This window comes from Heterocephalus glaber, unplaced genomic scaffold, assembly GCF_053883595.1.
Source record: "Heterocephalus glaber isolate CG9 unplaced genomic scaffold, H.glaber_assembly_v1.0 deba00001666, whole genome shotgun sequence".
In the NCBI taxonomy this organism is placed as follows: Eukaryota; Metazoa; Chordata; class Mammalia; order Rodentia; family Bathyergidae; genus Heterocephalus; species Heterocephalus glaber.
In genome coordinates this window covers 8,625,488-8,697,576 of record NW_028258406.1, presented here as the reverse complement: position 1 = coordinate 8,697,576, position 72,089 = coordinate 8,625,488, and positions in this window count along the sequence as shown.

Below are 72,089 nucleotides of genomic sequence, written 5' to 3'. Positions count from 1 at the left end.
CAATAAAATGACACAATTAGGAAAGGATCGGCAAGGTAGAAGCAAAATCTTTATATGTAGATGAAATGATCATCTACAGAGAAAATACTAAGAAATCTCAAGGAACCCTTAGAACTTGTATTTGAATTTATCAGGATTAGAAAACACAAGGTATATAAAAAAATCAGGTGTACACATACTTGCTATAAATGAAGAATTGGATATTGAAGTTTAAAAGTTAGGTAGGAGTACAAAGGACCTAGAAAAGTAAAAACAACAACAAAAAAACAGTGATGGAAGACATTTATTAAATAATTTTAAGACTTCCTCTAAATCTACAGTAATCAAGGCAGTGTTGGTGTAAGGAAAGATATGTAGATCATTGGAATAAAAGACAGAATGTAGAAATAGAACCACACATATATGATCCACTGAGTTTTGAAAGATTATTTAACATTAACATTTTATAGAACATAAACTCCATTCAAGAGCAGAGGAAAAAATATTGTTTTCTGCAAATGGCACTAGAACACCTCATATCCATAGTAAAAAATTAACCTCAACCCTTTATTTCTATACATAAATATAACTTGAAAGGATCTATGAACCTAAATATGAAAGACTAAAACTATAAAACTTTAAGAAGCAATTATAAGGGGAAAAGTTTATGAATTTAGGGTAGGCAAGAATTTCCTAAGATATAAAAACATGATGTATAGAAGAAAAAAATTGTGAAATGAGATTCCATCAAAGTTCGGAATTTTAAATGACATCGTTAAGAAAATGAAAAGTAGGTCTTAAACAGACCATATTTATAATGCATACAACCTAAGACCAGAATATATAAAGAACTCTTACAGTTCATTAATAGACAACTCAATTAAAAAGTAGACACAAAAAGATGATAAATAGCCAGTACAGCACAAGAAAAGGTGTGCAACACTAGAAGCAGAAAAATACTAATCAGTACAATAATCAGATTGAATTATACACTCGTTAGGGAGATGAAGTTAAAAAAATTTAAAAGAACAAATGTCAGTTTAGGTGTGAACCAGTTAGAACTTACTAATACTGTCAATGTGAAGGTAAAGTGATAAAACCATTTTGGAAAACAATATAGAAATTTTCTGTATTACTGTTAAGAACCAACAGTTCTGTTCTTAAGTTTTTACTTAAGAGGAATGAAAACACATATTCATGATAGATTTGTACATACAAGTTGACTATCCCTTATCTGAAATTCTTGGGACAAGAATGTTTCAGATTTTCATTTGAAATCCTCTTGACCTGCAAAGAGCATAATTACTCCTGCTTGGTTTTTTTTTTGGGGGGGGAGGGTTCCTGTCACATGAAGTATTGTTCGTCACCCTTTAACTTTCAGTCTATGACTTTCTTTTTGAATTAATTGTGTTTCTTGTATGCAGCATATGGTTGGATCTTGCTTCTTGACCCATTCTTCCAGTCTATTTCTTTTGATTGGGGGAATGATGGTTATAACATGCATATTGACTTATCATTGTTATGACTTTTTCTGTTTGTTGGATTCTCCCCTGTTGGGAGCAATGCTACATAATTCTAGGGATAAATCATTTGGTTAGCCTAGTTCTCTTGCCTACAGCCCAGCTACAGAATAACTCCAGTTTGGCCTCCGGTCACAACTGAGACTTCAGGGATCCAGTGATGCTGTGATTCTCCAGGACAAGAAACATCCTGGGAGAACAAACATCTGCTCAGTTCCTCATTGTTCTTGGACTGATTAACATCTTGTTTGCAGGAGATGTACTGAACTCTCTGCAAGCCTTCCGTTACACCTTGTTTATCCCAATGTGAACTATTGAACTCTCTGCAAGTCATCTGTTACATTTGTTTCTCCCGATGTACTGAATAAAAGGTGTGGTAAGCTGGGGGCTTTTGTCTTTGCTGCCCAGAGCAGCACTGATCAGACCCAAAGCTCAGCTTCTTCTCGGTCTCATTTTTCTACCTTTCCTGTAATTCGCCGTGTGCTGCCGTGGCTCGCAAGAGACCAGGACTAACTGCAGAGGTTCTGGTAACGTCCCCTTCCCCTGTCCCCTACACTCCCCCTTTGCATTTAATTTCTTGTTATGACTGATGGATTCATTCTGCTGTGCTTCGTGGGGTTGTGATCCTCATTTTCTTTTCCTAGCATATTGTCTAAAATATTTTGGAGTGCAGGTTTGGTATTCATGAAGTTCTTAAGGTGCTCTTTGTCATGAAAGTATCTTGTTTCTCCAACAATTTTGAAAGATAATTTTGCAGGGTACATCAATCTGAGTTGGAGGTTGTTTTCCTTTAGGGCTTGAAATACAACTCCAAGCTCTTCTTGCCTTGAGGGTTTGTGTTGAAAAGTCTGCTGTGATTCTGATGGGCTTTCCTTTGTATGTGATTTGTTTCTTTTCTCTAACTGCTTATAGAATTTTGTTCTTCTGTTGGGTTTCTGGAATCTTAACAGTTATATGCCTATGTGTAGATTATTTTGTTCATGGCTACTTGGAGTCCTATATCACTCACTTATTTGTATGTCAAGTTCTTTTCCCGTGCTTGGGAAGTTTTCTGTCATCACTTATGTGAACAGGTTTTTTTATGTCATCTGCACTCTCTCCTGTTTCTTCATTGACTCCAATCAATCTTATGTTATTCTTCTTTGCATCATCTAGCAGCTGCTGGATTGATTTCTCATGGTCACTTACAATTTTAAAGAACTTTTTCTTTTCCTGGTCACTAACAGCAATCTTATTTTCTATATCTGAAATTCTGTCCTCACATTGGTTCATTCTGCTGAGCAGACTTTCGATGGAGTTTTTAATCTCCTGGAAATCTGTTTGCATCTGTTTTATGGATTCCTTTTGTTTTCTATGTTGGGATTCCAACATGTTCCTCAGGTTACCTATTCTGTTATCTGTGTCCTCTCTAGATTTGTTAATCATGTCTTGCACTAGGGGCACAATCTCTGCTGCTATCTGAGAAATTATTTCTGATTTCATTTTTTCCAGATCCTCTTTTGCTGCCAGTTCAGGGAGTCCAGGTGATTGAGTATCACAGTGTTCGATCTCATTTCCCTTTGGGGTTGTTTAGGTAATCGGGAAGTCTGGTTTTAAAACTTGTTTACATGTCTTCATTTCAAGTGGGGGGTGGTGGTTGCTTCTGGGACCCACGTGGCTCACCTCCTCTATGCTCCAAAGAGAATAAATGAAAAGCTTCTGAAAGAAATGTCAAACCAATCACAAATGGGTGAATGTCTTTAAAAATGTATATATGTGCTGGAAATAGATACTTCAGTTTTTCATTTTGGTCAAAATATAAATGAGACAATTTAGTAGTAGTTGAGAAAAATGACAAGTGACATTTATCATGTTGAAGTATTGAATTCTTCTTTTCAAACACCTGTCAATAGATGTATTTACAGAAAATGCAATCATTTCTTTAATGTGTAACAAAGTATTTTTCCTTAATCCTGACATGTTAACATATATACAGAATAATATTTGCTTGAAGCTAAGTATTGATTTACCTTTTGTAAATATCATATCGTGATATATTTTATGACTGAAACTTGATATCAATGCATACATTTATCATCACTAAAATTTGCACATTCATGCTTAAGAAGTAAACAAAATATGTGTAAATGTCAAAAAGTAAAAAAAGCAAAATAATTATAAATGTGTTATAAATCTACCATTTGTATATACAACATATACATAAAATATATGGTGTACATATAAATTGGGAAGAATACACTTAATATTCCTTTGGGCAAAAAAAATTTAATGTAGGAAAAAAATCAAAGTGTATTATTGTTATATCAATATAGGTACATTACTAATGATAAATATTTATAAATTCAAATGAGTTAACATAGCTTTTGCTTTTCAACTTGGCAAAAATTTTTAAAAATGCTAAGTAATGAGATCAGAAAAAAGCTGCTTCTACAACTGGAGAAACTGAAAATTAGTACATCTTTGCAGAGAACAATTTACAATATTTATGAAAAAGTCTTTAACATTTTTATCAATTTAATAACAGTATTGTTGAAAATTATTTCAAGGAAATTAATAGAGATGAACATTAACATATGCGAATGTGTGCAAAACAAGGTTATTCATCCAATAGGAAAGCTAAAAGTCATATTTTTTAAAAAAATAAGTTTTATTTGTCAGCATTTGATCAGAGAATTGTAGCAATTGGTTAACAGACACAAGACTTTATTTTGGACATTGTAATATTGCTTTTGTATTTGTCAATATTTCAGGAAGTTTTAAATCAGATATTTATATGACCAATTCTGCTTTGAGTTGTTAAAAACATCACAAACTACATTGCTGATTGTGAGTCCAAAAAAAATGACTAGAAAAGTAAGCATGAAGTAAGCATGAAGAATTAGGGTCATGGGCATGAGGGAAGAAAAGTTAGATAACTTTGAACAAACAGAATGAATACCACAAAGTTCATAACAAAATAGGTGCCAAGAGCATGTGGGGCATCAATAGAAAATGAGAAATGGGTGAAATCAAGTAGAAGATTTAGCCCTTGGTTCCCATAAATAATAAAGGCATCATAACTGAGCCAATTTCTATTGCAGACTTACTGAACTTTAAGCTTCTTGAGAGCAAGGACCATCTTTTATTTCCATCCATAGTTGAATAGCTGGAAGAAATTGTATGTTCAATAGTAGAAATAAAATAATGAACTTTTTACCTTTTAGCCTGGAGGGAGCTTCTTCTAGAATCTTTCATCCACTCAGTAACAAAAATACTTCCCAAACCAGAAGCATTCATAATTACTTACAATATTATATTTGAATAAATGACAGAAATATATATGAAAACAGATTTTTAAAAATAAAAAAACATCAAAGTTAATATTTTTGTTCTTTGATTTCACTTGGAATAATTTTATTATTGAGCCTGCTATACAACACTATAGGAATTCACTTATATCTTTATCTCCCTACTGGAGTATGAGCTTGGAACATTCATTAATCTTTAAGTTCTCATCTCAATGTTTTATTGATGCTTCCTATTTATTTACTTATGTGCTGGGCATTGAACCCAAAACTCAAGCATTCAATGTAAGTGCTATATTACAGAGCTATACTCTCAGTCAATACTTCCTATTGCTTTATATTTAACTGAATAAATTTTTCCCTCTTGGAAAATCACTCTTTTCTCTTCTTCACCTTCTGTGTTAAGCTGAATTAACTTTATGGAATTCTGAAAGACCACAATTTTCCCTGAAGCCTGAAAAATGTGATCATTTCAGAAATGGACACATTACTCAAAGGTGGATATGATCAGTGAAAACAAATCCTTGAGATGATTGTTGGAGTTCTTCCATAAGATGTATTACTTTCTTTTGAATTGCTAACTATAAGAAAAACAGAAGCAATATTTTCATTATGTAAAGTAATCTTGATAGAGAAAGGGGCTTCTGGTTCACCATTCCACCACTCCCAGCCCAGAGGTGGGGGCTTCCAGACCACTGTTCCACTGCTCCCACCACAGAGGAAGGGGCTTCTGGGCCACCATTCCACCATGCCCAGCACAGAGGAGCAGAGCTGTGCAGGTGCCAAAATCAAGCCACCCATCAAAATGAGAAGACATGTAAACAAGACTCAAAACCAGAAATCCAGATCACCTACAGCAACACCAAAGGGAAAGGAGATGAAACATTCTGATACTAAAAAACTTGGACTTCTTGAACTGGCAAAAAAGAGGATCTGGATAAAATGAAATCAGAAATAATTTCTCAGATAACAGCAGAGATTGTGCCCATAGTGCAAGACATGATTAATAAATCTAGAGAGAACCCACATAAAAAGATAGAGGAGCTCAGGAACATGATGGAATCACAACATAGGAAAGAAACAGAATCCATAAAACAGATGGAAACAGATTTCCAGGAGATTAAAAGCACCACTGAAAGTCTACACAGCAGAATGAGCCAAGGTGGGGACAGAATTTCAGATATAGAAGATAAGATTGCAATTAGTGACCAGAAAAAGAAAAATTGCTTCAAAATTGTAAAGGAACACAAGAAATCAATCCAGCAGCTACTAGACAATGCAAAGAAGAATAACATAAGACTGAATTAGCCAACGGAGAAACAGGAGAGAGTGAAGATGACATAAAAAAACTGTTAACAGAAGTAAAGGCCAAAAACTTCCCAAGCAGGGGAAAAGAACTTGACATACAGATAAGTGAGGCATATAGGACTCCAAATAGCCTTGATCAAAAAAAAACTACACATAGGCATATAATTGTTAAGATTCTCAGAAACCCAACAGAAGAACAAAATTCTACAAGCAGTGAGAGAAAAGAAACAAATCACATAAAAAGGAAAGCCCATCAGAATCACAGCAAACTTCTCAACAAAAAACCCTCAAGGCAAGAAGAGCTTGGAGTGACATATTCCAAGCCCTAACTTTAAACAGCCTCCAACCAAGCCTGATGTACCCTGGAAAACTATCTTTCAAAATGGATGGAGAAATAAGATACCTTCATGACAAAGAGCACCTTAGGAACTTCGTGAATACCAAACCAGCACTCCAAAAAATTTTAGATAATATCCTAGGAACAGACAATGAGGATCACAACCCCAGGAAGCAAAGCAGAATGAATCCATCAGGTGCAACAAGAAATTAAATGTGAAGGAGGAGAGTCCAACAAAAAGTAAAAGTCGTGACAATGATAAGTCAATACGGACCAGTTATAACCATCAATGTTAATGGTCTCAGTTCACCAATCAAATGAAATAAACTGGTAGAATGTGTCAAGAAGCAAAATCCAGCAATTTATGCTGTATACAAGAAACACAATTGATTCAAAAAGAAACTCACAAATTGAAAGTTAAAGGGTGGAAAACAACACTCCATGAGACAGGAACCCCCCAAAAAGCAGGAGTACCTAGCCTCTTTGCAGATCAAGTGGATTTCAAACCAACACTGATTAAGAGAGACAAAGAAGGATACTACATCCTTGTACAGGGAACAATCCAACAGGAAGAGATGACAATCCTAAATATCTATCCACCAAATACTATTGCACCCAACTATATAAAACAAATACTATCAGACATGAAAAGTCATATATGTACTAATACAAAAATATTGGGAGACCTCAACACCCCACTGACACAAATAGATCAACTAGACAAAAATAAGTAATGAAATACTAGAACTCAATCGAACTCTTGAACAAATGAACTTAACAGGTGTTTACAGAGTGTTCCACCTCACAAAATCAGACTACACATACTTTTCAGCTGCACTCGGGTTGTTCTCCAAAATATACCACATACTCATGCATAGAACATGTTAAAGTAAGTGCAAAGGAATTGGAGTTATCCCTTGTATATTATTAGACCATAGTGTGATGGAATTGGAGATCAATAGCAAAACAAACTGCAAAAATTACATAAATAAATGGAAATTGAACAACACACTTCTGAATAACAAATGGGTCACAGTGGAAATTAAAGAACAAAGCAGACAGTTCCTACAATTAAATAACAATGACAATACAACATATTGGAATCTATAGGACACAATGAAAGCAGTCTTATGAGGGAAATTCATAGCAGTGAATACACATATTAGGAAAACAGAGCGAACCAAATTTAACAACCTGATGCTGAACCTCAAGCTTCTAGAAAAAGAAGAGCAGGACAAACTCAAAGCTCATTCAAGGGGGGAAATTTAAAAGATCGAGCAGAAATCAATTCCATGGAGACTAAGAGAACGATACAAAAAATTAATGAAGCCACAAGTTGTTTCTTCAAAAGAATAAACAAAACTGACAAAACGTTAGTGAACCTTATCAGAAAAAGGAAAGTAAAGGCCCAAATCCATGAAATTAGGAATGAAAAGGGTGAAATTAAAATTGACCCAGCAGAAATCCAGAGGATCATCAATACTCACATCGAGAACCTATATGCCAGTAAGATGGAAAACATAAAAGAAATGGACAGATTCCTAGATATGTATGAATTACCAAAGTTGAATGAAGAAGACCTACAAATTCTAAACAACCCAATATCAATCAATGAAATTGAAAGCATAAATAAAAACTTAGCATTTAGAAAAGTGCAGGTCCTGATGGCTTAACTGCTGACACTATTGTTTAAACTCTTCAATGAAATTGAAAGGGAAGCAATACTGCTGAATTCCTTCCTGGAAGCAATCATCACATTGATCCACAAAGCAGAGAAAGACCGAACCATAAAAGAGAACTATAGGCCAATCTCCCTAATGAATAAAGATGCAAAAATCCTTAATAAGATATTGGCAAATAGAATGCAGAAGATCATCAAGAAGATCATACACACTGACTGAGTGGGATTCATCCAAGGGATGCAGGGAAGGTTCAACATATGCAGATCAATAAATATAATACCCTGTATTAATAGAGCCAAGGACAAAAACCATGTGATCATCTCCATAGATGCAGAAAAAGCATTTGACAAAATCCAACATGCATTTGTGATAAAAACCCTACAAAAAATTGGAATAGATGGGCTCTACCTCAAATTGATAGAAGCCATCTATGAAAAACCAACAGCCAATATCATACTAAATGGTCAAAAACTGAAATCCTTCACACTAAAATCAGGAACAAGACAAGGATGTCCACTATCACCACTCTTGTTCAATATACTTCTGGAAACATTAGCCATGGCAATTAGACAAGAGAAAGAAATAAAAGGAATAAAGATAGGTAATGAAGAAGTCAAATTGCCATTATTTGCAGATGACATGATACTCTATATAGAAGACCCCAAGAACTCCACCAAAAGTCTTCTAGACTTAATAACCAAATTCAGTCAAGTAGCTGGTTACAAGCTCAACACACAAAAATCAATAGCTTTCCTCTACATGAACAACAGACTCGTTGAGAGAGTAATAGGGCAAATGATTCCTTTCACAGTAGCATCCAAAAAACTAAAATACCTAGGAATCATCCTAATGAAAGAAATCAAAGACCTCTTCTGTGAAAACTATGGAACTCTGAAAAGAGAGATTGAAGATGATATCAGAAAATGGACAGACATCCCCTGCTCCTGGGTAGGAAGGATCAATATAGTGGCCATACTTCCAACATTTCTATATAGATTCAATGCAATCCCAATTGAAATTTCAGCACCATACTTCATGGACCTTGAGAAAACAATACAAAAATTCATTTGGAACAAGAAGAGACCTAAAATAACAAAAGCAATTCTAGGTAATAGAAACATGGTAGGAGGTATCACAATCCCAAACTTGAAACTATACTACAAAGCTACTGTGATATAAACAGCATGGTACTGGCATAGAAACAGATCTGAGGACCAGTGGAACTGATTAGAAGATGCAGAAACAGGGCCAGGGATTTTGCTCAGTGGTTCTGCTGCCTGCCTTACAAGTGCAAGGACCCGAGTTTGGTCCCTGGTACCAAAAAAATTTGAAAAAGGTGCAGAAACAACTCCAGATAACCTCAGCCATCTCATCATCAATAAAGCAGCCAAACAGCCTCACTGGAGGAAAGTTAACCTCTTTAATAAATGATGCTGGAAAAATTGGGCTTCAACTTCCCAAAGATTAAAACTAGACCTATATCTCTCGCCATGCACTAAAAGGAATCAAAATGAATTAAAGATCTAAATATTAAAATGGAAATGCTGAATCAGCTGGAAGAGAGGTTAGGTAGAACTCTTGAAGACATTGGTGTAGGAAAAGATTTTATGTAGAAAACCTCAGATACCCATGAAGTATCACAAACAATCAACAAGTGGTAGCTCTTCTTATTAAAAAGCTTCTGCACAGCAAGAGAAACCACCAGCAGTGTAAAGAGACAACCTTCAATGTGGGAAAAATTCTTCACCTTCTGTTCCCCAGACAAAGGTCTACTATCTCGAATCTATAAAGTACTTAAAAAGATCAGACCTTCCAAATTTAAAGACCCAATCTGAAAATGGGCATATGAAATGAACAGACATTTCTCAGACAAAGAAGTAGAAATAGCAAACAAACATATGAAAAAACGTTTGACATCACTGGCCATTCGAGAGATGCAAATGAAAACATCCCTGAGATTCCATCTCAGTCCAGAAAGAATGGCTGCTATCATGAAATCAATGAATAACAAATGCTTTCAGGGCTGTGGGGAAAGAGGAACCCTGCTCCACTGCTGGTGGGAGTGTAGACTGGTGCAACCACTGTGGAAATCATTATGGAGATAGCCTCAAAGAACTAGGACTGGAAGTCCCATTTGACCAAGCTATTCTCCTTCTGGATATCTTCCTCAAAGAATTAAAAAAATCATACCACACTGATATATTTGCACCCATGTTCATAGCAGAATAATTTGTAATATCTAAAACTTGGAAGCAGCCCAAATGCCCATCAACTGGAGACTGGAGAAAGAATATGTGGTTTTTTTGTTTTTTTATAAACATGGAGTACTACTCAGCCATAAAAAATTAGAAATTAGAGACATTTATAGCTAAATGGATGCACATTGAGGTGATACTCTTAAAAGAAATAAACAGGACACACGTATAAATACAGAATAGTTTCTCTAGTGTGAGAAACTGAAAGTGTAAATAAGGACTATAAGGTATAATAGATAAAGTGAGACAGAAAGAGGCAAAAGGGCTGGAGATTTAGCTCAGTGGTTTCGCTGCCTGCTGCACAAGCGCAAGGACCTGAATTTGATCCCCATTACCAAAAAAAAAGAAAAAAGAAAAGAAAAGGGGCAAAGGGGAGGGGGAAGTGGGAAGGGTAGGGGAAAGGAAAGAAGGAAATGGAATTAATATGAGACAATGGAAAAATGGAAACAAAGTCTTTGTAAATAGGGAGGGATGGAGGGGTTGAAGGGAGGCCAGGGGAAGGGGGAAAAATAAGAACCAAGAGAGATTATGTAAAGTTGCAAATTTCCAGTGATGAATGTCATTATATTGTATACCTAAAATGTACCAATAAAATCATATTTTAAAAAGTCTTGCTTTAGAATTAAACAAATAGAAAAGAGAGTAAAGTTAAATGATAAAATTGAAGTGAATCTTTGATGATACTAAACACTTAGAGCCCTTTACGAAAGCTATTCCCATCTTAGACATGTGAGCCAATACATTTCCTTATTATACTTTTGCTGGAATTAGGTACTTGTCACACACAATGAAAAGGATCCTCTAATTCACAAGTGGAAATTAAGAGTAGCTATATTGAAAAATTTGGGAGAGTTTGAATTTACACTCTATATTAAGTAATAAGTGTAGGCTCTACATTAAATATTGTGTAAATCCTAATTTATATGGGTATAGTACTGATAGTGATAGTTATATTTAACAATATTTTTAAGAAATACATGGTGAAATATTTGAAATCAAAGAATCATACAATCTTGAAATTCTATTTGTAAATGGGTCAGTAAAGTATATACTTATATGGGAAGACAAAATAAATATTTGCAGTTTTTTTATTAGTGAATCCAAATGAAAAATGTGTGTTCACTGATTGTTCTATTAACTTTCCAGTGTGTTTGCAAGTTCTCAAAATATAATTTACTTTGGAAATTAGAAAAGAAAAATTTATTGAGTAAAATGCTTGCATAAAAATACATGTTCAGTAAAGTACATTTCAGATACACTTGCACATAATAATCAATAAATATGTGAATTTGAGCAGTTGAGAATAAAAATGAAGTTCAGAATGAAAATGTGATTTAAAATGTATATATACATATGACCATAAGAGAGCTATGCACTCCAGATTTGAGATAAAATCTTAAAATTATATATTGAAACAAGGAATAAAGTAGAAATAAATCACTTTGTATAGTGTCTGAATAAAGAAAATGAAGAGAAAATAGAAGGAAAGTGAGGAAGAAATCTTAAAAGGATGAAGAATATTCAGGTCAAGAAACTCCTTCTGTGCTTAGAAAACTAATACGATTCACATTTCTGAATCATGATAATCTCTTGTACATGAAAGAGGGACATGATTGTTTCTTCAGCTCACCCTATTGAATTGTGTGTCCATGTTGTGAGGGAGTTTTCAAAATGAATTGGTTTTTTTATCTGCTTATATCAAACTGGAGCAATCCATATAGAAAGCTCAAGAACTCTAACCTTTAAAACTAGAAAATCATACCATAGTTTTGTTTACCACATTTGACTTTTAAATGTACTTGTTATTTTAAGAAAAAAAAATTTAAATCAACTTTCTCTTAATGTTCCCTTGAAATCCTCAATTCTGAAAATGATTTAATTCATTTTGTCTGTATATATCAATGATTGAATATTAACATCAACAAAATCATTTCATGCATTTTTAATACTTAGTCTTACATATCTTCATCTTGCTGTTTTGAACTATATAAATATATATTATATATTATTAAATATTATATTATTAAGTACATTAAGTGTATCCATTAATAATATAATATATAATAAGACATTTATTAGCACAATATATTATATAAGTAAAAAGATCAAATATATTTATTAATAATATAGTGAAATATACTTAATATATAATATGTGATGTAAATGATACTATAAATAATATAAAATAAAACACAATGAAATATATAACATAACATACATGACAATATTTATTTAAATGTATTATTAAATATATTATGAATTATTAAATATTACTAATTTTATATTTTGCATGAATATATATTTATGAATATAAATATATATACATATATGTTTCTGTTTATCGTCACTGGCCTAAGTTTTTAACATTGCTTTAGTAAATATCACAGTCAACTGCAGTCCTAGCTAATGACCAATTGTCTATCACAGGGAAGATTAGAAACACGGGGATGGATGTTCTTCCTGAGCTTCTGAAAACAAAGTACTTAACACGTTATCAAAATGAAATAAATTGAAAAATCCAATTAGATACTCTTGGTAAGGGTCAGAAGAAAAGCACTTATTGTACTTTTCTTATCTACCCACATATCTACCTACATTGTCAGTATATTGTAGAAGAAAATTATGATGCAATCTAAATTATTCCTTGTTTCTTCTATGGATCCTCTTTGAAACTGTGATCCAAGAATAAAATCCTGTGTTTAAAAATCAGTCAAGACATATAAGTAAGTCTGAAGAGACAGATATTTATGAAGTGAGTCAGTGAACAAGAGAGGGTATTTACACAGGCTCCATACATATTCTCCTCTCTTGCAATATTATTAATCACAATTGTAAAATATTAATTATACAATAGAAAAATGGAAGGAGTGCAATTTTCTAATCTGTTTCATTATACAGAGTGTATGTAACCAGAGAGAAAAGGAGATCAAGAGACAGAGACTCAACCAAATGTGGAAAATGTTAAATGTCAATTAAGTGGTTAAATGGTATATGTGAATTGATTTATTATTGTTAATTTTTTAAAATAGTAAATTTATGTTGCAATAAAAAGTTTAATTACATTAATAAAAGTATCAGTAAAGATAGTATTGTACTTTGGGTATTTTTTTTTCTGTGCCTCATTAACCAGAGATTCTTGCCAATAAACTAAAAATAAAGATATGGATATATTAGATATGTCTCGAGCATTATCTTTGTACTACTAAAGATAATTTTGAAATGGGGCTTGTGTTTTTCCATTAAATGGGATTACTAAAATACAATTAGTTTAAGTATTGTAATTATTGGCATCAGAGCTAACATTTTTGGATATCAAAAGCCTGTCAAGACAAGAAAATTTTTTAAGTCAGTTTCTACTATTAACCTCTACTCCTCTGGATATTCCCAGGAGCACTGGGCACTAATAAGCATTCTGATCCCAGAAGCCTCATGCAGAGTATTAATTAATTCTTAAGTCATTTTTTATCCAAAGTTGAAATTAAATTCCTATTCTATTGTCTATCTTAAATTATGTTCAGTTTCACTATTGAATAAATTCTTTGGAAGCTTAAAAATAAGATGAAATTGTATAGACTCATAATATAATTTTATCCCATGTAGAACTGTATATTAGCTTCATGTCATTATTACAAAATATCTGAGTCAATTAACTTATAAAGAGAAATAGATTATTTAGATCACATTTTCATATTCACATCTAATATCAAGTGATCCTACTGTTTTGGTCTCTAGAATAGGCACCAATGACAGTGGTGCCAGGCACATGTTAACGTGAGTGGTTATATCATGAAACAGGAAGTGTAGAAAGAGACCTAACGAGCCAGGGTCCCACGATCTCCTTCAAGGACATAGCCCCAGTCACCTCAGGGCTGCCCACCATGGCCCACAATTTAGAGATTCACAGTGGTCCCCATTAGTATCACCCTGGAAGTAAAGTTTAAAAAATGAAAAACTTGGCTACTCTTAAAATCTGAAGCCAGTGTTTCAAGAAAATACAAAATTCATCTTTCTTAATTTCTTTCTTGCTCAGTATTATATAGAACCCCTGTTATTTTTTATTTCTTAAACTGCTGTAATTCAATGTGCTTGTGGTTGGAATAGAGTTTCTAATTATGTTCAACACATAAGAAGTTTTATTTATTCAATTTGAAGTTTACTTGTCTCATTTTTTAAAGAGCAAAAAACAGTTAATTACACTGGCAAAATCATGAGATTGCTGTGTTAGATACCTGCAACATTTAGAAAACATTCCAATTTCAAGCTCCTAAGGAGAATAGTCTAACTAATACTTGATTCCCAGATCCTAGTGTTGCCCAGACAGAAGAATGATTGAGTGGTAGGCGAATGTGCATGATGCAAATGAATTTAGATTTGTCTGGATATCATTGTATGAGTTCCAGTTGTTCAGAATCCATAACATGTAACCTAAAACTTCCTTAGGATTTTTTGGGGAAAAAAGCTCCCAGAATGATGTTTTGTATTTTACATTTCCTGTATCCAAGGGAAAATACATGTATGCCTACTTCCTACTTTTTAAAAATGCCACTTGAAAGAAAATTGTGAAATCTTTGGCCTTACCTAGTACATTCTAAATTTTTTCTTTTAATTGATTTCTGACACTCTAATAAAGATTTTTTTTGTGTACCTTATCTAGTAATGTAAATTTGAGAAGCTTTGATATATAGGCACTTTTAGTCCTGCCATAAATGAGGATTATTTTCAAACTTGCTACTAATATTCTTTGGTCCAAGGGGAAAAGTACAAATAAAAGCTTTTATAACATTTCTCCAAAGGTTCTCCTCATCTCACAAATCTGAACTATGGAATTTTTTCTCAAATTTTCACTTTCTTATGCCATCTCAGAATTACACCCTGCTAGCATCATATTTTAAGTCATTCAAAGTAAACTGGAGCTGAAAGGCAATGTTTGCATTTAGAAACATCAGGATTTAAGGAATATAAAACAAAATATGGGCTTTTAGATTTAACCGTATTCTGGCCTTTGGAATATTGATTTGTCCCACAGCCCACTTGCCTTCTTTTTTTCAACACTAATAAATAATAACCAATGGTCTATGCCTTGGTGTTAAGGATATGTGCATCCATTGCCTTGCACCCCAGGAACAGAGACCAAGGTCTTACTCTCTGAGACTGTGGAAAGTGATACAAAACCATTTGGCCAGGAAATGACAATAGCTCTCTTATTTGTAGCTCAAGAAGGGTCAAACTTGGAGGTGCAGAAAATACTGGTCTGGGTCTAAATATTTAAGTGATTACAACCACTACCTTTCACTTTGTCACATATTATGCCTTAAAATTCTACCTTTTAAGGAAGCTGTTTTCTTTGTAAACAAATGCAGAGCCAATTTGAGATCACAGTGTAGTACCTTTGGAAAGTATACACTTAGAAATTTAAAGGAGGAAATATTGTTCCTAACTGCAATATCTAAAAAACATTACTACTGACACATTCCCTATAGTTTCAGGTGCATTCATATACAAAGGTCTTCATGAACCCCTAACTGCCAAAGTAAATCACTATTCTCATTCACATGATAATATTTATGCAAAAGTTTACATCTTACATGTCCCATGGTGTGGCTAACACTGTGCACGTGAAGGTCTACTATTTGTCTGCCAGGGCTAAACTGAGAGAATTCTGGTGAGGTGCCTTACTTGATCAGAATCCTCTTAAAATACCATGGCCATTTACTTTGCTGAATTTTATGTGACAAATGCAAAGTTACCAGAGGTCTTTATTTGTGGTTTCATGCTTCTGCTGAACATGGTAGCTTATACTAGGAGCCACACGTAGTTTCCTGTTTTCTATGAATTCAGTTACTTGCCAGTGCGCAATGCTGGTATAAGCTATGCTGAAATGATAAGGTCCATATCAAATGTTATCTAAGACTTACAGCCATTCATCTAGACAGCAAGAGTAAACAAGTCAGTAACAGAAACCAAACCTACTCATATTTCCAATTTAAGCCTTTATAAACTACAAATCTCCCTACTAACATAGTCAAGTTCTAGAAAACTAAACAAACAAATAAGGGAAGATTACTGGAGGCTAAACAGGTAGGGGCATAATGGGGGTAGGAAACATTTATCATTGAACACAATCTTATAATCCTCCAGCTTGCTAAACTTGTCTAGTTCTATTTCCCAGTACAAAGATTTGAAAGTACTAATTGATGCATTTAACCTAATGAAAACAGCATGGTGACCTTGTACATGATAGGTGTTCCCACTGACAAGAATACTCACCAGAGATTCAGTAAACAAATTCCTCTTTAGCTTCCTGTTTCTCTAAATAATTCTTGTATAACCGTATTAGTCAACAGTAAAACTTCTTAACAAAGTAGGATTTCATTATTAATTTTTGAAACTTTTGTCATGCGTGAGTAATTTGATTTTGTAATTAAATTAAATATCTAAGATACTTTTTATCCAGATTCGTCCAATTATTTAATATAGTGCCATAACCTAACAAAGTTCTAACAGTTATAAAATGGACATTTCATGTGAAATATTTGGTGCATAAAGATCAACCTTACAAAGTCATAGTAGAGTACTTCTTATATCCTTTATCAAACTTATTGACTCAATTCTTCATATATAAATGAATTTTAAATTCATTACTAAATGATAAACAACATATTTTTAATTTTTATTTTGTTTTCCCTAATGCTTCTATAGAAGTAGAATTCCACTGAGTGAAATCCTAATCAGAGACCTCACAATAAATATTGGCAAATTGTTTAATTTCTCTGAGCTCTCTTATTTCTAACTATAATGGTTTTTCATTCATTTCCAATCCAATCCCATATGAATATATTGTTAATCAACTGACCTACTAATTCAATTTAGAGCATGTGAATTTAAAGCAATGGATCTCATTTGAGAGACTTACCCAGGGTAAATTAAGAAACTATATTTTTCCATTGTTTTCAAAGTAATATAGTCAATAATGTCATCTGTTTCAAAGAATCAGGAGAATTAAACAAAATCAGAGTATTCAAAATTATTTTGTATCTGTAAGTTACTAATTCTAAAGGATTAATCCAATTCCAGAAAACAGCTACTATGATTTAAAGATTCTTGCTCAATGTGTGCTATTATGTGGTTTTCTGATAGATGTTATATTTATTTTAGCAATAATTTCTATTTTATCAAGTAAGAAGAACTTACAATAATTATTATGCACCTGATATTGATGCCATTATTTTACAAGTCATTTTTTACTCTTGTTTCTGAGAGAATAGACTCTGTTCTATTAAGGCTTCTCCACTGTTCTCTTGTCTATCTTTGAATTAGGTTTGGCAGATTTTGAATAGCACCATAGTTACCTTTCGTGAACAATACAGCATGTATGATAGAGCAAGTAAAAGTACTACACTTTTGATATAGAAGTAAATATTCATTGTTCTTTTTGTAACACTCTTGATGATGGTACACTTAATCTTGGCAATTTATAAGTTTCAGATTCTTAAAATATACCATCTCAGGTAATAATAATCACATAGGTCAGCTGTCCATCTATTCATGAGCTTTTTCCAATTGAAAGTATAATGGGAGTATGGGTTACTGGGATTTATTCTATGCATGAGGTCCATAGGCCCCAGGATTAAATTTTCCTAAATAATGACCAGTATTAGTGGCAGGAGAAGAGATAATGAATAAGTTTGAGTAGTTGAACATACTTCAAATTTGATTACTTGGTGTCTATATTCTCCAAAAGTAACATGTACTTTTGCCTAGTATTTATTTATTTATTTAATAAAAGGCAGACATTTAAAAATCTTGATACAATATTTAGTGGAAGAAAAAGGAAATTATTCTGAATTTCAGAGAGGTATCTTTCCTAAATTTATATCAATTCATCCTTGGTGATATGTTATTCTTTTTTCCTTCCTCACTCTTAAAGGTATCGCAATGTGCTGTGTCAAGGAAACAATGTTTGAGCTATAAAGGATATAAATGGATTATTGCACTTAGAAGAAATCTTATAAATTTAAACAGATGGTCTCTCAAAGGTGTTAATATCAAAACTTTTAGGCAAAAGATCTTGCGATTCATTCTCTCTGTACATATTTTCTATATACATAACATAATTAAATGTTAATTATATATGGAAGAAAAGTATGAAAATATTATTGATGGTAAACACTCCAATTTATGCACAGTTATTAAAACAATTGGTTTTCTTTAAATATAAAAAATGTTATTTTCCGTGTTTAATATGGTTACACCTCAAACGTATAGGCTGTGCATAAATGTATGCATGCATATAGAGAATAAATGTATCCTAAAAAATGTGGTTGCCAATGCTCAAGGGCTGCTTTTCAAATTATGTGTAATATTGTAAAGCAAAGGGGGAAACCTTGTCATTTTAGCTATGGTGTTCCAACATGCTAATGAGTACATATTTTGGCATAAATGTAGTTAGTAATATATTATGTCAAGGAGATTGATCTCCATAATAGTTAATGAATCTGAAATGAAGAATAGAAAATACAGTGTCATAGATTCAATTTTATTGCTTGGAATTATATCTGCCCTTGGCAAAGCAGCTTGTTTATTGGTGCTCATTATAACTGATACAGTATGGTAAACTACTTTCATCTAGAAATAAAGGTTATCAAAGATCATAGCATAATGCAGGCATGAGGAGTTTTCACAACAGTTCAGCATGTTTTTATTACTGACTCTAATACAGCAATACATGTAATATAAGTACTAGCATTACAATTATATTATCAACATCTTACCTGTAGGTTTAGTGTCAAAAGAAGTTATATTTAGTCAGGTTTGGATAATGGCAAAACTAAAAGCAGCATTGGAAAATTAAACCTGAATGCACAGCAAACATTTGAAAATACGTAGGACAGATTAATTATTCATATTGAATACAATTATATCGTAGTACCAATAAAAAGAAAACACAAAACAACATGGCACTCTAAAGACAGCTATTACTGTTTTCACCTCAAACTACTGAGAATCCTCTTAGAATAGAGAATCGTTATGCAGAGTATGAAGGATTGTTATATCAAACTATTATGTTCCAATAAAATGTAGATCTTAAAATTCATTGAATTTTCTTTCATTGAGACACATTTAACAGGCCATATTTTTATTGCATGAATAATACTGAAACTGTATAGAGATAAAATATATAAATTTAAGAAAACATTTATATAAATTGGCTATTGATGGGGTAGCTTTAATTAAATGTTGTTGTTTTAAAATAAACAAAAATTGTTAATTTAACCGAGAAAAGTGATTCTCTGTTCTTATCTTAAAGCAATTTTTCCTTCTTGTTCCATCAATAGGAAAATAAAGAAAACATAAACAATTTGTCAAAGCATTAAGTGACAATATTGAGGGATGAAGAGTAGGTTTTTCAAAATCAAGCTAATGGAATTCTCAAAGGTTTAAAAATTGTTGCATGTATAACATTGTAATTCTTTAATTCATATGATCATCAAAAACTTAGTAAGAAATTAAAATGCCTGATTAGCATCTTTGATGTAGAATTTCCCGATGTCCCACTAAACTATCGATATGAAAACAAAGGAAAAATGGGTCTGAAAATATGTTTTTAAAATAAAGGACAACTAAGTTATTTTTTATGTGTAAAGTTCACTTTCTAAATGAATGATCAATGTAGAAAAAGAAATATAAGCAAAAGTGCTTAACAATAATAGACACTAATAATGAATACATTTATAACTCATAATTTTCTTCACAAATCCATTTTAGAAGTTCAAACAAAATGTGGATTGGATCACTTAATCAAACAGACATTTTAGGATGTTATCATAAATCTAATGCTGAGGTTATGATGTCCAACCTATGTAGAGAGCTAGAATATAATCCAAGAAATTATATCTTCAGCAAACATTGTGATTGATTTAATTCATGCCACTTAATCTTCATTGGGTTGGATAAAGGCCATTTGAATGTTTCTCATTCAGGAAGTGAGAGTAATGTAATAATTTCAAAAATACAGATTGTTTGCTTACAGTTTTCAATAAGTGTGGCCAAATATATCAAAAGATGAAATTAAAATATACTTTGGTTGTAAAATGGAGTACTTACTTCTCAGCCATAAAGAACGAGAAACTAGAGACATTTATACCTAAGTGGATGCACATTGAGGTCATACTCCTAAGTGAAATAAATAGGACCAAATAGTTTCTCTGTTGTGAAAAACTGAAAGTGTAAATAAGAATCAAACTGATATTGTGAAATAGGAAGAAAAGGTCTAAAGGAGTAAGGGAAGTAGGAGGGGTAGGAGAAAGGAAAGAAGGGGAAAGAAAAAAATATGAGAAAAGGAAAAAAATGGAAACAAAGTCTTTGTAAATGAGGAAGGGTGGAGGGGGTAAAGGGAGGGCAGGGGACTGGGGAAAAAATAAGAACCAAGATACATTATGTAAGGGTACAAGATCCCAGTGATGAATGTAACTGTTGTATACCTAAAATATACCAATAAATTTAATGGAAAAAATATACTTTGGAAAAAAACCAATAATTAATATAAAATATAAAGAAGAAACAATCATGAATGAAATAATATTCCCAAGATAAGGCAGATGCAAGATCATTTGCTGGGGTAGGACAGTGGACTCAGGGATAATGCTCAGCTTAAAACAGAACTGGAAAGAATTTCCTTATCAAGAGTTTCTGTTTCCTTTGTAAAAAAAAAAAAATAGGGAGTGACATTGGCTTAAGACAGGAAGTGTTATGAAAGAGTCCTTGAAAGGACAATGGAGACTTGCAAAAAGTTGTCTCAAGAAGGGAGATGCCCTATTATAAAATTTGTCACAAAAGCTAATTTAAAACCATAAATTTGTAGTAATGTAAAATATAATGTTCATGCTAGAAGATTGCTAGGGCTAAAGGTTGTCTGTGTCTTTTCTATTTTAGTCTTCACTGTATGTGATTTTACACTGTAATTTTTCAAATTAGGTCATTGTTGGCTATCAGTTCACAGAAATGAAGTTTATGTAGAATATTTGAGTATGTACGTGTTATTTGATTCTTATATTTTATGTGTTTGTGGCATTTTCCTATATTTGAATTTTTTGTTTTGTTTTTATTTGCACTGTATGCAAATATTCAAATTCTTTGGCACTTTTGGGCCAAAGAATATTTCATCCCAGTGAAGTTAAATCACTTAGTTTGTCTTAATATGAAGATAAGGGAGCAGTTCTTCAGTGAGATTAACTGTTAGCAATCACTTAGGTGATATAAAACAAAAATATAACTTTCTTCTCATTAAATAGCCTTTGGCCATATTTGTCCAAGCAAGTGACCTATTTTTGTTTTTTCATTTTACTTTTTCAGAATGACATTTAGAGAGATGTATTTTCTAGTGCACTCTGGTTTTAATCTTAATTATTAGCAAATATTTAAAAAATGATTATAACCTGAAATATGTCACTGTGCTGAATCATGAGCCTCAATAAAACTTTTATTCCTTATTTTAATTACTTATTGAACCTATTTTATGGGTCACAATGTCAAAATACTGTTTTATAATGCTTCATGTTTCTATTTCAGGACTTAGTCTTCTTTTTAAAGAATATATGCTTAGGGGATAATCTTCTCTATTTTAAAATGAGTAAGAAATATTTAGAAGTTTTTTTCTAAATTGAAGATTGATTAGGACCAATGGAGTATTACAATTTTGGTCAATTTGTATATTTTAGTACTATGGTTTTGTCAAAGTCTATGCTTTCGCTTTCTTCCTTACTTTTGTAAGATTATTTCAACAAGTTCAAAATGGATCAATAGAAAAAATTATCTTCTTGTTCCAATATTGTATTTTTTTAAGCCTATGGCTCCATTTGTGCAATTCTGTTGGAAATGACTATCTGGTCTTGTTTATCACTACTTCAAATGGAGTGTAAACTTCATGGATATAAGCTGTGTCAGAACCAACTACATATTGTGTTAAAATTGTTGCATTTATATTTGCAACAGAAATTATAAAAGTGTTTTCTCTGTAAACTTGAACAATGCCAACTTCTGATTGATGATAAATGTAAAAATGAGAACAAAATAAATTAATTTTGAAGAGTTGAGTTTATAGACTGTAGAGATTTCAATTCTGCTTGTTTTTTGAAGTTATTTTGTCCTAACATACAGTTAAGTAAATTTTAGACTACACTTTGCTAGAATTGTCTTACTTTGGATTTGTTTACATTCTTAGAGTACTTTCTTAGTTCTACAGAAAATTCTTAATCAAAATGTATGTATTCTCTGGAAAATGTATGGAAGTCCGAAGTGTTTGCAAATTCCTCTACCTTAGATACATACAAACATAAGAAAGCAACAGGAAAAATATAAACAAATTCATTAGCCTTATAACTGTTCCTTTTCACTTATTTTCCATCTTCCTTGGTGTTTCTCTTGCACATTTATAGATCAGAGGCCAGCCAAGGGTTTGAGGTGAGCTTATATGAACATTTAAGGCTCATTCTTTGGTGCTTTTCTCCCTTTTAGGATTTACCACTTTGGTTCCTAAGTGGAAGCCCTAAAGTCTGTCTCTGGATATCACAAACTTTTATGAGTTTTTTCTTTTTAATTCTTTTATTGGTACATTTTAGGTATACAATACGTTTACATTTATCATTGGGTGCTTGTACCTGTACATGATGTATCTTGGTTCTTATTTTTTTGCCCATTACTTGTGCACCATTCACTTCCTCCACTCTTCCCTATTTACATAGATTTTGTTTCCTTTTTTTTTTTCTTTTCTCATAATTTTTCCTTTCCCTTCTTCCCTTTCTCCTTCCCCTCAGACCACCCCTACACCTTTGGAACTCTTCCTATTTCAAATTGTCAATTATTCATTTTAATCATTTTAATCCTTATTTATACTTTCAGTTTCTCACACTAGAGAAACTATTTGATATTTACTCATATGTGTCCTATTTATTTCCCTTAAGAGTATGGCCTCAATATGCATCCATTTAGCTATAAATGTCTCTAGTTTCTCATTCTTTATGGCTGAGTAGTACTCCATTTTATAAAAAGCCCACATCTTCTTTATCCCGTTTCCAGTTGATGGGCACTTGGGCTGTTTCCAAGGTTTAGCTATTACAAACTGTGCTGCTATAAACATAGGTGGACATATATCGCTGTGGTATGATTCTTTTAATTCTTTGGGAAAGATACCCAAAAGGGGAATAGCTGGGTCAAATGGGACCTATAGCCCTAATTCTTCGAGGTATAGCCATAATAATTTCCACAGTGGTTGCACTAGTCTGCACTCCCACCAACAATGGAGAAGGGCTCCTTTCTCTCCACATCTCTGCCAGCATTTGTTATTGGTTGATTCCTTAAGAGCAGCCATTCTTTCTGGGGTGAGTTGGAATCTTAGTGTTGTTTTCATCTGCATCTCTTGAATGACCAGTGATGTTGAACATTTTTTCATATATTTATTTGCTGCTTTTACTTCTTTTTCTGAGGAATGTCTGTCCATTTCAGATGCCCATTTTTGAATTGAATCTGAATTTGGGGGGCCTGATTTTTTTCAATTCTTTATATGTTCTTGACAGTAGACCTTTATCTGAGGTACAGCTGCTAAAAATTTCTTCCCACATTGTAGATTGACTCTTACAACCTGTTGGTAGTTTCTCTTGCAGTGCAGAAGATTTTTAATATGATGAGATCCCAGTTGTTCATTCTTTGTGCTACTTTCCATGCTGCTGAGCTTTTGTTCATAAAGTCTTTTCCTATGCCAATGTCTTCAAGAGTTGTACCTAACTTCTCTTCCTGCAAGTTTAGTGTTTCTGTCTTAATATTTAGATCTTTAATCAACTTTGATCTTAGTTTAGTGCATAGTGATAGTTATGGACCTAGTTTTAATCTTTGGCAGGTTGAAATCCAGTTTTTCCAACGCTATTTATTAAATAGGCTATCTTTCCTCCAATGAGGGTGGTTGGCTCCTTCGTCAAAGATGAGGTGGCTGAGTATGTCTGGAGTTGTTGCTGCATCTTCTAATCTATTCCACTGATCCCCAGGCCCGTTTCTTTGCCAGTACCATCCTGTTTTTATCACAGTAGCATTGTAGTATAGTTGCAAGTTGGGTATTGTGATACCCCCAGCCATGTCTTTGTTGCCTAGAATTGCTTTTGCTGTTCTAGATTTCTACTGATTCCAAATGAATTTTTGGATTGTTTTCTCTAGTTCTGTTAAGTATATTGTTGGAATTTCAATTGGCATTGCATTAAATCTATTTAGTAGTTTTGGAAGTATGGCCATTTTCACTATATTTTTATTTCTTTTTAAATACTTAACATCAACTCTGCATAGTTTAGAAACTGCTCATGAAAGAACTAGATTTTAATTAATGTGGGAACTATTTGGGAGTCAAATCCTCTATAGTATCTACATGTGTATCTACATGGCCAACTTTGCAATGCCCTTAATTGTGCTTTTTATAAAATTATCTCCAGTATTTATAATTATTAATGTAAGAAGATTCCTTCAAACTATGCAACCAGCAATATAAATAGATTTATATATCTGTAATTAAGCTAAAATTTAATTAATTAAAAAATTATTGGTACATATTTGTAGTATATGATTACATTCATTGTAGGAGTTGCTACTTGTACCTGATACATTTTTATATTTTTCAACACCTTCTCCCTCTGCCTTCCCCACTTCTTCCATCTCTTAAACCCCTTCTCTTTTAATCTTCCTGTTTACTATTATCTAATTTCTATGTTGCTCTTTAATTTATTTCCACAAGGTTTCTAATATTAGAAAATCCATGTGATAATTAAGCTTGAGTGTCTGATTTATTTCACATAATATTATGGTCTGAAGTTGCATTTATTATCCTACAAATAACTCAATTTATCCTTCTTTATGAAAAGTGAGTAATTTCCATTATGTGTAAATACCCCATTTTATTAATCCAGTCATTTGTTAATGGACAAATAGGTGGCTTCCAAGATTTAGCTATTATGACTTGTGTAGCTGTAAATATGGGCATGCACATATCACTGTAGTATGATATCTTTAACTCTTTATGGAAAAATTTAGACCGGGAATAGCTAGGTCAAATGGATTATGTGTTTTACTTTTCTGAAAAGTCTCCAAACTGATTTTCATAGGAGATGTACTAGCATACATGCCCATCAAAAATATAGAAAGTTTCCTTTTCCCCTGTAGCCTTGCTAGCATTTGTTATTATTTGATTTCTTGATGATGGCCATTTTTTTCTGAAGTAAGATGGTATCTCAATGTTGTTTTAGTATGCATTTCTCTAAGAGGCAATGATGTTGAACATTTTCTCATTTATTTATTGGCTATCTACACGTATTCTCAGAAATGTCTATACATTTCAACTGCCATTTTTTTTACCATGTCTTTTACTTCATGGGAAGTCTATTTGTTTTTAACTTTTATAAAGTTTGTATGTTAGTCTTCTGTGTAATAACTGGCACAAAGCTTTTCACATCGTGTAATTGACTATTTTTAAAATCAGCCTTTTATTTTAGTAGGCCTAATTATCTTGAGTTCTTTATATACACTAGATATTGCTCCTCTGTAAGAGATGAGCTGGCAAAAACATTTTATTTTTTAAGTTTTCTCTTTACTCTCTTGATAGTTTCTTTTGCTGTGCAGAAGAGTTTAATTTGATATAATACCATTTGTTGATACTTAAAGCTATTTCTAATACAATTGGGGTTTTGTTCAGAATGTCTTTTGTCTATCCTTATATCTTCAAAAGTTTTAGCTATTTATTTACAGTAAATTCAGTGTTTCTGTTTTGTATGTGGGTTTTGGTCCATTTTTATTTAGTTTTACTCTGTGCATAGATAGAAGTTTAGATTCATCTTTCCACATGTTAATAACCAATTTTCTCAGCATCTTTTATAAAGAGGCTATCTTTTCTCCAGCATTTGTTTTTGGTCCCTTTGTGGAATATCCAATGGCCTGAGGTATCAAGGATTGTTTCTACATCCTCAATTCTGTTCAACTGATCAACATGTGTTCCACTGATCAACATGTCTTTTCTGTGTGTGTGCCAGTGTCATGTTATTTTTGTTACTGTAGCTTTTTAATATAACTTGAAATCAAGATTGTGATGACTCCTGCTTTGCTATTGCTACCTAGGAATGATTTTTCTATTCTGGGGCTCTTCTAGCTCCATATGAATTTTAGGATTGCCTTTTTCTAGTTCTGCAAAGAGTGTTGTTATTTTTTATTGGGATTTCAATAAATCTATTTATCAGTTTTGGAACCATGACTATTTTGACAATACTTGTTTTGTCTATCCAGAAATAGGAGATACCTTTCAACTTTCTGATGCAATATGTGACCTCCTATTTATGAGTACTGTCATTTTAATTAGAGAAATCTTTCAATTTCTTGGTTAGGTTAGTCTCTAAGTATTTTAATTTTCTTGATAACATCATACATCCTATTGTTCTCCCAATTTTATTATTTTTTATTAATTTTATTGGTACATTTTAGGTATACAATATAATGCAATTTATCATTGGAGATTTGTAACTTCACGTAATGTATCTTGATTTTTTTCCCCATTCCCTGCCCTGCCTTCAACCCCTCCACCACTCTCTATTTACAAAGACTTAGTTTCCATCTTTTTCCTTTTCTCATATTTATTCCTTTCCCTTCTTTCCTTTGCCCTGCCCCTCCTGCTTCCCCTTCCCCTTTGCACATTTTCTTCCTATTTCACATTATTTGTGATCCTTATTTTATTCTTGCTGCACAGAAAGTCTGTTGATTTTTGTGTGTTGATTTTTTTATCCTGCTATATGATTGAATTTGGTTATTAATTCAAGGAGTCTTATGGTGGTAATTTTGGGTTTTCTATGTAAAGGGTCATGTTACCTGCAAATAATTATATAACTTCTTCCTTTGCTATACAGTTAGCAGAAAGAAATAAATGTTACCTATTTCCTTCAGGATTTTTATCATGGATGTGGGATTTCATCAAAAGCTTACCCTATGTTTATTGATATGATCATATGAGTTTTATCCTCAATTCTGATTACTAGGTATGCTGTATTTATGAAGAATCCCTGCATCACTGATATAAAGCCTACTGGGTCATGATGTATACTCTTTTTCATGATTTCCTGCATTATGTTTGCCAGAATGCTGATGAAGTTTTTTACATCTCTTTTCATTAAAGATATGAGCTCATAGTTCCTTTTCATTTCATTATTGTCTGTTTTGGAATCAAGATAATTCTAGCTTCCAGGAAGAAGTTTTGGAGTTCACTTTCACTTTCAAACTCATTGAAGCATTTGGGGAATATTTCCCTGAAGGTTTTACAGAACCCAGTGATGTATCCATTAAGCCTTGGGCTTTTCTTAGTTGGTAGGCTTTTATTACTACTCCAATTTTGTTACTTGTTTTGGAATTATTCAAGGATTTTATATCTTTTTGGTTCAGTGTTAGTAATACATATATATCTGAAAACCATTCCCTTGCTTCTGGATCCTCCAATTCATTGGAGAAAAGGTTTTCGAAAGTAGTTAATTTAATCTTCTAGAGTTTGGTGGGGTCCACGGTGATTTTATTTCTAATTGCATTGATTTTGGTCTTTTCTTTACTACTTTGTAAGCATATGAAGGGTTTTCTATTTTGTTTATTCTTTCAAAGGATTAGATCTTCAATTCATTGATTCCAGGTGTCTTTTATGGTCTCCATTTCACTGATTAATTTCATAATTTCCTTCATTCTATATGCTTTGAATCTGGATTGTTTTTTTTTCCTTAGATCTTGAGGTGTATCATTAGCTTGTTTGTGTCAAACTGTTCTGTTTTTCTAAAGTAGACGTTCACAAGTGTAAAGCAAAACTGGGAGAAGCAGGGCCAGAGTGGAAACCATAGGGCCAGAGTAGGGCCATAGGGCTAGAGTTGAGTAGAAACCATTGACCTACCATCTTGAATGGGAAGGGTAGTGTAGGATGCAGTATTCGTATATAAAGGCATGAATGTGGAAATAAAATAAACTCTAACACTGATTTACTATCCCTCCACAACATCTGATGAATTCCAGTACTGGAGATCCTGAAAAGAAACCACATGCTCAAAAATACAGAGGGAGTTTTGGCATTCATTTCTCTTTTCTTTTTAGTTTTTTGAGGATCATTTTTCTTTTTCTATTCTTTTTCCTTTATTTGGCACTCTTTTTTTATTTGTTCTTTTCTGTTTCTTTCATCAAGTTCTATTAATTTTCTTATAGTGCTTAATAGGATAATTTATCTCATTTTTTCTCATCTTCTTTTTCTTTACTTTAAAAATCTTTCTACTTTTATTTTCCTAATCTCCATCTCCTCCATCTTTACTAATGTCAGTAACTAGCTTTATTATTCTTTAGATATTTAGTTAACTCTATGCTAGTATTATTGAATTTTTTTCTTTTTTAGGTGACATAGTTGTTGAATTTAGTACATATTTACTGTTTATCAATATTTGGTTTGTTGTCTATATTATAATTAGATATTTCATTTCTATGGCTAAGTGTGGTCCAATTGTAGTTTTTATTGATTGTTACGATATGTCAATATCTAGTTTGTCTTTGACTATATTACTATTGCTGATTTTATTGCTATTGACAAGGTGGCACAGTTGTTACTATTAACTAGTTTTTACCATATACCAGTATGTGGATTGTATTTGTTTCACCAAAAATACTACAATTAATTTCAAGGGAAGTGAGTGTTGGACCAATTACACTGCATGCTCCCTTCATAAATTAATGGAGGTTGCTGGATCTTGGGAGCCAGTAAAGGCCTAGACCTCACCACATCCAAAATGTATCATAGAAAAACAGATACTAATTAAATAGGTCTCCAAATACACATAATTGTCTTTCCAATATAACTGACCTGGAAACTTAGATATAGATACACACACACACACACACACACACACACACACACACACACACCCCAGAAACATAAGAAGACAAGGCAGCAAAATGCCTCCAAAAAGTGTCAACTTTCCCAGAGCTGTTCCACCAGTCAAAAATGGGGAGGAATTCTAAGCTAAAAAGCTGAATTAAATGAAATGATAAGAGGAGACAAAAATAAAAGCAGTCCCATAAGGCTCTTGGAAAGCTGAAATATGATGTAACTAAACAGATAATGGGCTTAATAAAATCACCAATGAACTATCAGAAAATATTAATACAAAGCTAACTGAGTTACATAAAATGATGTGACACATCAATGTCCAATTTAGCAAAGAATTTAGAGTCTATGAAAAAGCAACCAAACAGATTTCCAGAACATAAAAAAATTCTACTGAAATTATGAGCAAGAGAATGGACCAAGGTGAAGACAGGGCTAGAATTAGAAGAGGATCTGATGTAGGAGATCATATACTGGGAAATAACTTTAAAACATCAAGAGAACATATGAAATCAACCCACACCTGCAAGATAACATGCAGAAGACTAATTTAATATTAATTGGAATTAGTGAAAAATCCAAAGACAGCACAAATGGAACAAAAAGCCTGTTTATGGAAGTACTAGCAGAAAAAAATTTCAAATATAGGGAAAAAATTTAAGATACAGGTAAGTGTTGCATATAGAACCCCAAATAGCTATGATTAGGAGAGAATATCTCCATGAAATATTTTAAGCAAAATTCTAGATTTCTAACACATGGACAGAATCTTAAAAGCTCTTAGAGAAATACAATAAATCATTTATAAAGGTTAACCCAACAGAATTACAACAGACTGCCTAACTCAAACATTAAAGGCCAGTAGCATTTGGAGTGAAATGTTGCAAGACCTAAAATAAAACAAAATCTAATGCACACTGATATAAAACATTTTGAAAAACTATCTCAAAAAAGATAGAGAAATAAGATTGTTCCATAACAAAGAGCTGCTCAAGAAATTTATGAACACATCACTCCTCCAAAAATTTTTAAGTATATCCTAGATTCAGACAATATAACATTGTTATAATGAAAATAACACTAGTTAATTTCAAATTTTTATTTAAAATAAAAGATGTAATCAAAATATGTACATAAAAGAAAAAACATTGTCTATAAATTCAGACAGATTAAAATATACCAAAAATTACAAAGACAAGTATGAATGACTAAAAATTTGAAAACCTTTTTCCTGGACCCATTACTGTTATAGGAAAACATAGCTGACTATATAGCTGAAACAAACTGTTGAAATAATCAATGGATAAAACTTTTAAAAACTCCTGATACTTATACAATGTATAATACTTTCATCTCATAAAATTGAGTTTATTGTAATAAAATTAAGCACTATAAAATGATATTAGACATCTCTAAAATCTATGGCAATCCTTTAATCTATATTACAAAATGAGATAAAATAGATATTCAAAATATAATGCAGTAAAACCTCATAAAAGACCCCTGGATTATTACCAATATATGTCCCCAGCGAGCACCATCAAATCTTGAGGTTTTTATGTGCTTTCTGTTTGCTAAGCTAAACAGTTAAGAGTAATTAGAAATACTCCATGGTCCAATGAAAGTCTCTCATATCATGCAATGTGTCATGTAAAGTTATAATAACAGTACTTACTTCACATGACTATTCTGAAGATTAAATAACATAAAATACATAACTTAGAATAGCTTATTGTCCAGTAAAGTCCAAAGACCATCAAATGTTACCATCAAAGAAGTGTGGTCCATGTTGAAAACTGTACTTTAAAAGCTGGGGTAAAGGCTCAGTTGGAAAAGAGCAGACTTTGGAACCACTTAATAAATAAATGAAATTATAACAATTTATCCAAGTGATGATGAAGGTATGACCAAGGCAGTGCCATTGAGAATGTTAAAAATAGAATGTATATTAAAGTCTTGGTGACTATCAAATGTAGTAAACAAGAGAAGTAGCCAGAGGTGCCCCAAAATCTGTAATCTTTGTACATGAACATGTAATAATACAAGACTGAAGGGTACATAATGAATAATAAAATATAGTTTGTCATCTTCCACAAATACTCTGTCAGTAAAATGTAAATATGAAAGACACAAAAATTCAGTGGAGTAATAAACTGTTTCAATTTGGATATGCTGAGTTTGTGTACAGTTGGAATAACCAGAGAGTGTCTTTTAGTGCATATCAAGCAATGCAGAAAATGAGATGAGAAGAAAAGACACAGTTATCCATTCCTAGAAAATGATCAACAATTGTATTAGGGACTTTCTTTTTATACTCATTGTTGTTAATATATGCACAGGCTGCTTTCCACTAAGCATATATGTATATATATATAGTCATTTGTGTACAACATGAGAAGCATTCAGATAAGAAGAGAATTACAGAAATTAATAGATAAATTGCAAAACAATTTAAGTTTAACAATAAAAGGAGATATACAAAAAGAAAGATAGATTTAAGAGAGAGAGAGTACAAGGGAAAACCTCAAGAAAAGCGTCAATGCTAAAGAGAAATATTAAAGACAAAAACCAAAGAAAGTAAGATAGTAAGCTCATAATGAAGTGAGCATTTATTACAAACATGAATGTAATGCAACACAGACAATTTATCTAAAAGTATAGCTGACTTGGTACAATTGTCTTATGTATTTTTATGTTCTTTGGCCTATTAGTCTGGTTTTCAATCTGTATACATAATTAACTTTATAAGGTCTTATAAGATAAATGAATCTGTTTCTGGAAAAATAAAAGGAACTAGAGAAAGGGGGGAAAGAAAGGAATTGAAATGTGTTATGTACATGTACCAATTCACTACAGTTAATGCAATCATTATGTACTGCAAACATGTACTAATAAAAGTTTTAAAAAGATTTAAGATGTTTTAAAGATTTAAATAGGTGTAAAAAGACACACATGAATGGGTATCATATTGTAAATATAAATCTTTTGTAATATCTACTAACTATTTAAATATAGCTTAAATTTTTAAATGTTATATCCATAGATTTAGAAATATGCTGAGAGTGTAATAAAATAAATATCATAAATTAAATCAAGGCTAAATTTGTCACTTGTCCTGACTTCACTGAAGACGTTAACATAATTAGAATTGTGTTTCTAAAGAAAAAAGAATATAATTCTAACTGCTTTTCATATGACAAAATCAGGATTGTAATATGGTGTATGGAAATAAACCTATGGTAATGCATAATTTGACATTATGGATTGTAGCATTTTACAAAAAAATTCTATGATACAGTGCTAGTTGAAGCACATATACATCTAGTCATTATGATTGAAAACTCAGACTAAATATTTAGCTCAGTGAGTTGAACTTCTTTGGTGTTTGATGAGAGTTTTGTCAATCTAAGGACACAATTTATATTATCTATTTGGAATAAATTATATAATTTTCTAAACAATAACTAATTAATGCAAACATTTATTGTAAAGTCTAAGCAGATAAAGCAGATATCCTTTTCAGTAATAATGAAGTAATGCACTGATATAATTAAGATTTTTGATGACTAATAGAGTTCAGACACTCCCCTGCCATTATTAGTGTTCTTTTTATTTTTTAATGTCTACTAGGCATTATTCATATGGGAAATTAGAATGAGTAGCACAAATGGACATTTTAGCAGCAGCCAAAAGTCAGGATTTCTGCTTTACAATGCAGTAGATGTCTGAGTCTGTAATCCATTTACCCAAAAAAGCTAAAGAAAAGACTTATTACTCTGTATTTAAACTACTTCATTTATAGCTTTGCAATATTTAAGATGTAAATATTTTCCCATTAAAACCACAAAAAGAATATTGATTATTAATTATTCTAGTTCAACACGGGGATGTTGATGTGTATTATTAAAATGAAAGGGATTAAAGTACTCATGTAGGATATGTTCATGCTTACAAGAAAGATGGTGTTATATGATTCCTTCATGCTCTGTATTTGTTTACCATGGAGTAAATTTAACAACTTAAAATATTTTATGAAATATGGAAATGTATGATATATAAAAAAATCAAAAAATTATTCATTATTCTAAAAATACCTTTACTTATGTTTTATTAAGAAGACCAAGATTATGGAGAATGAAACATAAACCAATTACCAGAGATTTTCAATTACTAAATCTGTCCTGCTTTGCAAGTACACACAATAGATATTTTTCTTACTGCTTTGTCTTCACTACATGGAAACAAAAGTAGGAGAAATACAAGTCCTATGTATATAAACAAATCTAACCAACACAGAACAAATAAATTCAATGGTGTCTTAGTTACTTTTTTCTCATTGTTGAGACCAAAAACCTGACACTCAAAATTAAAGGAGAAAGGTTTATTTGGCTTACAGTTCATAGAGGTTTCAGTCCATAATCGGCTGGTTCCAAGGCAGGGTGGCAGAAGGGCAAAAGTTCATGGTGGATGAAGACAGCAAAAGCAACAAGGGACCTTAACAGTGTCTTCCTGCCCCTTTTATCTTATTCAGACTACTTAGGGTGGGTAGCACTACACCATTAATCCTAATGCTCTTGGGCCTAGCACTGCACCATCGATCACCACGCACTCTGGATTCAGCCACCTATGAAATAGGAAATAGCCCTACCTCATTCACGTGAGGCTTTGTGGGAACATCTAAACACAAGCCATAACATTCTACCCCTGGCCCCCAAAGACTCATGAACATCCATTTACAACAAGCATTTAGTCCATCTCTAAGAGTTGCCAAAGTCCTAACAGTTTCAGCATCACTGAAAAGTCCAAGTCCAAAGTCTCCTCTGAGATTTAAGGCAAACTCTTAGCTGCAAGACTCTGTACAAATGAAAAGAAAGTTAAACACTTCCAACATTTAATGGCACAAGATAAACATTATCACTCCAAAAAAGAACAAGTAGGAGAATACAAAGTAATGGGACCGAAGCAAGTCCAAAATCCAGCAGGGATTTACATTAAATACCACAGTTCCACTTCCAGCATCCCTGGCAATCTGTGGCAAGTTTTGAACTCCACAAGGCTTGGGTGCCTCTGCCCTATGTCACTAGAGATGGTTGTAGCTCCCGTGGATTCTCCCTTGGACCAGCTAGTTCTGTCCCCTCCTTGCAGGCTTCTCCAAACTTCTGGGATCTCCCATTGTACCTTTGGCTTCACACAGCTTCACACACTGCCTTCTCAGAGACACCCTGCCTAGGCTGGAGGGCTTCTTCTGAAGTCTGGGTGGGAGCCTTCCTGACCCCACAACTCTTCCATTCAGCATGCATCTAAAACCAGTGTCAGCTGGATGATTTCAAGGTCTGCTGCCAGCTGGAGCAGTAGTAGTTGTCAGTCTTCCTTTTGTCTTGGCTGTAAGCATTGAAAAGCAAATTCTCTAGGCTGCCACCATTCTGGAACATGGTGCTCTGGGGCTTTCTTCTAAAGCATTCTTTCACTTTTGCAATTTTGAGGCTACAAAGGCTGGAGTCCTGCTGCTTCTTGTGGTGCCTTCAGGCCATCATCTATAGTCTCCTCTTCCTTCTCAGCAATCAAGATCTCTATTCTATCTTTGCAGGTCACAACTTTACTGGAGCTTCCTTTTGGGGCAAGCTCAAAATGTTTTAAGTCATTCTGCTGGGTTTAATATTTGAAGATCCTCAAACTTTACATTGTGTGCAGAGTGGTATAAACACCAAAACATAACCAAACACAAAGACACATCACCAAAAGAGAGAGCTAAATATAGAGATCTTCAGTGTTGACAAATTTTTCACCTTGATCTTCAACTTGCAGCACAAAAATAATAGTAACATGAAAAGGAAAAGCAACAATATGTATCCAAAAACCTTTAGCTACCGAAAAGCCAAGTTTGCAGGCATTAAAGTAGAGGAAATTATAGGCAAAGAACCCTAAAGCAAAATGTTCAAAATGTTTGAAGAATTCAAAAAAGACAAGTTACATAGTCATCTCAATAGACATAGAAAAAGCCTCTGACAAAAATCCAACATCCATTCATGACAAAAGAGTATAGGTTAGCCTTAATTCAAACCGATAAGAGTTATAACAAACCTACTACCAACATTCTACTAAATGTTGAAAATCTGAAAACATTTTCTCTACAGTTATGGAAGAAGACAAGGGTTTCCACTCTCAACGCTTGTTATTGCTTATATCTACATGTTCCCCCAAAGCCTCACATGTTTATCAGTGGCACTTTTGAGAGGTGACTGAATCATGGGTGTGTGATACTGGATTTGTCCACTGACTAGTTTAGCATTGTTCCAAGTGTGGCTAATGGACTTATTGAAGAGGGAAGACCTCACCCAAATGTGAATGGCACCAACTTTTAGCTTGGTGCTTTTAGCTTGGATGGAATTAAAAGGGACAGAAGGAATGCTTACAGCCACTTCCTGCCATGACAAGCACTGTTTCTCCTCTGCCATGCTCTTCTACCATGCAGCCCTGCCTTGCAGCCAGCCAACTATGGACTAAAACATCTACAAACTGTGAGTTACAATAAACCTTTCCTCCTTTAACTTGTAGATGTCATATTTTGTCCTAGAAAAGAAAGTAATTAATATATCATTTGCATTCAATATAATATTCAGAAGTTTAACCAGATCAGCAAGAGAATGATATAAGAGGAAGACCTAGAGGAAAGTTGGAAGCAAAACTATCCTTGTTCACAGATGATTGATTATCCTTTATATAGGAGACCCAAAGAATTTCACAAAAGACCCTTAGATCTAATAAAGAAATTCACAAGTGTAACAGAAAACAAAATCAGTAAATACAAATTAATAGAGTTCCTGTACAACAACAATGAACTCACTGAGAAAGAAATTAGGGTAACAATCCGATGACCAAGGGAGTAAAAGTGCTCTATAACCAAAACTATAGTACTCTAAAAAAAAAATTAAAGTAGGCAGAAAATGAAAAGATATTTTTATTTCTGGATGGGCAGAGCCAATATTGTCAAAATGGTCATATTACCAATATGATATATAGATTTAATGCAATCCTAACCAACAAATCAACACCATTCTTCAAAAAGCTAGAACAACAATACTAACATAATATTGTACCAGAAAAGAGCAAGAGCCAAAACAATCCTGAGTAGAGAGATCAGAGTAGCATGTATTACAAGCCTGGATTTTAAGTTTTATTACAGAGCTACAATTATATAAACAGCTTAGTACTAGCACAAAGCAAACATGTTGGTCAATGGAACAGAATTAATTCTATAACAAACTTAATCCTCCTGGATTTGTGGAGAGAGAAGGTAGGAGTTCCTTTAGGATACCTTCTATTTTTCAATATAGTGTAATAAAAAATCATGAGCAGAGTGAAGTGATGAGGAGGTAATATAATATTAGATAATAGAGAAAGTGATATAAAATTGTCCCCTAAGGAGTGTTAAAGTGAATTTAAAGCTCATCTTAGAAGTGGAATAAATAGCTGAACTAGCTAAAAAAAAACCTGTCTGATTTTGTAGATGATAAACTAAAATGCATACAATCTGCCCATAAGTTCAGTTTGTCCAGTTCTGATTAATTCTTCTACACATCTCAACCAAAAGAAATGAGATGTGAGGGGTAGGGGGAAGGAAAGAAGGGAATGGAATTAATATGAAAAAATGAAAAAATGGAAACAAAGTCTTTGTAAATAGGGAGGGATGGAGGGGTTGAAGGGAGGGCAGGGGAAGGGGGAAAAAATAAGAACCAAGAGAGATTATGTAAAGGTGAAAATTTCCAATGATGAATGTCATTATATTTTATACCTAAAATGTACCAATAAAATAAAAATTTAAAAAAAAGGAAATGAGATGTGAGAAAGATAGGGAATCTGAAAATATTTTTTTTCTTTTTCAAAAGAAGAGATAACAATTGATCATGTATGTATAAGTTTCACAGAGTTACCATAGAAAATTAACAATTAATACATTGAAATATGTGAAATGTATCCTTTCACAGTTCCCATACCTGGTACCAGAGGTATCATCAAGGCCATATTCCCTGTGAAAGCTCTAAGGAAACATTCTTTCTTGCCTCCTTCAGTTCTTGGTCACTACAGATGTTTCTTGGCTTGTAGCACATTAACTCCAATCTTTTTCTTGTCTCTATTATCATGGGACCAGTTTCTCTGTGTGTCTCTTTGTCAAAATCTCCCTTTTCTTTCTTATTTGGAGACACCAGTCACCTGTATCAAGGGATTACTTAATTTTAAAATAATTTATTTTGGAATCCTTAACTAGTTATATCTACAAAAGCTTTGTTTGCAAATAAAGTTATATTCTGAAGTTCCAGGCATGTATGAATTTGGAGGGCGTGTGATTCCACTCACTACATAAGAAAAGCTCTCATTAGGGGCCTTACTGACTGCTGAGGACCTGAGTGGGTCTTGAGAGTTTGACTGGGATGATTGTGCTTCGTAGAAACCTTTAACTCAATCTATTTTCCAATATACTAATTGGCCTCACACTCCTAATATCTGCTAAATTTTAACCCAAGGGTTTTTGTTTCTTTAATTATCCTTCCTTCTCTGTAATATCTTTATAGTATGAGGGACATCATTCCCCTAACTTGTAATACCTTAACTTTGTATGGCTCCTGTTATCTTGCCTGAATTTTTTGAAAAATTTTTCACTTTTTGACTCCCCAGTGTCCTCGTGTCATTATCCTGCCATTTTCTGAGTTTGTTCCTTTCTAAATTTCTATATATTAATCATGAAGTAGATTCTCATTGGAAAATAGAGTAATGTGTACTTAATCTTTTATCTGTGACAAATATTTCCATTTTCCTTTTAAAAATGTTAACTTTTTTCTTGCTTTGCTATAGAAATTGTTTTTTCATTATGTTGTTATGCTTTAATGTGAATCTCTCCTAGTATTTTATAAGAACTAAGAACTAAATTCTAATCTTGTTTCCATTGTTTCTTTTTAATATATGGTAATAATTTAATGTTCTTTATTTCTTATTTTGCAATATAGGAATATCAGATTCATTTCTAATTACTCATGTTTTCCTTCAAATCCTTTGTCTCAATTTTTATTTTTTGCTATTTTTAATTCTATTCACTGTTCTTTTCAAAATTATTGTAAGACATTTCTATTTATTGATTTTATTAAGTTTATATAATTTTTATATCTCAAATTCCAAGGAAATACAGAAAAGTATGAATTTGGATATCTTCTTTTATCTGTTGCCTTTTTGCTTTGTATTTTACATGTTATTAATTTTTTCAATATAATATTTATCATTTATTAACACATTATTCATGGTTAATTATTCTTGGTTTTGTATTTTATACTTTACCTTAGGTATTTCTACACAACTTAGATTTTTCTACCATAATAAGTGGAATTATAAAAATTTTTAAATGTAATTATAAATGGGTCTATAGTAGGAGAATTGAGAGGAAGAGAAAGCTAAAGTAGACGTATTGACTCTCACAAATGATAACGGAGTGAGAGTACAATAAATTTTGGAGAGAGTGTCCATTTAATGTAATAGACTGATATTTAATGGCTCAGAATTTGAGAAGGAAAAGAGAATGTGTTCAAGAGGTGTCTTAGTTACTTCTCTCGTTGGCACAAAATATGCAACACCAATAGGTTAAAGAAGGAAAAATTTATTTAAACTGAATTTCTAGCGGTTTGAGTCCATAGTCAGCGGGCTCCAAGGCAGGACAGCATGCCAGAGGGGCATAACAGAAAAGAGACAGTTCATGGTATGACAGGCAGGAGGCAGCAAAGTAGGAAGCAACAGCAAGCAGCAGCAGCATGGCTCCCTTCCCTCTTTCCCTTTATATTTCATCCAGGCTATAAGCCCATTGATTGATGCCACCCACACCAAGGGTGAGGCTTCCCATTATCCACACCCAGAACTATGCTAAAGCAATGTAGTTATCACACATCCTGGATCCAAATATCACACACCCTAGTTCCAGCCACTTACAAAAAACTCTACCTATGAGCTCATTAGACTGAGGGTGAGGGGGAACATCTAGGTACATACCATAACAAAAGGTAATAAATATTAAGAAATGTAAGAAACCCTAATATATCTTTCTCTTAAAAGTATTATAATGACTAACAGCTATGTAAAAAGATGCTCAAAATCAGTAATCATCAGGGAAATAAAAATCAAAGCTATTATGACATACAAATTCACATCTATTATGCTGGCTATCATGAGTATAATGAATAATGACTTGGATTTGGACAAAATAGAATCCGTGTACTCTATGTGTAGGGATGTTGACTGGTGCAGCCATTATAGAATTAGAATGAAACTTCCTAAAGAAATTTAAAATATAATCCTCATATGAGCTAGCAATAACTCTTCTAGGTATAAATCCACAGAAAATAAAATCACCATTTCATAAAGATATCTATGTTTTCAGTGCAACTTTACTCACAGTAACCAAAATATGGTGTATGAAGGAGGCAAGAAAGCATACACATATAACAATGGGGTATTATTATGCCTTGAAGAGGAAGTAATTTCCTATTTGTTCTAATATGAATGAACTTGGAAGAATAAGTGAAAAAAGCCTGATATAAAAATAAAAATATTACATAATTTCACTAATATGTATAATATTAAAAGCTAGAACTCTTCAGAAACACTTTAAAAACAAAAGCACAAAGTAAAATGATGTTTATTAAGGGTAGGTTAGTGAGTGGGGATGGGAAATAGAAGTCAAAAGACTCAAAGTAGATGATATGTAGAAAGAACATGTCAAGAGATGTACTGTACAACATAAGTACTAAAATTACCATACTATATATTTATAATTTTTAGTAAAAGAGTTGTAGTTTCTCCTAGTATACACATACACACACACACACACACACACAACACACACACACGCAGAGCATGTAACCCTGTGAGAGGATGGGTATATAATTTGCTTCATCATTTTAACCATTTTACTATCTGTAAGTATCCTATAATTTCATACTGCATACTTTAAATATATAAAATAACAGTTATTATTTTAACAAAGAAGTGGGGGCGTCAGGCACATTGGGCAATGCCTGTAATTCCATCCCTTTGGGAGAATGTAGTAAGGAGGATTGGAAGTTCAAGCACCAGCCTGGACAATTAGTAACTTAGCAATACCCTGTCTCAAAGTAAAAAATGAAAAAAAAGTGTTGGGGATATAGCTCAGTAAGAAGTCTCTGGATTCAATTCCCAATACTGAGAAAGAAAAAAGAAAAGAAAAGAGAAGAAAAGAAAAAAAAAGAAAGAAGTTGAAGAGGAAAAACATAGGACAGGATTTAGATATTTAATGAAATCATTATTTTCTCTTAAACATGATCCTTTAAGGCCTCCTAAAAATGATATGTACAATGTATGAAAATGTAAAGATGCTGTACACTTATTGTTTTTGGATCCTATCAGCTTGTATTCATAATTCTCATTTTACACATAAAAATTAAGACAATGTTAAAATATTGCTGTTTCACAACTTGAATAAACATATCATATCTTTCTGTGCATTGAGAAAGACTGAAATTAAAGTTATATGCCTAAAAAAATCTACTATTACTTGAAAAAGATACAAAGTGCTTTCTTGATTACAAGTTAAATTACAAAATTAAAAATAATATAGGCCAAAATCTCAAGAAATAATTTTGTCAGGTTGATTTCATTGGCTCCATAATACAATATACTTAATGGAAAATTTTTTCTGCACACCAAATTACTATTAGTCTTAGCTCTACCTCTGCTATTTAAATACATGCACAATTTTGATTAATTTAATTTAGATGAATTTTTCAAATTACCTACAAAGGAAACATGATTCAAGGCAATTTTATATTTTGCGTGTTGTTCATAATTTGGAATAGTTCAATCATAAAAAGACCAAAAGCATGGAGTTTAAGCAAATGTCTTGCTTGTATATGTTCAAAAAATACTGGCAGGTTTTTCATCATGAACTCTGAGACTTCTTCCTTTTCACTTAGCTGGAAGAAACATTAAATCTAATGAATGTATGTCTAGGAGAAAATATAAATCAGTGCATCTGTGACCAAAGACAGGATTATTCTTAATATTCACAATTTCTGTAGCACAGCTTGTGTACAACATTAGAGGCTGCTTCATTAACAAATATGTGCACATTTTGGCAACTATAGATTTAGTGATTTGCTCTATTTATATGAAAATCAAAAGGTGAATTCATCTTGTATGGTTTTATCTTATTCCTTGCTTAGTTTGTTTTATAATAATAATGCTCTTTAGCATGAGCTGTAAATAAGACTGAATGAAGCAAGATATAGAACCTGAGCTACAAGTGAGCCTCCCTATAATTAAGAAACAAATTCTCATTAAAATTTGGATGAATGGTAAAGATACAGCTCTCAATGACTTTTTGTTTTTCTTGTAGCAAATCTCTGTAAAGACATTTTTAAAAATTACATTTTGTTAGTCTATTTATGTACTCTGTTTGAAGTGTAGACATCAGGTGAAGATGTATTATTTCAGGTTCAGCCATGAATGATTTAAATCTGCAAAGACCTCACTTTTATGCATTTTAAATGGATGTGAATAGTAGGAAGCTGCGTATGAAATTTCCTACGCAAACTGATATTACTGTCTAATTCCAAATATCTTTTGAACTATTTTTCATAGATTCCTGCTCAAATACTGAAGATTGAAATAGAGAACCTATCGGAAACACCTAATTCTGAAGGAATATGAGTTAAAAAATTTCAATACTACCACACACCTATTATTTAAAATTATTTTAAAGGGGCAACTTATATAAATTGTTTTACTTAATCCATAATGTAAATGTCAAAATATCTTACAGAATGCATTTAATGAATATAATTTTACATTTATCCATTGAAATAATTGAATTAATTCTTATAATAGAGAAACATCATAATATAAAGAAAGAAGAAATTTGTAGAAATATGGGCTTTTTATTACACCTTATTAATTACAATCTACATTTACTTAAAAATCTAACATTTCTGAGATTTTTTTGTAAAAAATAAGGTCTTAAGATTAAAGACTAAAGTACCGTTTCAAATACCTAACATCGACTTTGTCATGAATTTTATGCTTACAAGAGAAAGTAGAGTGTTATTTATTCTAAAATAGATTTGAAGTAGCTTAAGGACTAAGGCTATGGAAGAAAATGGGGGAGAATTTATAAAGTTATAGAAGATACATAATATAAATAGTAATCATTGATCAATAAACTAACCTTATTGTACACATCAGGATACTCAAAGAAAAAATGGGAATAACTTACAATGTACGCTTTTTAAAAAGATAATGATTTTTACTGATTTTGAATAGTCATTTTTAATGATTTTAAATAATGATTTACTATTAATGATAAAAATTACAGCTTTTTGCATTGTTGACTTTTAAAAGGATATATTTTTTTCTGATAAGTGGTAATAAGATATATTTATAATGATATCTTCTATAATCTAAATTAATAATTAGGGGAGCATAGAACCTTTTTTCTTTAAAATTCAGCTATGTTCAGTGCTGTAGGATTTCTCTGTTACTGCCGTAACTTATTCCTCAGACTGTGGCTTCAACAACAAGAGTTTATGTTCTCACATTTCAAGAAGATAGAAATCTAAGATCAAGATATTTACAGTATTGATTTCTTTTAAAGTGTCTTTAAAAACTTTTTCCAGAAACTGCCATGTTCTTAGGTACCTTGTGATGACCATATGTTGAATGTTATATTCCAAACAGTTATATTTTAGCATATATTTTGCTGAGTATAGTTGCAATATTCAGCAAAGATTAGTAAAGAACATTTTAAGACAGATGAGGTTTATACATTGTAAATTCCTCATATAATATTTATTTTTATTATTTTTCTATTACTTTGGTTTCAGTTCATCCAAAAAAGAAAAAACTGCTTCTATGATTTTTCTTAGCTTTATATTCATATGCCTGGTGCTTATCCACTATATAATATTTAATTGTGTCAGGTCATTTTGTTTTAATTTCTTAACAAAAGAATTTTGCTGAGTTTTTAAAAATCAGTTTGAAAGTTTATTAACTCAATTATTTATGTTCACATTTTGTCACAAATATTTTCAGTGGTTTCATATCAGAATTAAACACAAATTCCTCAACTTGACTCACCTGACTGCAACTTACCTACCAAATTCTTACTTTCCTAACTAGGCTTCTCAACACCCTTTCTTTCATTTAACTATCCTCATATTTCAAGATATTTTATTGTCAATTTTTCAGAATTCTTTCCTAATTTGTGCATGTAGTTACAACTTCTCTGAACAAACTTTCCACCGGCTTTTAACTTTGTTGACTTGGTCGTGTCATTCAGATTTCAGTTTACATACTTTCTTCTGACACAAAGGTTATTTGACCTCACTGTCCATACCACTGCCTGCCCCATTTTTTAATTCCCATTCTGTTGCTTTATAATATTCTTCCTTATTTCCTTCTCAGTCCATATAAGCATCTAAAATTTCCTCATTGTCCTGTTTTACACCTATATTGGTATTTTCCAATGAAAAGTTGTACAACAATGAAATGTTCCATAGGCGCAGTGTTCAGTATAGTAGTCATTAACAATATATACTGAAAATCACTTGCAATGTAGCTAATAGGACTGCAGAATTGAATTATTGCTTTTATTTTATTTAAATTTAGAAATAAATATCCTACATGCAGCTACTGTGTACTCTCCTGGGGAACACAATTCTCACTCCTCCATTAAATTCAAAATTCCATGATGAAGACGAATGTTTTTTGTGTGTAAGGGTAATCTATATAACATAGTACTTAGAAAGTGTAGATTTTGCATAGCAACTACATAAATTATTTGTGGTATGAAAAAATAAATGGATGTACAGATTAGTAAGTTAAGGAATATATATTCTATTCATACTTTTGTGATATGAATATATTATACTTAATCCTGACTTATTTAACTTCTACATGACCATTTTTTTCTTTCCCTTCTATTGACTTTAGTCTCATTGATCAAACCTTCCACTTTTGTTTCTTTTCATACTTTTAGGTATTCTAATAAGAATTGTTACATATTGGATTATAGCTACTTAATACAGATACTTTCAAAAGTATTTTATATCTATTTTATAGATATGAAATCCAAGTCATGGGGTGTTTAATTAACCTATCTGAGTTACCTAATTCATCAGGGAGTAGGAGGCTCCAGAACTGACTCTCCTAGTCATTATGGATGAGTACCCTAAAATCACAAACATGTTCGAAAATAACTTGAGTATTAAACTAAAATACAAATACCAGGGGTGGATAATATTGACGAATACAAGACCAGATTTTCATGACACTTTCGTTCCTAACTGTTCTTGTCTTTTCCCTAAAGTCTAAGTTTAGTCTGACACTTGTGCTTAAAACATTTGCAACTGGAAGAGGTTGAGGAAGAGAGAGACGAAGAGAGAAAGGATTACTCTGCAAAATCCTTTAGCGCCCAGTAGGCAGATCATAAGGAGAATTTCCGGAGACCCAATTCAACCATATGCCAACCTTAAGGGATCGTCCTCTCTCAATCAGGTCAGCTGACCTTGAACACCAGGTCAGTGAACTTTGCCTTTTCTTCATTGCACTTTTCTTTGTGTATCCATACTGACTAAATGGTAAAGAAGAAAATCAAACTTGCTACACAATTACATGATTTATTAATGCTACAGATCCACCTAAGGTCGGAAGGAAATCAAACTGTGTTAAACAACACCATAAATTTCAAAAATACTTATATCTGAAAATATGCATTTATAAAAAATCCAGATCCATGTTTTGACACCTCTTGAATTTTAATGTGTCTCACTGGGGCTAACAGTATCAAAGTGCTGCCTATATCATTTACTTATATGTTAGTGGCACCATGACTTGGGCTTGGGTATGGCTCAACCCAACTTTGAAACATGTGTACTTCTTCAAAATGCTAGTTGATTTTTCTGAAATATTTTGAAATTGTCTCTGGAATCAAAATTATATATCACCAATTATTTCCTTTATGTATGTCTTATAGATTCCACTAGGGTTAATTTGACTTTGCTTTGTGAAAGCTATGATTACCTCAAATTAACTTTATTTATTTCTAAAGTACTCTTTGAAGAAAATACTGATGTTATCAGTGTTACTATTCAGAATTTTATTCCCAAAACATATAGATAGATACATGGAAATATACAAATATGTAAATTAAAATCTAGATATCCAGCTTCTTAGTCTTTTTAGTTCTATCTTTTAGTTTTCTTTCTCAGCTTTATGCACCAAGCAGGAGATTAAAACCTACTGCCCAGGTCTCTGATAATATACAAAGACACCTGACTTTAAATCGAATAATCTAGTTGTCTCTTTTTATTTAACTGTTCTTTAATTTTCTGTTACTGAGCAGCATTTTCATATTTCTTTGAATATTTTACTGACTAGCAGTATTTGTTCAATCACACTACTTTTATGTCAGATAAATTCCTTTCTCTTACAATTTCCTGTCTATTCTTAGTTGGATAGTTTCATTTAACACACTTGTCTTACACACCTTTGTATAACAATCACCAAATGACTTGTGTACTAAAAGAATGAAAAAAAATAAACACACACTTCTTGTTATTCTTGTCCTTGAAGTGCTTATAATCTTCTGAAAACAGACAGGAACATAACAGATTATTCTTAACATCAACTTCCTCATCCAATCATTCCATCAGACTTATGTGATACATCAACTCCTCTGTGAAACCTACATGAAGCTTGCTTCTCAGCTGCCACAGATAACGTCAGTGACAAGAATGCCACTATTAATTCCTACAAGCCTTTTGAGGGGAAGGAGATGAAATTTCATCTTGTCTATGACAAGAAAAAAGTAACAAAATAAGACAGATTCTACATTTTGTAATGAGGAATTTGCACATGTTAATCAATGCAAATTAAATTAAAAGATAGACTTTAAAAGTAGCTAGCACTCTAGATGTCTGACATGGTAAGGTTGCTTGCTGCCAATGAGGGAGTTATAAAGAAAAATAAAGATTAATATGATTTTTATCTTGAAATATGTAAAGAAATTAATACCTAATCTTTAAAAATATTTTCCCTTCAAAATTGGTGAATCTTGTTTCAAGTAGAAATTATGAGAAAAGAAATGGAAAACATTAAAAAAATGAATAACTTTAGGGTGTATATAATGGTGAAGTGGGTGATTGCTATAGGTATTAATCACACCTCCTGCCCTTCAGAAATTTGCAATATTGTGAAGAACAAGACAATTAATATTTACATAATATAATTTCCAAAGTGTGCTGACTAAAGAGAAGTAAGTCAGAGATCATACTGATAGGTAGTAAGATTTATACTTTCATTCCAGAAATATCTATGTATGGCCCTGATTTTCTTCTTATACAAAAAGAATTTTCTATTATTATTATTTCTTAAAATTTATAACATGACTGCAATTTATTTAGACAAATGAAGTTTCAAACTTAGTCTAATTTAATTTTATTCACATTATTAAGTTGCAGATGAATAACCTACATTAGTATAATGAATAAAAACACACTATTTTCAATATTTGTAACTATATACTTGATGGGTACTATTCTGAAAGGTGTAAGCACAGTGTTTTTGAAGATATATTCAAAGAAGTCTTCCAAAAAACAGTGATTGTGTAGGTCACAAACATTGACTAGAAATAAAATAAAATTTAGCCTTGCTTTCAATGATAAATTTTTAAAATACATAATCCATTTAATTAAAATTTATTCAAAAATATCTATTACTAAAGCTTACTTTTAAATCCTAGATATAACTGATGATGATGATGATGATGTGTGTGCGTGTGTGTGTGTATTCATGTGTATGTTTGATAGATGGGATAATATGAAAACATTCTCCTCCAGGGCAAAAAAAAAGAAAAAAATGGGACTCAAAAGGAAAAGAATAAATGTGGATATAGTGGTATGATATGAAATTACAGATGCATGGGTAATTAAATTATCTCTGGAAGTAAAGAAACCTTTTATAGTAGTGATGATGTTTTCATTGTTTTTTTTTTAAACACCAGATATTAGAAGTATATTTCAGGATTTTTTCTCCCAACTGATGCCCCTTATTCTCACAATTTTATTCCTAATCATCCCTCTATTCCTCATTCATATATTCTTTTTGTAGTGCTAATTCTCTGCATCAAGAAATTGATATAACTAATTTGGCAGTGTTGATTCTCCACTGAGACTATCAGCTCAGAACTTGACTCTATCATCTTCTAACAGTTCAGAATTTTATTGTGGGCACAAATACCTAATGATAACTTTGATGCTGAAAATATTTGCAAGTGACTTCATCATAAATCTATACAGCCCTTTAGCTGGCTCTTTTCACAAACTTTGTGATATATCTACTTTGGTCATATTGCCCCATTACATTTTTTGTGCTACATTTCAGTCTTTCTAGCCCTAATCCCTATTGCTCAAGATACTCAATCTTTCTCTTCTCAAGTAGTTCAATCTTATCATACTCAAATGTGCTTTACGTATAAAACTGTCTTGTGAAGAAAAAGCCACTTGGGTTAATAAGTTCAACACAATATGTCATACATATGTAGGAATAACATTCATTCCCACAGAATTAAACTTGTTAGCTTAAAATATGCATTTAAAATGTTGATAATATTTCATTTAAAAATAATTTCAGTACAAAATATTCTTTACAGTAGCCTTTTGATGACAAATAAAAACTTTATTATTTGAATTGAGTTTTCTAAGTAAGGACAACTTGGGGATAAAAAGTTATGTTAATTTCAAGAAGGAAAGTGCATAAAGATTTGTTTTTCAACAGATTCACAGTCTAATTTAAGTAGGTCAATCCACCATTATTTTTTATCTCTTAATCAGGCACTTTATACATTTTTTTCAATTTCAATGCATCTATATCTTATAAGGTAATGAAGTGAATAGTAACAATTAGTCTGCAATGCATAAAAGACAGACTTTCCAAATCATTGGGACTGTTTGGCTAACTTAAGTCAATTTAATTTGTATAAAGCAGATCTCCCTACCAGGGCTTTCTGGTGCAGGTCTTTTAATTTCCCTGTAGGTTTTGAACTCCATGATGATTTTTTGTAATTAAGAATTATGTGCCTAATGACATGAGGCTTGCTAGGCAAAGTGCAACTAGTTACTTGTACTGCTGATAGCAAGCTAAGCATACTCCCTAAAAGGCAGGCCTAGTTTCCAGAGTTCAAAACAAGGAGAGGTCTTTCTTTACAATAAATCTTCCAGGCTCTTAGACCTATAATTTTACTAACACAAGAAAAAGCTTGTACTTGACACACTCCATAAAGAATCATATAGTTGAAAGGTTTCAGATGTACTAGGAAACTGTACAAAATTTACCACTATAGCTACATTGAGGAACATTTCAGTTACTACTGGTGCAAGTAATGTGTTTCATACACAAATATTAAAATTAAAACAACAACAGCAGCAACAAGCTAACAGAGAAAACAGTGCCCTCAAGTAACTAGACCATAAATCTGCCAGAAGGATTCTAGCACTTCCCTTTGTTTCACAGAAGGGCCAATTGATTATTATTATTATTGCTCATTAGTGATGGAAGCATGTTATTGCAGCTCTCTCAAAAGAGCAACTTTAGGTAGTTACATCACCAAAATGGCCGACTAAGATATCCAAGTCTTTGTCCTCTCATCAAAAGAAGCAATGATGTAACTAACCATGATGGAAATAGCTCTTTGAGGGCTCTAGAATACAGTAAGGAGCTAAAGCAAATTAGTAGAACAAAACAACTGAGGATAGGTGCAAGAAAAAGTGGAGGAGGCATTTTACTTTTATCACCCTTTTCTAAACTGACACAGATAAAAACATAGACAGATCCTCTTGGCCATAACTTCTCTGAATGGAAGAAAAGGAGAACATGAGGATCCATCTATCGGCTGAGCACTAAAACTTCAGCAGTCCCCAGCACTGCCATGAACAGATGGCAGCACTGACTGATGAGGAGTCCAGGTTTCACTTGTGATGAGTGAGCTTCATTGATGGAGCAGCCCAGTGTCCACACTACAGACTCCTGGGTCCCTGGAATCAGAGACATTGCTGTACTTCCTGGATCAAAGCCCCTTTTTTTTTTTTCAAATACACATAGAATACTCTCACATTACATTAGAAAATGACAAATTAAAAAAATCAAAATCATTCAATTAGATTTTTGGATCAGAATGGCAAGAAACTAGAAGTCAGTAATTATAAGAAAATGTAAAAGTTCAATAATACCCAGAGTTATACAACATGTTTTTGAATAACCACTGGGTCAAAAAAGGAAATCAAGAGAAAATATTTGGTATTTACACATGTGTGTCCTATTTATTTCACTTAAGAGTATGACCTCAATATGCATCCATTTAGCTATAAATGTCGCTAGTTTCTCATTCTTTATGGCTGAGTAGTACTCCACTTTATTAAAAAACTGAAAGTGTAAATAAGGATTAAAACAATTAAAATGAATACTTGATAATTTGAAATAGGAAGAAAAGGTTCAAAGGGGTAGGGAAAGTCGGAGGGAAAGGGGAAAGGAAAGAAGGGAAAGAAAAAATTCTGAGAAAAAAAATGGAAGCAAATCTATGTAAATAGGGAAGGGTGGAGGGGGTGAAGGGTGCACAGGTAATGGGAAAAAAATAAGAACCAAGATATATCATGTACAGGTACAAGCATCCAATGTTAAATGTAAACATACTGTATACCTAAAATGTACCAATAAAAGAATTTCAGCAGAGAAAAAAAAGAAAATCAAGAGTTTCATAAGTTTCTTTCAGCCAACAAATGTGAAAACACAATATACCAGAAAATAGGGGATAAAACACAGGCAATACAAAGGGGGAAATTTATAGCAACAAATGCTAACATTTAAAAAAAGATTTTAAATAAAGTAATACACTTCAAGAAATTAGAAAAGGAAGACTAAGAGTAAACTTAGCAAAAGGAAATAATAAAGATCAAGGTAAAATAGATCAAATAGAAAATAAAAAACAATAGAAATTTTTGGCAAGACAAAGCATTATATTTCTGATGAAAGTCAATAACAAACTTTTAAGTACATGAATAAAAAAGAGAAGAGTGAGAATCAAAAATGAAAGATGAGATATTACAACAGTTTCTTCAAAAACAAGGTAGATTGTAAAGGACACCTGTAAATAACTATGTGACAAAATATTGATAATCAATATGAACTGTGTAAAATCCTGGAATCAAACAATTTGCCAAAACTGAATCGCAAAGAAATAGAAGAAACCAATCACAAGTAAAGATATTTCATCAGTATCCAAAAATCTAGCTGTCACTGAAAAATAAAGAAAAACAAAACAAAAGCACAAAATCACATGATTTCTTGGAAGAATACTGCTCTTTTGAAATATAGGAGAGGGGACACTTTCAAACTGATTTTTGTGAGGTAGACATCATCCAAATACCAAAACCATGTGAAAAAATGAAATATCATAAGAAAACTATAGGCCAATATCTATGATGAAGATCAAAGCAAAAATGCTGAAGAATATTAGCACACTGAATTCAATATCACATTGAAAGGATTATACACATGACCATGGGGATTTATCTTTGGGAGTCAAGAATGTTTCAAAATAGATAAATAAATCAGAGAATTATATTACATTAATAGAATAAAGAGAAAAATTTAAAATGAACAATCATTTCAATAATGAAGAAAAAGATTTAAAATTTAATATTCATTTATGATAAAATTCAGCACAATAGGGACAGAAGGAAATTACCTCAGCATTACAAAGGCTGAATATTAAAAGCACACAGTTTACAACATAATGAGCAGGGAAAATTGAAAGCTTTTCTTCCAGGATTTTGTACATAACATGGATGTCGTTTTTATTCAGCATAATGTTGGAAGTCAGAGTTTGAGCAATTAGACAGAAAGGAGAAATAAATGGCACCCAAATCAGAAAAGATGAAGTAAGTAAATGAGCAGTTAAGCCAAGGGAGCTCTGGGGCTGCCAGAAGCTGGAAATAGAAAAGAAGAATCCTCCTCAGAAAGAAGATGGTTCTGTCAGTACCTTAATCTTCAGCTTTTAGTTTCTAGAACTTTGAGAAAATAAAAATCTGTTGTTTTAAACCACAAAGTTTATAGTACTTTCTCAGGACAGCCTTAGGAAATGAATATACTAACTAAAGGAAAATCTGTTACAGTTCAGTAGGAACACTAAGAATTTGTAATACATGAGGCACTCTTTCTTTGCCTGTGACCCCAAATTACATCATATGGATACTATTTCAGGGGGCCGCCTCAGGACTAAGAAAAGAGTACCCTTTCCCCTCACGTCCCAGTTATACGTTCAGTCCATGAGGAGAAAATTGACAGCATTTCTAATTTTCCCACTGCCATATGCAAAAACTCTATTCCTTGTAAATTCAACATAGAGATCAGTGGTGTCTTTTTCTTTTCTACACACAGCTCCTACTCAGGATGGAAATTCTACATTATCTGTGACAAATCAAGAACAATTGAGGCACCAGTCATGGACAATCAAGCTCACTCACTAAATTTTCAGATGACAATTTCAAGTCAAGATGACTAGGGGTACTCTCCATATCAACATCTTTTGGTAATGGGAATATTACTTCAGGAGCAGCTGGTTGCTTCGCTGTCCTAGCTCTTACATGTTCTTTTTGGTATCTAATTCATTCCTGTGGAACACTCAGGCCCTAAGGATGAAGAGCTCTGCAGCAGTACCTGAAGAGACTGAACTTATTTGGAATGATGTGAGAATCCTTCACTTAAGATCATTGTCAAAACAACAGAGGTTCTGGTGGAGATCAGTTAAGAGGGTGCTCAGGGATCCATGATAACAACAGTAACAAAAGAAGTAGCAAAGCAATGAGAAGTTGGACTGAGATAAGTAGGAAAAGAGCCAGGAGGAGCTCTTATGAGATTCCCATTGTCAATCAACTGTGGCAGTTAACAATCAACTGTAAATTACAGATTACCACCAATGTTTTAAAGAAGATAACCCAATATAAAAATAGACAAAGGTTTAATATGAAGAAGTTTCACAAATGTTCAATAACTACATGAAAATTTGATTACCATCATTGCCCAATGGAAAAATGCATATGAAGACAATAATTAGCTATTGCTTCAACACACTGATTGTTATAAAAATCATACAAAGTTTTGACAAAAATGTGGAGAAATTAGAATGCTTATACAAGACAGGTAGGAATACAAAATGGTACAGATGATTTGGAAAACAGAATAAAAGTTCTTCAATGTGGTAAATTTCCTTAACTTAGACCCAGTAAATCCATTTCAACCTTCCTATACAAGATAAATGAAAGTATACACTCATAGCTAAATACATACATAAGAAGTCATAGCGATACTATTCACTCTCATAATCAAAATGTGGAAGCAGCTCAAATTTTCTTCCACTGATGAAATGTTATATGACAACAAAACAATGAAATATTTTTACATGCTACAATGTTTCTGAAAAATTAATGCTTCCTGCTAAATGAAAGAATCGAGATACAAATACCACATATTGTATAATTTCATTTAAATGAAATTTCCAGCATAGGCAATTCTGCCAAGTCGATTACTTGTTGCCTAGAGGTGACAGTTGTTGGGTGATATGGAATTAACACAAATGGGGTTTCTAATGGTAGTGATGAAAATGCTCTAAATATAGATTATAAGATGGATGTACAACACTCTAAAATCTATCCATTCATCTATCCACCCTTATTCTAGAATTTAAATTTAGAAAGGATAATCTAGTTTATATACACTTTTATAAGTGAACATTTTGCAGAGTTTTATGGAATTAATTTACTTAGTGTGAAGCAAATCATACAACACAGAACTGGTGCTAGAACTAAATAATAAGTCCATGAATTTTTCTCTATAACATGTTCCTAGATTATTATTTGTTCCCAAAATATGTGTACTAACTTGCATAATCTAGAATCACTCACTTATCTCTGAGTCCTAAGCAGTTTGAGTGTACTATTCATATGTGCTGTGCTTAATGAAGCTGTTGCTTCAAGGATCATGTTTCAAAATGGACCTAATTGTATAATTAATAAAAATATAAATCTGTATAACATTTAATAATTGTTAAAGCTTGGTTACAGGTTAATTAGAATTGATTATCCCATTCTTTCTAATTTGTGTGTATTTTAAATATTCTAAAATAAAAGCTAGTAAACAAAATGGAAGTATGTGTTAGCCTTGGAAATCTACGTGCTTATAATTATTATTCATTCAGTTTAATGACAAAAACCTACAAGAAGAATGTATCGAACATTGAATCAAACAAATTAAAATGACTGGACTAGTTCTTTCCATCTTCTACTTCTACATATCAGACATACATCCTTAATTATTCATAGCATAACTTCCTAAAGAGGCTTCAATTTTGTTTGGAAGTCTTTCCATGAAAATAATCCATTCTTTAACAGTCCATTACAATCTTCTGCATAAAAGTTTTATGTATTTCTTTTTTTGGTGATTCCACACCACCTTGTACAAATATCACAACTGTTTTCAAATCATTGTCATTTATTTTTCTACTGTATTAGACTGTCAGTACTAGATGGTCAAGAGAGTCACCAAAAAATGACAGGCTCATGCTTCATAATATAATAGAAATCTAAACAGATGCACTTGTTTCTCAAGAAAATTTTATTAATTTCTTATTACTTTTATTGGAAACCTTATAAAGTACCTCTTTCAAAAAGAAAATAAAAGAAGTAAACCAAAATTATGAGGAAGTCTTTTTTTTTTTTGGTACTGGGGATTGAACTCAGGACCTTGCACTTGCAAGGCAGGTGGCAGAACCACTGAGCTAAATCCCCAGCCCGTAAACCAAAATTATGTACATCCATTACAAAAAAATCTGATCATCAATATATACTATTGATTATCCATTATAAAATATATAATATTTATTACATGCTATTTTTATGTACAACATAACATAGTATAAAGATAATACATTTATTATAAAAGACAGAAATTAAAATGATGTAACAAAAATAGCCAAGATAATGATATAATCTTGATAGAAACCTCTTACATAGCTGTACTTTGTATAATATTAATGGGTTATTTCAAATTTCTCATAAATATTACAAATTGAGGACTTAGAAAAATAAAATTTCTGATTTGGACCCTTTCAAACTACATTGCCTTAAAAACAATGATTTCTATATGAAAAATGGACATTGAGTAACAAAAGATTCTTGAAAATTTTATTTTATGATTTTCAGTGTAAAACATTTATATAAAAGTCATACATACTTCAGGAGCCTTAAAGAAAACAATTATAAATTTCTCCATATATTAATGAAACATCAAGGTTTTAAACATCATTTAAAACAATTGTGAAAATAAAATGTAAAAAAGTATCTACAAATATGATTATATGATAACATTCACCACTTAAAAAGAAATATTTGTAACTAAGAGGAAATACTGCAAGATAAAAGGCAGGTAATATGCATTAATACTTAATAAGAGATTAAATAAATTGTGTGTGATTTATGAAGGAATTCTTGTAGTATATTGCTACAGCAATGACCTCCAAATAATCATCACTCCACGAGTTAATATCTGATGTAAGTTCATCACAGTTTGAGGTTGGGCTAGACTCTGTGATTTGATTTAAGCAACAGGACTTTAGGATATATGACTCAAAAAGAGAATTGAAAAATATTTGTGCTTCAGGATACCTCTTTTATTTGGGTAATTTGTAGTCAAATAAAGATGCCCTGCATAGTCCACAAGAAATACATGGCATTTTCATAGGTAAATGGACTCATTTTCTGTTGTCACTGGTGTGTTACCCAACATAGACAAATAATACAGAAATATGTACTTGGAAACAAGGTGCTTTCAGCATTGGTTTCTGTGAAAGAAGCTTAGTAGAGTTTAGGTGATATATAGGGAAAGTGCTAATACACATTAGAAAAAGTTGTAAGAAAAATGACAATGAAGTCGAGAAATGGTAAGCAAACTACTAGCAAAAGCTAGAAGAAAATCAGTTACTGTATTTTCAAAATTGACCCCTTTTCTTATGCGGTAATGAACAAAGCAAAACTGTTGTTGGTTTTAATAACTTGCAAGCCATAAAACATAACAAATCAGTTTATAAATTGGGTGTAAAAGTTTCCAAAAAAGAATAAAGCTGTCTATTTGTTCATTTCACCTACAAGGGCTAAAATATTGCAACAGAAAGAGTGAGCCAAGGAAAGAAACTGATGTTTTTTGAACATAAAATTTTTTACAGCTCTTTTCAAATTTATGAAGTCCAGCTTCTCAATTATTTTTATAATTGATAGTACCTTTGATATTATTTCTAAAATGTCATCATAGTAAACCCAGTCATTTAGCTATTCTACTACTTTTTGTCTAGGAGTTTATTGTTTTGCATTTTGTACTAAAGTCCGTAATACTTAAGTTAAATTTGGTGAAGGGTCCATGCCTAGATACGTTTTTTTTTTTGCAAGTGGGTGTTCAGTTGTTCTATGTGTTTGTTTACTATTTTTATGTATTGTGTTGTTCTTACTCCTTTTTGAAAATCACTCTATAATATTTCTGGGTGCCTATTTTTTCATTCTATTATCATTACTATCCAGTTTTGATTATTCTTCATTTATAATAAGCATTAAAGACAAGTAATATCTGTCACCCAACTCTGTTTTTCTCTTTCAATATTTTGCATGATATTTTGTATATTTTGTTGCTTTTTATAAAATTGCTCATGTCCACAGAATAATTTCCTGTAATTTTGATTGACATTGCATTGACTGTGTAGATCAAGTTGCCAAGCACAAACATCTCCACAATGTTGAGTTTCCTATGAACATGAAATAGATCTCATTTATTTTTTATTTTAATTTTATTGATAACCATTTTTTAGTTTTCCTGATGCAGTACTTGTACCTATTTTGTTAGATTTAAACAGATTCTTCATTTTTTGAGTGGTAAGAAAAATGGGATTGTTTTTACAAATTCCACTTATTCACTGATGGACTATAGAAAAAAATATTGACTTTTGTCTATATGTATATATTTTTTGAAGGCGAGATGAGACAGGATCCTATATGTAGTTGGCCTTGAACTCAGTCTGTAGCCCAGGCTTCCCTTCAATTTGGAGCAATGCTCTTGCCTAACCCCTGGAGTGCTTGGATTACAGGCTTGGGCCTCCACACCTGCACTAGTTTTGAAAATTAATCATTGTTGTGTTCTGTACTATTGCTGCAATTTATTTAGTTCTAGATTTTTTTCTCACCCTTTCTATATAAATAATTATGGGGGCATGCCCACCAGCCACCAATGACCCAGCTCAGGCTGAGCAGTCCCAGGGAGTTCTAGTCCATTCGGCTCGCCACATCTGTGACCAGCGAGACAGTGAGGACCCCTGGGCACACCCACCAGCTGCCAACATAGCCACATGCAGGCACCTGCAACCCCCCCCCAACCCATCTGGCTTCTTGGATGTGCAGCTACCTGGTTCCCTACTACAGAGGCACAGAGGGGCACAAAAGGCATTGTCCTGAGCTCCAGAAGGTAGAACAGAAGTGAACAACAAAAGAGGGCCTCTCTCAGGCTCTTTGATGAAAAATGAAGTGCACTGGAAAAGTGAAAAAAATCTCTGCAATAAAGGCACACCAGACCACCTTACTTGGTAAATTGTAGGGATCATCACCTCCCATTGGAACCTGGACTGTCTTCAGGGGAAAGGCACCTGGAACCTGCAGCAGAACCTTGCAGAGTTCAACCCCACAGGAGGACAGGGAGCTCAACTTGGGACTTGCAGCCAGAAATCTGCCTGAATCTCACAGGTCTGCTACTGGCTTGCTGACTCCTTGACTTATATTTATACACTGTTGCCCACTTGTCTATTGTGACAGCAGAGACACACCCCGAAGGAGGCCCTTCATGTTTATCTTTTGTTATTTTTAACATTATCACTATTTTTTTTCTCTTATTACTAATTTTTTTTCCTTCTTTTACTACTCTTTTAAAATTTTTATTTTTCTCTTTTTTCTTTCTATTGTCTTTTCTTTCTCTCTCTCACTCACTTGCTCACTTGTTGTCCCACATTGTTCTTCATCTCCCTTTGTGTTCCTATTCTAGCTCTAATTCATATTTCTTCTTTATTTTTCTTTTCTTCTCTTTTTCCTTCTCTCATCAGTGTCCCCTGACCTCACTGCTAGCCTTCCCCTATCTTCTACCTATCTATCCCTCCCTCCCCAGCTCCTTCTAACTCCCCATCCTAAAGGTAAAGTTGCTATATTGAAGAGTTTATTCACTATAAACATATGCTGTTGGTCCTTGATTTTGATCTAATTCACACAGTTAAAGGTGATACATTAATAACTACCACAAATAGTCATTTTCTAAGAGGTACTTGATGCTATTTTGTTGCTGATTAAATCACTTGGGCTAAGGTATTGTGATTGATCTAATCAGTTGTCCTTCCTGGTATAATGAAAATGAGACAGCCTCAGAGCTATTAGAGACTCAAAACCTAAAGACCAGCTATATCTGGAAGACACCTCTGAGAAGCAATCATTCCAAAAGAGTTCTAAATACATCAACAAAGATACTTACAATAAGCAACTTCAAAGTATCAACCAAGGAACTAAACCAAGGGCAGCAGCAAAAACAAAAATGAGAAGACATTTAAGAGAGGCACAAACTCAGACTTACACCCACAAGAGGCTAATTCTGGAGGAAATGAGGTGGAAAAGTCTGATAATCAACCACCTGGACACCCCAAGCTGCTAGCACAAGAAGTAACAAAACAGATGAATGAGGCTCTAAAAAATTGAAAACAGCAAAAACTTCCCAGATAACTACAGAGATTGTGAGCAGAGTGAAAGACATAATTCAATGCTCTAGAACAGAAACATAAAAAAATAGATGAGCTCAGAAATATGCTGGAAGCCATGAATGCCCAGCATAAGAAAGAAATGGAAACTATGATCACTCAACATAAGAAAGAAATGGAATCCCATGAAACCATTTCAAACAGCTTTCAAGAGATTGAAAACTCCACTGAAAGCATGCAGAGCAGATTAAGGGAAGCTGAAGATAGAATATCAGATATAGAAGACAGGATTGTGGTTAAGGACCATGAAAACAGAGATTTCTTAAAAATAGTAAGGGATCATGAGAAATCAATCCAGTAGCTGCTACATGATACAAAGAAGAATAACATAAGACTGATAGGAGTCCACGAAAAAACAGGAGAAAGTACAATTGACATAAAACATTTGTTCACAGAAGTAATAGTAGAAAACTTCCCAGACAGAGGTGGAGAATTGGATATAAAGATAATTGAGGTATATAGAACTCCAACTAGCCATAATCAAAACAAAAATCTACACCTAGACATATAATAGTGAAGATCCCAGAAACCCAATAGAAGAACAAAATCCTACAAGCAGTTAGAGAAAAGAAACAAATCACCTACAAAGTAAAGCCCATCAGAATCATGGCAGACTTTTCAACACAAATGCTCAAGTCAAGGAGACCCGGGAGTAAAGTATTTCAAGCCCCCCCCCCCCCGCCGAAATAACTTCCAACCTAGACTGTTGTATCTTGCAAAATTATCTTTCAAAATCAATGGGGAAATTTGATACTTCCATGACAAATAACACCTGAGAAATTTTGTAAACAACAAATAAGCACTCCAAACAATTCTAAGCAATATCCTAGAAAAAGACAATGAAAGTCACAACTCCATAAGGCCCAACAGAAGGAAGCCACCAGGCAAGGTAAGAAACTGAAGAGAAATGGGGGAAAAGTAAGAAATAAAACAGCCAACAATAGTAAAACATCATGACAAGGATGAGTCAATATCTGTCAATTATAACCATCAATGCTAATGGCCTCAATTCACCAATCAAAAGAAATAGACTGGCAGAATGAATTAAGAAGCAAAATTCAGCAATATGCTGTTTATAAGAAACACACCTAATTCAAAATGAAATTCATAGACTGAAAGTAAAAGGATGAAAAACAGTTGTCCACACCACTGGAACCCACCAAAAAGCAGGGGTAGCAATGTTATTTGTAGACAAAGTAGATTTCAAACCAAAACTAATTAAGAGAGACAAAGATGGTCACGACATCTTTGTGAAGGGAACAAACCAAGAGGAAGAGATGACAATCATAAATATATATGCAACAAATACAAATGCCCCCAACTATACAAAACAAATATTAAGAAACATGAAAAGTCAAATAAACACTAATACAATTGTAGTGGGGGACCTCAATACCCCACTATCAAAAATAGACAGATCATATAGACAAAAAATTAAAAACAAAATTCTAGAACTGAACCAAGCTATTGTTCAAATGGACTTACTAGATGTTTACAGAGTGTTCCACCCCACAAAATCAGAATACACATACTTTTTGGCTGCACACGGGTCATTCTCCAAAATAGACCACATGCTTGCTCATAGGATATGTCTAAGTAAATGTAAAAGAATCGAAGTTATCCCCTGTATATGATCGGAACATAGAGCAATAAAATTGGAGATCAATAATATAAGAAATAGCAAAACTCCCACTAACACATGGAAATTGAATAACATCCTCTGGAACAAGCAATGGGTCACAGTGGAAATTAAAGAAGAAATTAGACAGTTTCTACAAGTAAATGATAATGCCAGTACAAAATACAGAAATCTATGGGACACAATGAAAGGAGTTCTACATGGGAAATTCATAACAGTGAATACTCATATTTGGAATAGAGAGAGAACTCAGATAAATAACCTAATGCAGAACCTTAACCTTCTAGAAAAAGAAGAGCACAACAACCCAAAAGCTCTACAAGAATGGAAATTATAAGATTCTGAGCAGAAATCAATGCAATGGAGATTATGAGAATGATACAGAAAATTAATGAATCAGAGTTGATTTTTCAAAAGAATAAATAAATCATAAACCTATAGCCAACCTTACCAAAAAAAAAAAAAGGAAAGAAAAGGATCAAATCCATGCAATTAAGAATGAAAAAGGTGAAGTTACAACAGACCCAGCAGAAATCCAAAGGATCATCAATATCTACTTTGAGAAAGTGTACTCTAATAAAATGGGAAACACAGAAGAAATGGACAGATTTCTAGATACAAATGAATTCCCAAAGTTAAATGAAGAAAATATAGAAATTCTAAACACCCCAGTTACAATGAGTGAAATTGAAAATGTAATAAAAACTTTAACAACAAAAAAAAGCCCAGGTCCAGATGGCTTCACTGCTGAATTCTACAAGACATTTAAAGAAGAAATATCATGATTACCCTTTAAACTCATCAAGGATATTAAAAGGGAAACAAGACTTCCAAATTCATTCCTGGAAGTGGTCATTACTTTGATTCCAAAACCAGGGAAAGACCCAACCCAAAAAGAGAATTACAGGCCAATCTCCCTAATGAACATAGATGCAAAAATCCTCAACAAGATACTGGCAAACAAAATACAGAGGGTCATCAAGAAGATCATACACCCTGACCAGGTTGGATTTATCCCAGGGATGCAAGGATGGCTTAACATTCATAAATCAATAATTGTAATACACTATATTAACAGAGTCAAGGGCAAAAACCATATGATCATCTCAATAGATGCAGAAAAGGCATTTGACAAAATCCAACACCCATTCATGATAAATATGCTACAGAAAATTGAAGCAGAAGGTCTTTATCTCAACCTGATTAAGCCTATCTATGAAAAACCAAAAACTAACATCATATTAATGGTCAAAAACTGAAAACTCATGCTAAAATCAGGAACAAGACAAGGATGCCCACTATCACTACTTTTAAATATCATTCTGGAAACATTAGCCACAGCAATTAGAAAAGAGAAAGAAATAAAAGAAATAAAGATAGAAAAGGAAGAACTTAAAACTTAAACTGTCATTATTCACTGATGATATGACACTTTACATAGAAGACCCAAACAACTCAGGCAAAAGACTTCTAGACTTAATTGACAAATTCAGTAGATTAGCTGGATATAAGGTCAACGCTCAAAAAACAATAGCCTTCTTATACACAAATAACAGACCCACTGAGAGACAAATTAGGGAAACAATTCCTTTCACAATAGCATCCAAAAAAATGACATATCTAGGAATCAACCTAACAAAGGAAGAAAAAGACCTCTACACTGAAAACTACAGGACTCTACAAAAGGAGATCGAGGAAAATATAAGAAAATGGAAAGACATCCTTTGTTCCTGGGTAGGAAGAACAAATATAGTGAAAATAGCCATACCTCCAAATGAACTATATAGATTTAATGCAATGCCAATTGAAATTCCAACAATATACTTAACAGAACTAGAGAAAACAATCCAAAAATTCATTTGGAACCAGAAGAGATCTATAATAGCAAAAGCAATTCTAGGCAACAGAGACATGGCTGGGGGTATCACAATCCTCAACTTGAAACTATACTACAAAACTACTATGATAAAAACAGCATGGTACTGGCAAAGAAACAGACCTGAGGATCAGTGGAACAGATTAGAAGATGCAGAAACAACTCCAGACATACTCAGCCACCTCATCTTTGACAAAGGAGCCAACCACTCTCATTGGAGGAAAGATAGCCTATTTAATAAATGATGTTGGAAAAACTGGATTTCAACCTGCCAAAGATTAAAGCCAGACCCATACCTATCACCATGCACTAAGCTAAGATCAAAATGGTTTAAAATTCTAAATATTAAGACAGAAAGACTAAACTTGCTGGATGAGAAGTTAGGTACAACTCTGGAAGACATTGGCATAGGAAAAGATTTTATGAACAAAACCTCAGTAGCATGGGAACTAGCACAAGGAATCCACAACTGGGATCTCATCATATTAAAAAGCTTTTGCACTGCAAGAGAAACCATGAACAAAGCTAAGAGAAAACCTAAAATGTGGGAAAAAATTTTCAGCAGCTGTACCTTAGACAAAGGACTACTATCTAGAATATATAAAGAGCTGAAAAAAATCAGACCACCCAAATTCAAGACCCAGTTCAAAAATGGGCATCTGAAATGAACAGACATTTCTCAGACAAAGAAGTAAATGCATCAAATAAATATATGAAAACCTGTTCAACATCACTGGTCATTCAAGAGATGCAGATGAAAACAACGCTGAGATTCCACCTCACCCCAGAAAGAATGGCTGCTATCAAGAAATCATCCAATAACAAATGCTGGCAGGGGTGTGGGGAGAAAGGAACCCTTCTCCCTTGTTGGTGGGAGTGCAGACTGGAGCAAACACTGTGATAATCAGTATGGATATGCATCAAAGAACTAGGACTATAGGTCCCATTTGACCCAGCTATTCCCCTGCTGGGTATCTTCCCAAAAGAATTCAAAGAATCATACCACAATAATATAGGTGCACCCATGTTTATAGCAGCGCAGTTTGTAATAGGTAAAGCTTGGAAATAGCCCAAGTGCCCATCAACTCTAAACTTGATAATGAAGATGTGGTTCTTTTATAAAATGGAATACTACTCAGCCATAAAGAGTAAGTAACTAGAGACATTTATAGCTAAATGGATGCTTATTCAGGCCATCCTCTTAAGTGAAATAAATAGGACACACATGTGTAAATACCAAATAATTTCTCTAGTGTGAGAAACTGAAAGTGCAAGTAAGGATTGAAATGATTAAAACTAATAATTGATAACTTAAAATAGGAAGAAAAGGTCCAAAGTTGTAGGGGAAGTGGGAGGGGAAGCAGAACGGAAAGAAGGGGAAGGAAACATTATGAGAAAAAAAAAAATGGAAACAAAGTCTATGTAAATAGGGAAGGGTGGAGAGGGTGAAGGGCACACAGGTAATGGGGAAAAAATAAGAACTAAGATACAGCATGTTCAGATACAAACACCCAATGATAAATGTGAAGGTATCATATGCTTAAAATGTACCAATAAAAGAATTTGAGGAAAACAAAATAAAATTCAATTTTACCTCAAATGCCAAAAAAAAAAAATGTATGTAGAAACATAGGAATAATTTTGCTTCTTCTTCTCAAGAACAATTAGAAAAACAACATACCAGGAGAAATCTCAAAAGTTTCTTAGAGTACTGTATTGATATCATAATTGAAGATATTCTTTGGTAATATAAAAATATGCAATTAGAGAAATCTTTTAAGAAACACGGATAAATACCCACAAAAAGATGTAAAATATATGTGAAAAATGTTAGCTAGCCCCAAAACAGAAAACAGCGAAATCAGATAGAAAATTAAAGAAATGTTGTAGACTTATATCCAATATTAACCAAATATTAATAACTTGTGAATGGAATACTCTGAGTAAATGTATTTTAAATTTTATGCCTGTGTGTATGTACATACATACCCAATTATGTGATGCATACAAGAAACAAAATTTGAAGATAAAGAGTTAAAATACTGTGTATAATGCTAATAATAATTTAATGACAAATCAAATGATCACATTAAAATCCAAAACATTGACTTCAAATCAAGGAATATGACCGTAAAGAAAGAGAATCATCTTTTAATGATGGAAAGGACTCAGTAGATTTGACATAAAACTCAACATGCACGTATTTACCTAATAAAAGAACTTCAAAATTTATACAAAAAACAAGTAAAACAAATAATAGATAATTTGCAATCATATTTGGAGATTTCAACCATCCACTTGGTAGAATGAAGAAACAAATCAATAACAGTATAGTTTAATTCTTTAAAAATGTCAATTAATTTGACTTTTTAAAACAAAACAAAAAGATATAATTTAAGTGTCCTATATTCTGACATAAATATATTTCAATTTAATTTTGCAAAGAGTGAAATTATATTAAAATGAATTAAGTAAAGATATCTTGAAAATTTGTATCAGGAAAATAAACAAAACTTCCAAATTATCTAAATGTAAAAGAATAAATCATATGGGAAATTTGAAAATATTTTAACTAAATTTCAATAAGAATACTTTATCAAATTTTGCTTAAAAATTATATTTAAAAGAATAAGTTTGTCGTATGATTTGTTTCTATTTTAAGAAATTTAAAAAGCAGTAAAATTTTAATCCAAAACAAGATAAAAGAAGGAATTATTGAAGAAAAGAGCAAAAAAGTTAGTGAAATACAAGTCAATGAACCCAAAATCAACTTTTTCTGAAATATAGAGAAAAAAACTTCTCTAGCCAAATAAATTAAGAAAGACTTTAAGAAGGATGAAGAATGAATGGATAGAAGAAAGAAAAGAAGGAATTACTGACCAAGAATGAGAGAGAAAATATTTTTATAGATCTTTCAGATACTGAAAATAAAATAATTGAACATTGTAAAACATTCTGTCAACACACTCAATACAGAGAAACAGAAATCAAAAAGCATGAGAAAATAGTTCCATTATTTTTTGTTGTATAATGAAATCACTAATGATGAAAAAGGAATAATTTAGTTCTGCATACAGTTTCACAAAAATATGTTTTATATACCACTACATAAAGAAAACAAGATGAGTGTAAAACAAGGCTGTAATTTCACTGATGCAATCAAAGTAGACTCTGTAAATATTCAAATGTAGAGTCATGCTTAGATGACAACATGTTAAAAATTAACACATTTCATTACTAGTAAGATAGTACATTTTTCTTTCATATACTTTATTTCTTTGTAATGTGGGTATATACTAGTCTATTTAAAAATCATTTCAGTGATTTCTCAAAGAATATGTTATTGTTTTGATAAGTAATATTATTAAGAGATAAAGTTATTTTAAACCATGGTTACTGTGAATTACTCTGACATAATGGAAAAACTATGGATAATTTAGTAGATGTTCATGATTGTTATTTTCAAATCCATAAATTTCTCACTTGGGAAAAAAGTATTAACCTTTTTGATTTAGATATAATACGGCAAGTAACCTATTAAAATTATGATTCTGGAATGTTTACTTCTTTTTATTTCGTTTGTTAGATCATTTTCAATGGAAATGAAAGTGTCCACACATACACCTTCATATGTGCTTTTGTATGAGTGTGTATCACAAATTCAGTAATTTAGAAACTTAGAAAGAATACTTTATACTTCTTCGGCTTAGAAATCAGTTGAGTTGCACTGTAGAAATATTTTCCAGAATTGTCAATGTTTGTCTTCATGATTTTTATAAAAATTCTAACTGTAATCCCTTAATTATTTTAATATACTCTAGTAAGACACCACTAGTTGTTTTTAAAAAGCTGTTTTTCATATATAATATATGATATGTATGATAAATTTCATAATTTGTCTTAGATTCTCAACAATAACTTAAAGTTTTGGTTTCTACAAATCACCAAATGTTCTTGTTTAAATTAAAATAACCCCTATATGTCTATTAGTTAGACACAGTTAGCTTTTCTGAAGCATATTAAACACTTCTGAAAAAAATTAAATCTGCAAAAACAATCTGCAAAAAAAGCCCTGCATTTTCACACAATACTTTGTGTCCTTAAGATAATTAGTTCTTAAATTCTCTTGCATTATTATTTTCACCAGATTTAAAATGTCCATTTAAACAATTATTCACCAGATTTTTTATTCTTACATTAGTCACATTCTTATTTAAATATTGCCCATAAAAATTGCATCATATAAATAACAACAATTTTTAGGAAATTCAGTTGATTTGAATGTTATTTTAACTATTTACGAACACTATTTGATATTTTGTAAAAGTATGATGTTAGGATAAATTATATTCCCTTAAGTAAGTCATCAATATTTTTTCTTATATTTAACAATTCCTTCTTTAATAATTGAAAATAATAATTGATAACAATTTAATAAAATATTAGTATATTTTAATTGTCTTTTCTATTTATTGCATTTAATATATGTTCTACATACCTATTTCTTAAAAGTACAACTATTTGAAAAATTAAAATTTATTTATTCAAAATATAGTAGCTTAGCATGAAATTTCTCAAACATGGATAATTACTTAGAGGTGTATTCTTCTTTGAATAATAATTTCACATAAAGACATAAGAAGTATTAATTGTAGTTTTTGGCTTGTGTAAATATCATACATTTTTGGGTGACTGCTACTCAAACACTCCTCATTATTCCAATGATTAGGTTTTCAGCCAGATAGACATCTGATCATTCTGCCTTTTAGTTTAGTTACACAGAATTTTGGATTTCTACCAACAGTAATTGTTCATTCAAGGTAACAGAAACTTTGCTCCAGCGACTCTATTGGAATGTATCAGTTTAATCAAACAAGCCTCTAGGTTGAACTGAAATAGAATCCAATCATAATGTCTCCTTGAGTGAGAGGAGGACAAAAGATTGAAGTTCAGAATTAATTCTTGAGTCAGATGTAACCCAGCAATTTATCTCAATCTACATGCCTAAGATGTACCCTTTATACTTAAACAAAGGTGCTAGTAATTTTGCCCTCTTCTTATTTGTTTAAAACCTCTACAATTTCATTAAGAACATAGTAACTGTTTTCCTATCATTTAATTAAATTTCAGCTTTAATTAAGAGTTACTTCGGTTGACAAATACTTTGTACCACTTTTATACTCAGGTATTCCTCCTCCAGAAAAATTCAAATATGTAGTATAGTTGCAAAAATCATACTATTAGTTCACTATAGTTTATTATTTTTATTAGTTTTGATTATGAGAGTACGAGTATATCAGATAGAGGTATATAACAATTCACTAGGCTTCCAAAGGATTCTCGGTAAGCAATAAAATAATAGATGACATATGCACACTCACATACATGTATACATGTGTGAAGGTAATTGAAATAGAAATGAATGACAATAATAATAGGTTCAAATTTTCAATCACCTAGATGTACAAAAATAATTGCATATCTTCAGCAATCCTGGTTATTCAGACTTTCTGCTACATCTTGATATTTCAAGATTTAAATTGTCAATATGCTTTCAGACTCGATCAATATCTTCACCCTAATAGATTTAAAACATATTTTCATGTGGTCAAATGACATAAACAAATGAGTAGAAGAACACACTGCTTGTTGATATAAGATGTCCATTTTGTTCCTGAAAGTAAATGCCCTTAATATTGTGCTGGGGATTTTTAGGGGGTGGGTATATTTGCACATATATTTAGGCTTCTAAATATGTTTTAACTGAATAGTATGGATTCAATAACTTTAAGTATGACTTTCCTCCACAACTCATTAATATTATTCAGCAGTAATTATAGTGTGCATTTTATTTTGTTTTGTTTTGTTTTCCAAGGTTTCTTAATAGTAGTTATTCTCATCAATTCAGTGATAGTCATCTGTGTACTGATTATCTCAGATTTGTGATTATTCATTTTTCTAACAGCCCTTCAAAGCCAAACTGGCTTTTGGTTTGTCATGTTTAATTAAATGGTGTAGGAATAGGCAAAATATTCTAAGTTGATATGGAGATGCTTCAAAGAGGACAATCTTTTCAGTCAACTATAAACTGTAATGGCTATGGACATCAGTCACAATTAGACTAATTACTACAGACTATATGAATATTTAAAGTGTTGTGATCTACCTATGAATAAAATAATGTTTCTCAAGCATATAACATATTCTTAGAGTTAGGAAAAACTCATATTTATACAACTATTTTTATGAAAATCACAAATCATAAAAACCTAGGGACTCTAGCTAATTATTTACCACTAAACATGTATTGAATATCTACTGTACGCCAACCACTTTTTGTGAACTTGATGAAGGTGTCTGAGACTTTACTTTTCTGATGCTTTCAAACTAGTGAACAATTTCCAAAAATTGGTAATGGAAATATAAGATAGACATTAAAGTACAGATTAATGATATATGTAGATTAGAAGAGGGTATGAAGAGAGAATTATGGGGTGAAAATTCCACAGTGAGTTCAAGGCTGGTTTCTCTGAAAAGCAATGGTTAATCTGAGATCTAAATAAGGACAGCAATCCAATATTGGGGAAGTTATAGAGCAGGGCATTTCATGTAGATATTATATAAAATGTAAGGTCTTAAAAGTACAAAGAGAGAGTGAAGAAAAAAGGAATGAGGTTGGAAAGAGAGTCACTTATACAAACCCTTGTGTTCTCTTGTATGCATGGGATCTAGTTATTCAACAGGCAGTGGTTGATAGTTTGTGCTTCATTTTTATTATTTGAAAGTGGCTCCTCTATTTTATTCTATTTTGCATTGTTTACAGCAAAGTCTCTCCCTTTCCTTCTCTCCACGTGGATATATCTGTTATTTACTGGTAGCTGTTATATTTCCTTTCTATCACTGGTTCTGAATAATTTGATTGTGAAATGAATTGACATGCTTTCTTCATGTTTCTTGCTTTTTGAATCTCTGCAGCTGTTTGAATCTATAATTTAATTTGTCATCTAATTTGGAATTATTAAAGTCATTTCTTCTTAAAATAAACATGCTCCCCTCACTGTGCCATGCTTAGCTACGGTGACAAATGAATCATAGTCTTACTTGAAGTTGTTTAGTTTTAAGTTATGTCCTACATCAATGAAATTCTACTCTTGGCAGGCCTAGATGTTTAACCACCTTGTCTCTTATTGTCTTTTCCTTCAGGGACACTAGTTGCACATATATTGGCCACTCAATGATTTTTCATGGGTTGCTGAAGCCATTTACACTTTCCTTTTGAATTCCTTTTTCTCTATTTGTTTCCTTTTGAATACTTTTTATTTCTATGTATTCAAATTTAGTGATATTTCTTGTGCTTTTTAGTCAGCAAATAATCCAAGTCATTGATTACTCTCTATTAATTTAAGCTGTTTCATTTTCCATCTCAGATAATGTATTTTTATTTCTTTTTAAAATTAATTTTATTGGTACATTTTAGGTATACAATATAATGATATTCATCATTGGAAATTTGTACCTTTACATAATGTATCTTCATTCTTATTTTTCCCCCATTCTCCCACCCTCCCTTCAACCCCTCCACCCCTATTTATAAAGACTTTGTTGCCTTTTTTCCACTTTCTCATATTAATTCCATTTCCTTTATTCCTTTCCCCTACCCCTCCCACTTCCCTTCCCCTTTGCACTTTACCTTCCCATTTCACATTATCTATTATACCTTTTGGTCTTTATTTACATTTTCAGGTTCTCAACCAAATGATTTAGTATTTACACATGTGTGTCCTATTTATTTCATTTAAGAGTATCGCCTCAATGTACATTCATTTAGCTATAAATGTCTCTAATTTCTCATTCTTTATGGCTGAGTAGTACTCCGTTTTATAAAAAAACCCACAAATCTTTATTAAGTCTCCAGTTGATGGGCAACTGGCCTGTTTCCTACCTATTACAAACTGTGCTGCTATGAACATGGGTGCATATTTATTACTGTGGTGTGATTCTTTTCTTTTGGGAAGATACCCAACAGGGGAATAGCTGGGTCAAATGGAACCTCCAATCCTAGTTCTTTGAGGCATCTTCATACTGATTTCCACAATGGTTGCACCAGTCTACATTCCCACCAACAATGGAGAAGGGTTACTTTTTCCCCACAACTCCGCCAGCATTTGTTATTGGTTGATTTCATAATAGCAGCCATTCTTTCTGGGGTGAGGTGGAATCTCAGCATTGTTTTCATTTGCATCTCTCGAATGACCAGTGATGTGGAATATTTTTTGATATGTTTATTTGCTGTTTCTACTTCTTTGAGAAACATCAGTTCATTTCAACTGCCATTTTTGGATTGGGTCTTAAATGTGGGAAGTCTAATTTTTTTCAGTTTTTCATATATTCTAGATAGTAGACTTTTGTCTGAGGAACAGCTAGTGACAATTTTTTTCCCACATTGTGGGTTGTCTCTTCATGCTGTTGGTGGTTACTCTTGCTGTGCAGAAGCTTTTTAATAAGAAGAGATCCCACTTGTTGATTGTTTGTGCTAGTTCACCTGCAACTGAGGTTTTCTTTATGAAATCTTGTCCTACACCAATGTCTTCAAGCGTTCTACCTAACCTCTCTTCCAGCCAGTTAAAAACTAGACCTATATCTCTCACCATGCACTAAACTGAAATTGAAATGGATTAAAGATCTAAACATTAAAACAGAAACACTAAACCAGCTGTATTTTTATTACTAAGAGTTTCATTTATTTCTTTTCATACCCTCCATATTTCTAAGTAGCTTTGTAACATATAGAACATAATTATGATACAATTTAAAATACTATTTGGTATTCAGCTAAATACTTAAAGTAAATTCTCTGCAGATGAGGGGAATGTTCTCCATAGCAGGCTTTATGTACTCAAGTCCTAAAATTTCTTGATCTTTTATTTTCCGCAAACCCAAGTTTGGGGCTTCAACTCAAGGAGTCTCTTGGACAATCCCTTATAATTTCTCCTTGCAATATGGCTTTTGAATTCTTTTAGCTTGGACAACCATAGTGCTTGGGCAATCATTGTACTAAGCTTCTTTGTTTCCCATTTATCATGAGTTAATCCCTGTTAAAGTCTTATAGTCAGTACATTGTAAACCATTGTTCTACATATTTTGTCCCTTTTTGATAGTTTCAGCATTAAGAGCAAATCTGGTTTTCAATTTTCCCCTTCGATTCAAAGTAGACATTATAGAAATATATACTATTTTGTTCCTTCACCTGATGAAGATTAAGGAGAGGAGTACATTAAAAGCTCGTATTGACTAAATTATAAATTTATAGCACATTTTTTTATATTTTTATTATTTTTTCTCCTAGAACAGGATATATAATTTAGTAACTTTCTCATCAATGAGGCACAAGACTCACAATTTAAAGGAGAACAGCTTTATTTTGACTCATGTTTTGTAAAGGTTTCAGTCCATAGTCAGCAGGCTCCAGGGCAGAAACTACATGGAGGAAAGGGGCTGGGAGGAAAACTTCTCATGGTGGCCAGGAAACTGAAAGAGAAAGACAAGAGGCAGCCTATGCCAGGCCAGGTCACACCCACAGTAACCCACCTCTTTTGACTAAGTCCCAACTCCTAAAAGCACATTTAGCTATAACACTCCCATGGTTGAATCATCATCCAAAAGCCTTGCCTATGAGTACAGACGTTTAGCAGGAATATACAAATATAAACCCTAACACTATATATAAACAAAGTTTCCCATGGGTGCCTATGCAGCTTCCACCCTGCAGCCTGTGTACTGTAATTTGGTTTATGCCAGATGTGTTGGGAATACAAAAACAGGTATGTTTGCGATAAACAAGTTTTTGATCTGTACAGTTTTTTTATTATGGTTCTGGGAATTGAACCCAGAACCTTTGGACTGAGCTACATCTCCAGCCCCCCTTTTTTTCTTTCTTCTTGAGTCTCATTAAGCCACTAAGTTGCCTAGGTGGTTTTCAAGCTTACAACCCTCCTTCATCAGTTGCCCAGAATATTGGGATCACAGACAGGTACCTACAACCCTGGAAATGTGTACAATATTGAAAGGATCATGTTGCATGGAAACTTACACAATAGCTTGAAATGCTGGGTAAAGGGGTAGTGATGAGATATGGCAGACCAATACTAGTTGCAGAACTTCTGAAAAAATTGGACAAAAATATGAATGGACTTAAGTCTTGGCCTCTTTTTCTTTTCACTAGAAGACCTTAATGATGTACATGCTTTTCATTTTACAACATATTACTAAATGTGGGTATAATACACGAATGTTTGTGGCAATGTTTTTTCTCCTTTTTTTTCATAGTGGTTTATTGTCTAAATTT